The sequence below is a fragment of the Armigeres subalbatus genome, unplaced genomic scaffold (assembly GCF_024139115.2).
Source record: "Armigeres subalbatus isolate Guangzhou_Male unplaced genomic scaffold, GZ_Asu_2 Contig1961, whole genome shotgun sequence".
In the NCBI taxonomy this organism is placed as follows: Eukaryota; Metazoa; Arthropoda; class Insecta; order Diptera; family Culicidae; genus Armigeres; species Armigeres subalbatus.
Window position 1 is genome coordinate 1 of NW_026942794.1, and position 66,125 is coordinate 66,125.

General features: G+C 38.8%; 2 protein-coding genes and 1 pseudogene across 6 annotated transcripts; 2 read left to right on the plus strand and 1 right to left on the minus strand.

Moving 5' to 3' along the window:
* Positions 1–1,587: 1,587 nt before the first annotated feature.
* Positions 1,588–17,287, minus strand: LOC134203556 (uncharacterized). Of its 5 annotated transcripts, XM_062678403.1 has the most exons (4): positions 15,844–17,287; positions 11,158–11,376; positions 6,411–6,905; positions 5,742–5,959 (listed from the first exon to the last, which is right to left on the minus strand). In XM_062678403.1, exons 1-4 carry the CDS (start codon positions 17,266–17,268, stop codon positions 5,894–5,896), a joined length of 2,205 nt encoding a protein of 734 aa, XP_062534387.1. In that variant the 5' UTR covers positions 17,269–17,287; the 3' UTR covers positions 5,742–5,893. The 5 variants fall into 5 exon arrangements, with proteins under 5 accessions (XP_062534390.1, XP_062534389.1, XP_062534387.1 ...); XM_062678406.1 differs by lacking the exons at positions 5,742–5,959; positions 6,411–6,905 and adding an exon at positions 1,588–2,965 and having other exon boundaries at positions 11,169–11,376; XM_062678405.1 differs by lacking the exons at positions 5,742–5,959; positions 6,411–6,905 and adding an exon at positions 1,589–2,965.
* A 20,961-nt stretch (positions 17,288–38,248) lies between these two features.
* LOC134203558 (uncharacterized) lies at positions 38,249–47,987 on the plus strand. The gene is made up of 2 exons (XM_062678409.1): positions 38,249–38,451; positions 46,836–47,987. The coding sequence occupies exons 1-2, from the start codon at positions 38,371–38,373 to the stop codon at positions 47,970–47,972; spliced, it is 1,218 nt and encodes a 405-aa protein (XP_062534393.1). The 5' UTR covers positions 38,249–38,370; the 3' UTR covers positions 47,973–47,987.
* A 10,932-nt stretch (positions 47,988–58,919) lies between these two features.
* Positions 58,920–60,455, plus strand: LOC134203557 (uncharacterized; annotated as a pseudogene).
* The last annotated feature ends 5,670 nt before the right edge of the window (positions 60,456–66,125 follow it).

The following is a 66,125-nucleotide window of genomic DNA, read 5'->3' on the forward strand; positions in this document are numbered from 1 at the left end:
TATTCCAAATAAAAAAACAAGGCGAGGCGCATACGGTCAACCTACAGCGGGAGTGTGATATATTTGATACAACCTACAACGGTCTATTGGCGGAATTGAGAAGAGTACCTGAGAGGAGAGAACGGACGAATGACTGAGAGTGAGAAAAATTACGTAATCGATGGGTTGTGATTTGGGTGGTAGAGATTAGCAAGAAAGAAAAGAAAGAAAAATAGTTATGTTTGTCTGACTGAACAGCTAGGAGGTTGCCAGCTAGTAGTAAGTGTATTTTGTGTGAATTATTGTTTGATTGTGAAAATTGTAATAAATGTGATTTTAGGCGTCTGATGATGGCTGAAGCGTAGTAAGCCGAAACGCGTAACGCTAAATTGCTGTTTTGATTTAATTGTCACCGAAAAAAGCCAATTAAAACAACAAATAAGTTTCCACGGTGATTAAACCCCAGTCAGTTTAATCCACGCACGAAAGTTCAAATGTACTACTCTATTGTGAGACGTATTGTGCATAGATACAGATAAGGCAGATGATGTCCAGCCTTACAGCTGGATATCGGGTGGGCTTGGCTTCTATGCCAGGTGAGTTTCGCCATGTCTACACTCTAATCACATACCTGCGCAGGTTTTCTTCTTCTTCAACTTGCTGGATTTTCCCGGAGCGATGGCGTCGAACCTGTTCGTGGCGATGCGATGGCTGCGAAGCGGCAGCCCTTAGTTTGTACCATTAAAAGTGAATATTTGATCCATAAAGAAATACAAAATGATCCATGAAAATATGTTTTTTGATCCATAGATTGAAAATGAAAATCCATAAAAAAGGGTCGATGATCCATAAGGCAGTGTAAAACGATCCATGGTTCATGCAAAATATAGCAATAAAATGAGGTTTTTCTGTGGGTCAAATTTTGAAAAAATATCGGCATATTTAACCAAAATACCCATAAGAAAATCCCAGATGATCCATAAAGTACTTGCTTCTGCGCAATAAATTTAATGATAATGTTCCAGTAAAACCGAAAAAATTACTTTTATGTATATTGGAATGATCCATAGATTTGCAAGGTATTTTCCACACTTCAACAAGAATGTAACATAAAAATAAAGCAAATGTTCCATGATATAAGTCAAAACGCATACTTAAATTGTTTTTCTGTTCCATGGAAAATATAGAAATGAGCAATAAAATTGCATAGTGATGAGCCATGAAATAGTATTGTTCGATCGTTAAAACCAATACAGGGTTACACTACAAATCCTAATAACGGCAGCAATGAATCATCGCAATTGATGGACCCCTCAAAAATATGTTCGGTAATAGATACAAAGTGTCCCTAAAAACATACGAATGATCCATAAGATATGAAGTCCGATCCATAAACAATATTGGTATGAACCATGAAGTAATGCGTATTTTCCATCAAAGTGAATTCGTTTTCCATACAAATTTGCAACTTAAAAATGTCTTACATGATCTGGTAAAACTGTTCAGAAAGTGCAAACTTAAATAAAATGGTCACCCTTAGTCTTGTTTACGTATGAATGACGCTTTCAAACTTTCGAGCCTATTAAACAAGAATGAGAGTGCCAGAATGAATGTACTGGTGTATAAGAACTTGACGTTTATGGGAATTTTCGGATGTTCAAAATACAAGAAGCTTAGATTTCATGATTTTTTTACACGTTTTATTATAAATCTAGAAGTTTCTCGTCGATAATCTGACAATTACAAAATTAGTATTTTTATCTAAATTTGGTATTTTGTTGAAAATATTTTACGTTGACGTAGCTTCCATGACAGATCGTAAAAAAAATGTTTTTTAACAGTTCTATGGAATAGATTTTATTTGTTGATAAATGATTAACAAATAGTGTCCTTGAAAAGTTATTTAATGTTAATATTCGTATAATAAAAAGCGAGGGTCATATGATAATATAGGTGAATTGATCCAACCGAACCTTTGTGGTGCATATAATAATAATTGATTTTGAACTTAATCAATCTGGTTTAAACGCGTTATTGATAAAGGATACCAAAAAATGCTCCCATATTATTTATGCACTGGCACAATAAACTATAGATTTAACGAAAATTGTATTTAGAGCTTGTTCTTGACGCTATAAGACATAATAAGCAACGAATACATTGATGTTCAAACGCTAAGATCGCATTACAATTACCTCAAATATTCAAATCAACCGAATCTAAAAGATTTGTTAACATAATGCGTATACTTTGGTCATAGCTTAACTCTCGTGCTTCACCAGTCAGATTACTGACCTCGGCTGACCTGAACATCATGTGTGGCAACTCTTTAAGCGGCAGGGGAACTATGCCATTAGCGCGCAAGAGTTGTTAGACCACTGAGTCTGGCGCCAATTGTGAATGACGAGGTACCATAATGGTAGTGTTACAGCGAGCTAGACCTTATTGTAAGCATTGGGACAATCTGATAGAAAGTCGCTTTGAATATTTAAAAATAATAATTAGCGATTATTTTATAGTTCATCGTCTTTTAATGTTTACTGTGCTTATTTTGCCTTATTTTCAGTAGTTACTATATTGTCAATATGTTGAAGATAACATTACGGGCAATATTTCGTATATCTTATATCACATTTTACCTTTTGAATTCGTCAATGAATATATACATTTTCTTTTAAATTGTTCTACTTTTTTTGTTTTTTTATAAAATTTAAATAATATATCACAGAAAGATTTCAATAATTATAATGTGAAGTTAACGAAAAAGGTTTGATCGTTTTTGTATTTTGTTTTCGGTATTGGGCTATATTGATAGATATAGAGTATTTGGTATTCAATCTCAAATGCATTAGTTCCAGTGATAGTTGGTTGTTAGATGAATTGTTTCATCAAAGAATGTGAATGTGTAATTATTTAACTCTATATAAAAACCCTAAGTAATTCTGCCTTTCTCGTAATTAGTCAACATTCCAACCACAGAACGCACCTAAAACGAAAGATTATTATTTGCCTCAAAAGGAAAGGTTGAACAAAAACATTTAAACTGAAATTGTAGGCATCTAAAAATGGTTTCAACCCACAGCATAATAAACTATGTTTCCAAACAGGTTGGTGGTTCTGACTATTTGAGTATTTTACATTTCGTATAAAATAAGACAACATTCATCCTTAGTAGTGGATGATGTAGTGGATGTACTGGATTTTGTGTTGTTTAAAGTTATATATTCATTCATATTGTAAGCGTTCAAATGTTAGTTGCATTCATAGTTTTGAATAAAACTGCTAGAAAATATCTATTTATTATTAAACCTTTTAAATAATGTTTTTCCGTTTTCACGTAATATCTGTTGAATTTTTGATGTTTTGGTTTTCGAAAATACTGTCTTGTTCATGTACAAACTCATAAGAATTTTTTTTTTGTGGCTATCCCGCTACAATAATTATCTACTTGCGGTTTGATCATTCTATTTTTGTTACGTATGACTACGTCTTTATTGATTCTGTCTGATATAAAAAAAATGGAAAAATTGAACCGTCACTGATCGTGCAAATGTTTGCAATTTTAATACGTTATGATGTATACCCAATCGTGTATGTTTTGTTGTTGAGTGCATTTTTAAAATTGACGGGTTCTACTCATCTACGTAATAATACGTCTACAGTTCGTACAGCAGGTCAAAAGGCTGATTCAAGAACTTACACATCTACTGTTTGAAACTTTTTTAAATGAGAAAAAAAGTACGTGAACAAGAGAAAGTCAAAGTTTAGTTAGTTTAGTTTTAGTTTAGTTTTTAGTTTGGTTTTAGTTTGGTTTAGTTTTGGTTTGGTTTTGGTTTAGTTTAATTTTAGTTTGGTTTTAGTTTGGTTTAGTTTTAGTTTTTGGTTTTTGGTTTAGTTTTTTTTTGGTTTGGTTTTGGTTTTTGTTTTGATTTGGTTTTGGTTTGGTTTTGGTTTGGTTTTGGTTTGGTTTTGGTTTGGTTTTGGTTTGGTTTTGGTTTGGTCTAGGTTTTAGTTTGGTTTTCGTTTGGTTTTGTTTTGGTTTAGGTTTTGGTTTGGTTTTGGATTGGTTTTGGTTTGGTTTTTGTTTGGTTTTGGTTTTGGTTTGGTTTTGGTTTGGTTTTGGTTTGGTTTTGGTTTGGTTTTGGGTTGGTTTTGGTTTGGTTTTGGTTTGGTTTTGGTTTGGTTTTGGTTTGGTTTTGGTTTGGTTTTGCTTTGGTTTTGCTTTGGTTTTGGTTTGGTTTTGGTTTGGTTTTGGTTTGGGTTTGGTTTGGGTTTGGTTTGGGTTTGGTTTTGGATTGGTTTTGGATTGGTTTTGGATTGGGTTTGGATTTGGTTTGGTTTTGGATTGGTTTTGGATTGGTTTTGGTTTGGATTTGGTTGGGTTTGGTTTGGTTTAGTTTGGTTTGGTTTTAGTTTGGTTTTGGTTTGGTTTGGTTTAGTTTGGTTTTAGTTTGGTTTTTGGTTTGGTTTTGGTTTAGTTTTAGTTTAGTTTTGGTTTGGTTTTGGTTTGGTTTTGGTTTGGTTTTTGGTTTAGTTTAGTTTGGTTTTGGTTTGGTTTTAGTTTAGTTTAGTTCAGAATGAACGATGTTTTTCAAATACGAATATAGGAGCGAAATATGGACATAGGACTGTTATTTATTGAAATATCAAATGTAGTTAACAATGACAATTAATAAAATTTTGTCTAGAGACTTTTATTACCAGCTGACGTTCGGCTACTGCTTCACTGATATTAGTCTCTACACAGTGCTTTCGTGATAAATTTTGGCCGTCCACATGGCTTCTTCGAAGATAATATTTCGGTGTTAGCTTCAGCCCGGAGAGTATAGCATTTCCTTTTAACAGCAACGACCAGTATATGGGCGCACCCATTAGTTTTAAAGAAGTTTTTACACGTGCAGATCCATGCCGTGAATCTACTCCCTGTAACCTCCACACGGGCAACTTTACCCAGCTCCTCCATGTAGGCATCAAGGGAAGTATATTCAGGGTTCTCAAAATTTTCGATGTCCAGCTGTGTCACTTCGTTAACTCCCCTTCCCGGGAGATAAACGAATACTCTGCCTTGATGGTTTTGGATTACTGTTCGCAACTTTTTGGCTGTCTTAAGGTATTCGAAAGCTTTCCTTTCATCGGCGAGCTACTTGCCTCTCCGATACCACTAAACGATCTGGGTCGCTGTACGCTTCTGTAATACGCATTATTTGCTCTTTAAATGCCGAGAAAGGCTCTTTATGGCGCTTCAAATAATTGTACTTAATCGATTTGTTGATCGCTTCCACACCATTATTGGTAGCGGGCACTCCTGGCAGAGCCGCTTCGTACCATTCCGAATACTTTTCATTGTGAGCGTACTTATCGAAAAACGCTGTGAACGATTCGTAAATACTATACTTCGCTATAAATAGCTCCAATGCGGCACCAAAATGTCTTTTGGTTGGTGCTATTTGCAATAGCGCCACTTCCCGCTTCAGCTGCTCCTGAACCTCTATAGGCATCTCAGGGTGCTTTTTGAAGTGTTTGATTATATTTTCCTTGACATGAAAATAACAGTTAAGTAGCACGACAGCTTGTCCGAAGACGCAACGCGCCGCGTTCTTTAGCGCCAGTTCCCCGTCACTAAGGAAATTAGCAACTCTGACATCTCCACCTTGATTTACAGCCGCGGAAACAAGGGTCTGGAAAACGAACGTATAATCGATTTGCTCCTGATTGGTGATGCAAGCAAATGCAACAGGGTGCGCTTTTCTCATTTGATCGATTATGCAGATTACAAGAAGTGGATACCCCTGCATAGTGATTTTAAATGTGCAATCAGCAGCGATCGTTGTAAAACGACAGAGGTATGAGAGCATACGTTTCGAAGAAATTATGATCCGAAATTTTCTGTTATCGTGGTCGACGTCTTTTCCGATTATGAAAGCCTCGCGAGCATCATCTGGTACAGCACATCTAGATGACAGCCAAGTTTCCAGCTCACCTAGAAATGGTCAATTGTAAAAATACACAATGCATTAGAAAAAACGCAGGCGATTGAAATGAACAATTGTCCATATCCATATACTAGAAACCAAGTAATTCAGCTGTAAGACGCCCGAGTAATAAACGTGGCGAACGAGAATGGGGGGTGCTAGAAATTTTCCTCGGGGATTTATTCTTGCAGTCGAAGAAATTCCTACAAGAATATTTGTAGAAAATCCTGTAGAATACTTTCACAAACACCGAAGAATGTCCCGGAGGAATTTTTGTAACAACAACCGGAGGAATCCGGAGAATTCTCTTGGTTAAACTTGAAAAGTTTTCGTATTAAACCGCAGAAGAATCTCCAAAGATTTCTAAAGGAACTCAAGGGTTGCTGGGGAGCTCCCGGAGAAATCTTCAAGAGATCATATAGATGATTTTAATGTATATGTATATATATATATATTTACCAAAAGACATCGTTCCAGTGCCGAACAGTTTTCTCTTGAAGATTTCACTGCGTAGTTCAGCGAGCCTTTGTCAAAGTTGCCATTGTTCGCTTGAAGCTGTAGTTTAATATGCATCGACGGTATACCCGATCCTACTAGTTTATCAATCAGTTGTTTATCTCCGGTTGCTAACTTGGACCGTGCCAAGTTTTCGGCTGGGGCTTCATGGCAGCTATGTTGTCCTTTAGCACTGACTGACACGTCTCCTGTAGTGTTGGGTATAAAGGCCAATAGTTGTCGCGTACATTGAGGCTTTGCACGTACTTTGATCCGGCTACAATTGTAGTATCGCATTCGACCCTTAGCCGGCGTGTTCTCGGATTTTAGTCGAAATCCTTGCTCCCAACTTCTGACGAAATCATCCAGGTCTTTCAACGGAAGCTCGCGAATAAACGACCAAGTACTCTTAGCTTTTGACGAAACTTCCAACTCAACAGTGCCCGGTCCGGTGTCCGCCTTTTAGCAGAAGGAAGGAAAAATAACATTCAGGTCATCATATAACCAGATAATTTTGAGAATCATGTTATTCCGGTCTAATAGGATGCATTTTTAACCGAGCTGTGAAATGCGCACGCTACAAAACAAGACCGTACTGAAGGTGGCCAAGTTTCGGGTTAGATTTTCCGTCTACTTCTCTGGACATAAAAGTATCAAATATCAAAAATTGTAACTTGGCTCATAACATAAGTCTCACAGTTCATAACTGAGGAATGGCTCATGTAAAATTAGCTGCGTGGCGGTGCAATTGTTCCTACCTTATACATACTATAAATTCCATAGACAAGCGGATACACAGTTGAGTAATTACGATTTAGTGTGCTTTTCCGTTTTTTCACACGCTACGTCGATTGCAATCGTGATATTATTCTCGTTTAGCTACACTAACTGACATTTCGTTTGGCTACACTCGTTTCGCTTGTGACAAAGGGGCAAAATGTGATGAGTAATAAATTATCCTCTTTGCAGAGAAAGAATTAATTCTCAAATTCAATTCTTCAAATAACAAATGATTTAAAGCTCAGCATTGGCAATGGCCAGTTCTTTTTCTAGTACACAATTGAGACAGCAGCATCCCACATTTGATTTTCTCTATGCAATAAGATTCGATGTGATATTTAGATAGTATTTATACTTAAGGGACCATCCACAAAGTATGTCACGCTCTAAGGGGGGAGGTGTTTCGAGAAGCGTGATGACCCGTACATTTTTAGTGAAATGATACAAAAAGCGTGACGAAGGAGAGGATGGAGTAGAAAAACTACCATTTTGCGCGACATATTTTATCAACTTTCCCTAATATTGCGATATGTTTATTATTGTTGGTAGTAAAAAGGATGCACTCATAACAAGGAGATGCAGTGTCAAAATTGGAACAGCGCGCTTGCTTTCAAATCAGTTGTTCCAGTCGAGCACAAGGTTCTTAAAGGTAGCAATATTGCGCCACTTGTATAATGCAGGCACTTTAGTTTGTAGGTAGATACTCCTGTTTCATAGCTTTACATGGAACTTCAAAACATTGTGTACACACCAAATTGGAAGAATATGTTTCAGCAAATTAGTTTGCTGGTAATTAACCAGTAATTTGGAACTTTGCTGATAATTTTGGAAATTTTTTCCGGTTTGCTGAAATTTAGTAAACCTTGCTAGATTGCTGTACATTCAGCATGTTCTACCGCTGTCACTGTCACTGCAGGCCTTGGTAAAAAAACATCACGTTTAAATTTTCTTAGACCGCGTTTCTAGTTTCGTTTTGCAAATTTTAAAATCGTAAAATCATTTTAAAAGTTATGTGCTGAATCGATCTGGAAGCTCATGAGGTCTTGCAGAGCCTGAAGTCCAACCGTTGCAAAGTGGATGTGAGGTGAAGCAGTGAAAAAGCTATTCGTAAGTTGAGCAATAAAAATAACAATTTGTCTTTTTTCAGCTTTCAAAAAATGGCGGGCATCATAAAATGTTTTAATTGTCATCAATCAATTGCATAAGGCTGCATATTGCATATGGTCGATGGCTTTCGAAGACAAGTCAAAATGCATGAGGTCATTGATACAAATGCATGAAAACTTTATCCTTGCACCAAACTGATCATTTGCAACAAATGTTTAATTGTATGTATATTAATAAATGTAAATCTTAGTTTCGTTTTATTTGTTATTGCTTTACTGCTTTGAATAAAAGCCATAAAAATCCTAAATATCCTTTGAAAATACGAAGAAAAATATTTTATAATAATCATGATAATAAATAAACAAAATGTAACCAGCTGGTTTACAGCAATTTTGAACATTTTGCTGAATTGATACAGCAAAGTGCTGTCAAATCATATTCCAGTCCGAAATGCGGAATTTTCAGCATAACAAGCTGATGATTCAGTAAACGACTGACAGATAGGACAGTAGTTCAGTTTGCTGAAAGTTTCGGTAATTTTATTTTACTGAAATGATTGCTGAGTTATTAGCTCGGCAAAATTCAGCAAAATGTTGCTGATTTCCGGCGAAAAAAAATTTGGTGTGTATGGATCGACGCTAATTGAACATGACCATACTAATCCAAAACAAGGCAGTTAGAGACTTATTTAAAAGTGACGAGATAAACTGATATATATTTTGTAATAGTAAATATGGCAGCTGAGAAAAGTAGATGTACCGCGCAGATTACTTTTACGTAACCTTTCGGAGGTATATTCAAATTTTAAGGAGCAGCATCCTGATGTAAAAATAGGCTTTTTATGTTTTGCAGCAGCCGTCGGAAGCATTACATTCAAACACCTAAAATATAATAATCGCTGACTTTTCAAAGAACTGTATAGATGCTGTACAGTATATAAGGATTTCATAAGGGCCAAACGCTCAATGCACAATCCATCTCTTTGCTATGGGGTCGTACACATATTACGTAAGAATTTTGTGGGGGGAGGGGGCTCTGTCAGTTTCTTACGCACCATAAAAATAAAAAATCATTTGTACGAAAGCGGTGGTATGGTGAGTCAAAAAACCCAGAAAAAGTGCTTGCGTAATAAGTGTACGGCTCCTGTAAATCAAGTGCAAGAATTAAATTTTATAAGCTTTATAGCAATCGCGGAGTTTGCTTATTAGTTATTTTGCTTATTTTTTGCTTATTTTAACAATTGACGAATTTATCGCAAATTGTTAAAAACCTAAGTTACCTGGCCTATACTGCCGTTATACGCATAACTGCCCCATATACATAGGAAATCCCAGCAAACATGGGACAAATATGCGTATGATGGTAGTATAAAATATGCGTATGTTGGTAGTATAAAAGATACATGTTTTCAGATCAGGCAGTCAATACCAAAATGAAATGAACCGGCGCCAGCGAAAGTGGTACATAAACCATTTTTGTCGATTTTGTGTTTTTTACACTAACTGTTTCTGTGTGCAAAGGTCTAGTGAGGGAATAACGAAGAGATATGCACTTTTGAATTTCTGGTATATATCACAATAGCAATTTCGTTGCCAGAAAAAGTGGTACATGTGCAGTTCTATCCACTAAAATCAGACTACTGAAAAGAAATTTTGACAAATGGATGTTTCCGCCATAGATTTTGACCCTATTTTGAACTTCAAGATGGTTTACTGCCGTTTAAAATAATTTGATAAATTTACATGTACCACTTTTACTGGCAACGATTTTCGGTTTCTGTTGCATTTTGTTCCCATTAATAGTGGTACATGTGTATTTTGTTCTAACAAACTTGAAATTTGTGAAGAAACTTCGCATATTTCTCATCACTACCTTTCGGCACATCAGTCACGACACGTTGGTACGGTTGAGCTGCAGAAAATTGCTAATTTGAGTTTTATTTTCGAGGTTTTTGGAGAAATGCGTCTCCTGTAAAATTTACTCAATGTAACATGAACCACTTTCGCTGGCACCGGTTCAAATGATGCAAAGGACGCCAAAAATTAAGCAAAATCATGTTTGCCTTTTACGTAAAGCCTATATGATCGCTCCAAGAACAACCTTTTTATAGAAGGCCCGGAGACCCATAGTGTTATATACCGATCGACTCAGTTCGACGAATTGCGGTGATGTCTGTGTGTGTGTGCGCGCACCCTTGTACCAAAATGTATCAAAAGTGTTACTCATTTTTCGGGAACTTATCCTCAGCCGACGCATTCGACGCAGACTTCTGTTCCATTGTTTCCTATTGAAAATTGGCCAGATTGGACTATGGGCTCGGAAGTTATGGCCAAAATACCTTTTTTTTTTAATAGAAAAATTGAGTAAAAAATTGTAATTTTTCAGGCACTTATCTCCAACCGATTTACTCGCAACAAGTTGCATCCTGTTCCATTTTTTTTTTATTGAAAATTGGCTAGATCGAACCTTGGGCACGGAAGTTATGGACAAAATGTAATATTTTATTTGCACGCGAAAGGCACCATCACCGCTAGGTGGATTAAACAGGGTTTTACAATTATGCTTTGCTTGTTTTGGAGGAGTTCAAAGGTGTTATCGTATCATATAAATATATGCTTTATCGATCTAAACTTTTTTCCTGTACAAATACTACAACTTTTCTGGACGATAGAGATTGTTTAAATTCTATTCTTTCTCAGTCGATACTCTATGCAAAGTGAAGTCATAATATATGCAATATATTCAACCCAAGTGAATGAAACCCAGTCACATTGCAAAATATTTAAGAACAAAGTTTAAAGTAAAATGCAAAAGAATTACTCACCTCCAACTTACACGAAACGCTTGAGGAAGCCTCGACAAGAGGCAAACCAAGGAAGTCCGCTCCTGCTCCTGCTCTTGCACTTTGTAGCGTAGTTGGCATATTAGGAATAGCATTTTTCGGCGGTGTAACGACGGATTCATTGCCATGCTCTTCAGAGCTCGCTGTTCTATCATTGATTTGAGGAATCGAAGACCTTCCTTTGATGTTGATGGGCTTGCCCTAAAATAATTGCAATATGTAATTAAGCATACGCTATGAATGTGATAAAGGCGATAACATTAAAATTCATAGCAATCACATGTTTTTTTTACGAACACCTGGGGCCACTTATAGGTCCGAATATTTACTTTGACATAAAATCAATCATGAGTCAGCTGAGTGATGAAACGAAAATGGCAATGATGCTCTCTAAGAGCATCATTCCCGGGCGGGAGCATCTTAAGATGCGTCATGACCACCAGCGCTCTTATTATAATTTCGTCAATCCTTTTCGCATTGGTGACTATTCGGCTCTCAAATTGGTTGCTGCTGTATTCCGTACCGGTGACGTTTGACAGTTTATCAAATTAGCAGCGCTGTTCACGCGCTACCAAATTTGGTCACCTGTCAGTTGCGCTACTTTTATAGCAGCGCGTTTAGTAGCGACCGATATAGTGTCAAGTAATGATTCTGGGAGCATCATTAATGGGCGCGAGTATTTTGATCACCTGCGTAGCGCTGTTATTTTAGTTAATCACTCTTTTTCGTATCGGTCATTGTTTAGTAGCGACTGGTAAAGTGCCAAGTAATGATACTGCGCTGCCAAACGACTAATACTCGCGCCCGTTAATCTTGCTCTACGAGCAATGGATATACTATCGAGCTCGTCACCTCCGGATTGGCAATCCTACGCATTGGCTTCCAAGGCTAACTGGAGACCAAATATAATATGGCAGGCTTTACCCAAAATCAAATCAACCACATCTACGTCAGTCGAGAATGGAAACGGAATCTTATTGATGTACGGAATAAACGTAGTGCCGATATCGAGTCGGATCATCACCTCCTCATTGGCGAAATACGCCTTTGCATTGCGCGGATTCGCCGCCAGGAGGAGAGAGTCGGACGACGGTTCAACACACGCCGACTGGGAGATGCCACGGTGAAAAGATCCTTCGTTGAAGAACTGGAGATCCGTGCAACAGATATTCCGGAAGGTGGCAGCGTGGAAGACCAATGGACCGCCATCAAGAACGCCTTCATCGCCACCAGCGAAAATAATAATCAGGGCGAAATGCGCGCTCAGAGAAAACAATGGATCACTGACGCGACCTAGAGAGCGGTGGGTAGAAAATCTGCCACTGCCAATTATTCATTGTGTATTTTCTTTTAGACCTCACATACAAAATTGCTGAATTTTTGAAACATTTATTTTTAAAGAGCTATTTTACCCCACTAGAGAACATTTTCTCCCTAAGTACCATCGGGCGGGGTTTCTATTGACAAATCGGGGGCTAATTAGGACATTTTGAAACAAGAATTATAACGTAAGCTACTCTCATATTGCCAGTTTTTTTTTTAAATCAAAAATCCAAAGTAGCCCCCTGAGTCAAAAGAAGCCCCGCACGACGGTAAACGATTTTATAATCATGATAAACACTTGATATAAAGTTCTAATAGAGTAGAAAGCATGCAAAATTTGAACAAAATCGGTCAGTTCCAAATTTAGTGGAAATCAATCAACCGGTTCAGAAGTTACCTGAATTGATCAACAACTAAACAATACTTATCCCCCATACTCTCTCCCATTTCCAATGATCCTTCCATCCTCACTATAATCGTAGCCACAGGATCGAGAATATGTGTTTTATATTTGGTTAAAATCGGTCAACAGGTTCAGAAGTTACAGTAAGTTGATGTAAGTTGATCGATAACTAAACAATGAATCACCTGCTTTGAACGTGCTTACAACGGCACACTAGAAGTTAACTTTTGGATATCAGTATAGCGAAAGGCATCTAATGTTTACGAAAATAAGAACCTTAATCGAAAAAATATTTGGTAGGCGTAGTAGCGGACACCTTCCTACATAACTGGTGCCAAATAGTTTTTCGTGAAAAGTTCCTACTGTTGAGAAAAACAACGTTAGATTTCGCCATACAAACTTCAGGTGGTTAACTCATGCTGGCTATTTTCACATATACGTTAGCGCCTGCTGGTGGCAGCGACGGGTAGGAAACCAGCCACTGTATGTGATTCATTCCCCTCCCCCACACCTTGGCCCTTGTTTCAATGACTCTCCCATCCCCACAATTAATATCTGCTTGAAAACAGAATATGTGTTCCGAATTTGGTGGGAATCGGTCAAGGAGTTGACTCTCCCCCATTCCAAAGATCACCCCGCCACTTCTATCATCGTCTCCTTAAGGTACATAAAGAATGTGTGTTCCAAACTAAGTTGATCAGTAACTTATCAACAACCCTCCCCCCGAAGCCCCCCTCCTTTACCAATGACTCTTCTGTCCCCACTATTAGTTCAGTACCAAATTTTCAAAACGACTTATCTGCTTTTGTAAACAAAGATTCAGACGTCGATTTGACGAATCTGATACCACTCCCACGCAAATCAACACCATCAACACGTAGGTGAAGCCTTCAGCTACCTGTTGATGGTGTTGGTTTGCGTCGGAGTGCTATCAGATTCGTAAAATCGACGTTTGAATCTTTGTTTACAAAAGCAGATAAGTCGTTTTGAAAATTTGGTACTGAGTTTATATGCAGTGCAGGTGTTTATCAACAGATGCCTGCGGTACATAATTCGAGCCTGGATCGTCGTTGTCACCAGAGGTCGATAGCAACTGAAATTCGGGATCGGTTTTCTGGGCTGGGTCGGTCACACCTTACGTAAGGGTGAAAACGAAATCCGTAAACAAGTATTAGACTGGAACCCAGCTGGACATCGCAGCAGAAGCAGACCCAGGGGCTCATGGCGGCACAGTCTCAATAAAGAAATTAAACAAGTCGACCGAAATCTAACCTGGCAACAGGTTAAAGCAATAGCTAGACATCACTCAGGATGGAGATCTTTCAAGTCGGCCCCTTTGCACCACTGGGGGTGTACAGGACGCATAAGTAAGTAAGTAAAGCATTTAGCAACGTGGTTCAGAATGTTTAATTATTTTACTACAATTTCTAACAAAACCATGAAACATGAATAATTTTAATTCAATTTGTGCACATCATGACAACACAATGAAGGGGCGTTCCGTCCTCGACAGTGAAAAAGCTATTACGTGATCTATGAGCCTAGGTTAATGTTCAAATAGTTAGCAGTGAATCAGAGAGGATTATTTTATTTATCACAATTGTTATTTCAGAATTATTGTATCGTTGTAACGTACCACTCAAGTTTAAAAAATAATCTTCTTGCAAGTAGTTGCATAAATATTTTTACCTTTCTCGTATATTATATTATTACCGAAAGGCTATATGTTCGCTCCCAAAATTGGTTAAGTACCAATACCAAAAGTTCGATGAGCAGTGTGGGCAAAAGTCTAGCTCATTTGTTTATACTTACCCTTAATCGAATTACTCGCAACAAAAGTGCAATCCTGTCCCATCATTTCCCATTGAAAACTGGGCTGTTCGGACTATGTGTTGTGGACAAAATACTATTTTTGTAATGCACGAGAGAGGAACCATTTTCGTTAGGTGGAATAATCAAGGTTTTATTTTAGGGTTGTTTTGTTCGAAGATGTTTGTCAATTTTCTAATAAAATGGAGCGTGAAATGCCTACGCTACGCGTAATATATTACAATGTGGAATGACTTCCGGAGGATAAGAAAAACTCAAAGGTGCAGCCCAATCGGGTTGTACGCAAAGGTGACAATAGAACTACGTGGCAGTTTTCGTGATTGTCTGCTGAGATTGAGTGAGCATTACGAGCCCTGGTGATTTATATAATTTTGGACCAAAATTTGAAAAGGATGATAAAAATAAAATTTTCAAATAATCGATGATGAACAATACTCTCAAGCGATCACATATCCAAATTATCAATTGATAAAAACTCGCTAGAGAGTAAAAGTCGTTCGATAATTGTATCTCGATTCGAAGCTTTGCATTGGTAAATGCTACTTTTGAACTTATTTTCCTAATGCTAGAAGATCACTTAGTTGAAAAGCAGGCCAAGTTGCAGTTGGAATGTAGTGCCATGTAAGAAGAAGCTTGCGATGCACTTACGAGATTGACTGATTCACCAAAACCGATTGCTAAACTGTTAGCAAGTGTTCAGTGTAGTAAATAATCATACATAAATATTGTAACACACTGGAGTCAGCTTTTACGCGGAGGATATGGGCCGCGTAAACTAAAACAATGTAATAAACCGCATAAATTCCAAAATATGTCTAAATGAACCGCGTTTATCCCGAAATTCTAGTGAAAAAAATGCGTAAAAAGCGATTCGTGTAAAAATAAACCGCGTAAAAAACGACTTCAGTGTACATCGGGAATAAAGCGTTGACTCTTCCTTGATCGAATGGTCCAAGAAAATTGAAAATCTATCGAGAAACGGCTGAGATATTAACGATCAAAGTCTATCATATTTTCGTGACGTTTTTCGATTTTTTGCAATCGTAAAGTGTACCCCAATATAGAAAAGACAGACGTAGTTCTACGTCAAAAAAATCAACAACGAAACTCACCTTAGGTTGCCAGAAACTGCCTTCGAGCTTGGAGTGCATGGATGGGAATTCGTATTCGGATGTTGTCCTGAATTCGGTTTTGCTGGTCTGGACCTGGTCCGTCTTAGTTCTCGCTTTCCCGCGGATGGGCTTCATCTTTATAGAGCTGGACACTGGATGGCCGGAAGAAGATGGCTGAGATATTGTCACACTGCTGTTCTCACAACCTCCAACGACCCGTTTCTTGCTGTCCTCGGTTTTACGACGAACGGTTTGCACCCGAATTGCCGATGGTGTAACGAAACTTTCTGACTCGTTAGTAGCAGTTTTCAACTTTGTTGGACTGGACACCATATGGCCGACGGAACAGAACTGGGATGTTGTTTTATTGTATTCATGTTTGATATCCTCACGACCTCCAATAAGATGTTCTGCGTTATTCTCGTTCCATTTGCCAACTGATTGCTGACGCTTATGAATTTTCGTTGGAATGCTGGGCACCATGTGCGATTTTTTGGCCGTGAATAACTGAGATGTCGGACTTTTTCCGTTTTCGTCATCCTCGCGGCCTACGTCAACAGTTGTTCCGCGAACGGATTGCCGCCGCGAGCGAATTCCCGTTGGAATGCTGGGCACCATGTGACCGTCTGTAGATAGCAGAGTTTTCGCGCTATTGCCGTTTTCGTCGTCCTCGCGGCCTACGTCGACAGTTGTTCCGCGAACGGATTGCCGCCGCGAGCGAATTCCCGTTGGAATGCTGGGCACCGTGTGACCGGCCGTGGATAGCAGAGTTGTCGCACTTTTGCCGTTTTTGTCGCCCTCGCGGCCGACGTCACAGGTTTTTCCGCGGACGGATTGCCGCCGCGAACAAATTCCCGTTGGAATGCTGGGCACCGTGTGACGGGCCGTAGATAACAGAGTTGTCGCACTTTTGTCGTTTTTGTCGCCCTCGCTGCCGTCGTCACAGGGTTTTCCGCGGACGGATTTCCGCCGCGAACAAATTCCCTTTGGATTGTTTGGCACTGTGCGACCGTCCGTGGATGGCTGTGGAGTCGCACTGCTATCGTTTTCGTCGGCCTCGCGGCCTACGCCGTCGACCTGTTTGGTGTTATTGGTGGTCTTTGCATCAACGGATTGCCGCCGCGAGCGAATTCCCGTTGGAATGCTGGGCACCATGTGACCGTCCGTAGATAGCAGAGTTTTCGCGCTATTGCCGTTTTCGTCGTCCTCGCGGCCTACGTCGACAGTTGTTCCGCGAACGGATTGCCGCCGCGAGCGAATTCCCGTTGGAATGCTGGGCACCATGTGACCGTCCGTAGATAGCAGAGTTTTCGCGCTTTTGCCGTTTTCGTCGTCCTCGCGGCCTACGTCGACAGTTGTTCCTCGAACGGATTGCCGCCGCGAGCGAATTTCCGTTGGAATGCTCGGCACCGTGTGACCGGCCATAGATAACAGAGTTGTCGCACTTTTGTCGTTTTTGTCGCCCTCGCGGCCGCCGTCACAGGGGTTTTCCGCGGACGGATTTCCGCCGCGAACAAATTCCCTTTGGATTGTTTGGCACTGTGCGACCGTCCGTGGATGGCTGTGGAGTCGCACTGCTATCGTTTTCGTCGGCCTCGCGGCCTACGTCGTCGACCTGTTTGGTGCTATTGGCAGTCTTTGCACGGACAGATTGCCGCCGCGAGCGAATTCCCGTTGGAATGCTGGGCACCATGTGACCGTCCGTAGATACCAGAGTTTTCGCGCTTTTGCCGTTTTCGTCGTCCTCGCGGCCTACGTCGACAGTTGTTCCTCGAACGGATTGCCGCCGCGAGCGAATTTCCGTTGGAATGCTCGGCACCGTGTGACCGGCCATAGATAACAGAGTTGTCGCACTTTTGTCGTTTTTGTCGCCCTCGCGGCCGTCGTCACAGGGTTTTCCGCGGACGGATTTCCGCCGCGAACAAATTCCCTTTGGATTGTTTGGCACTGTGCGACCGTCCGTGGATGGCTGTGGAGTCGCACTGCTATCGTTTTCGTCGGCCTCGCGGCCTACGTCGTCGACCTGTTTGGTGCTATTGGCAGTCTTTGCACGGACAGATTGCCGCCGCGAGCGAATTCCCGTTGGAATGCTGGGCACCATGTGACCGTCCGTAGATACCAGAGTTTTCGCGCTTTTGCCGTTTTCGTCGTCCTCGCGGCCTACGTCGACAGTTGTTCCTCGAACGGATTGCCGCCGCGAGCGAATTTCCGTTGGAATGCTCGGCACCGTGTGACCGGCCGTAGATAACAGAGTTGGCGCACTTTTGTCGTTTTGTCGCCCTCGCGGCCGTCGTCACTGGGGTTTTCCGCGGACGGATTTCTGCCGCGAACAAATTCCTTTGATTGTTTGGCACTGTGCGACCGTCCGTGGATGGCTGTGGAGTCGCACTGTTATCGTTTTCGTCGGCCTCGCGGCCTACGTCGTCGACCTGTTTGGTGCTATTGGCGGTCTTTGCGCGGACAGATTGCCGCCGCGAGCGAATTCCCGTTGGAATGCTGGGCACCATGTGACCGTCCGTAGATACCAGAGTTTTCGCGCTTTTGCCGTTTTCGTCGTCCTCGCGGCCTACGTCGACAGTTGTTCCTCGAACGGATTGCCGCCGCGAGCGAATTTCCGTTGGAATGCTCGGCACCGTGTGACCGGCCGTAGATAACAGAGTTGGCGCACTTTTGTCGCCCTCGCGACCGACGTCACAGGTTTTTCCGCGGACGGATTGCCGCCGCGAACAAATTCCCTTTGGCACTGTGTGACCGTCCGTAGATAGCTGTGGAATCGCACTGTTATCGTTTTCGTCGGCCTCGCGGCCCACGTCGTCGACCTGTTTGGTGCTATTGGCGGTTTTTGCACGAACAGATTGCCGCCGCGAGCGAATTTCCGTTGGTGTTTTCTGTAAACGGAAAAGTAATTAACAAAAAACCAAATGGTGAACAATTGCTCAGAATGACAAAGCATTTAATCATGAGGAAAAAAAACATTTTTGGCTTGGCACGTATACTAAGTAAGTATATTAAAACGCTATGGGATCACTCTCACAGAAAATTCTCACAAACATGAATGCACAGTTCCTCGTTTTACCTAGACAGCCATAATAAAACATACAAAAAATAAAAATACATTTTATTGTAACAACACCATTAAAAACAAAACAAAAATACTAGTGTAGAAGCAATCGTAGGAATATATAAGAAAGTGTTCTTATCAACTGTTTTACTGAATTGTGAATGATGTTTTCGCATTAGGGTGGATAGGTATCATAACAATACAAAATTTGAGATATTTCCAAGCTCTTTTTCGTACACACTCAGTTTTTAATTCTGCAGCTCGGCAAAAATCCGCACAACCGTCTGCCCAGCAAAATAAAAACTGATATCCCGGCAAATATGACGTTTGTTAGCTGATTTTTGGCATGTCTGCTGGGGCACGGCTGTGCAAAACTCGGTTAAAGTTTAATATTTTGCTGAGATCCCGGTAAAATAATTTAGTGTGTAGAACAGTACAGTGTATGGAAAATATATTGTTGACAAAACCGACCAAAATTATTACAGTACAATGGTTTGATTTCATTCCTCACCGACCAGCCAAAAGATATTTTAGTTACTAGATAAAGATTGTTGCTTCTGTTCCCTTTGTTCTGCTGTCTGGAACATATTTGGGTACCAAGCTGTCAAATCGTATGGATTTTCCTTCTTTGACATTTAGCTCCCTATCCTCGCCAGCAAAAGATGTTCCGGACAGCGACGACAGCGACAATCTTTATCTAGTAACTAAAATAACTTTTGATCAGCCGTTCTTGTCAGCCTCTGTTAACTTTCGGTTTCAATATCCCAACACAAAATTTAAGGTCCAGGAGGGTAAAAGCATGTCTACCGGCGAATTTCAGCAGACAACAAACCCGTTTGATTTCACCATGTGCGCAGTAAAATCAGCTGTGGTCCTAGTGGAATGTTGTTACATGAACTGAATCAGTGGTGAATTTGTCTGGATGCATAGTTAATTTAACTGAAAATTTGTGGTAGTTTTAAAAACATGGCGTAGTCTACAAATTAGTAATTGTTACCATGGATTTTTTTGTGTACTTTAAATTGGGTAACTGGCCTTTTCATTGGACTGGGTGATTTTTTTACCCAAAAATGGGTAGAAGAATGAGAATAGCATGTATATGTGGTTTGCAGAATTTCGACGATACTAATTTAAAAAAATCTTTTATTTAAAATTTTTCTTTTCAAAACCTAGCTCAAAACTGCCCTCGCAAGGCAATGGCAAACATAGGGAGGAGCGCCATTTGGGCAGCACCCCCCATTCTCGTCCACAATGTTCACAACTCGACCGCCTTCCAACCATATGACTTGATTTTTCGTAGGGGGAACGGTCCAAAATGCACCCCTTATGTTTTTTCGATGTTTTCGCCCACATAAACAAAAATACCCCACCATTTATACGTATAGTTGCAAAATTTACAAACCCAGCTACATTTCACAATGATCTCCTATTCAAAACAATGAGGTTTTCATGCCTTTCTAACGCATTTAAAAAATGTTTTAAAAATAAGCCTGGGGCAATACGTCCGAATGATGGTGAACGCATGGTTGTTTGTATTTTCTTAATGGAATGAACTACAATCTTACGGGTGTGGAGGAAAAACAGCAAATCGTGAAATTAGAGTGAATATGAAGGGATTTTGCTATTTTTTTTCCAATGGAGCTCAATGATGGATAACCAAGGAATGTAATTGTCGCTGAAAAATGCAAAAAAAAACAGAATGAAGCTGGAGACTTTAGATGTTCCTTCTAACTCTAACATTGGAAATAATTCTTCTCCTATCGAACTGAGCAATCTTTTTGAAATTTTGAGTAACCTTCAGGGGATCAAGGTTTCATTTCAGATTGCCAGAAGGGGTGACTGCAGTGTTTTGCCGGCAGAGATGTCCTACACAGTTGGCACAATATCTGCTCTTAAATTTTTCATAATTTTTAACAATCATATATAATTCATTTAGTTAGTGCAACTAATGGATGGATATTAAAGCTTTCGAAATGTCACTTCGATCTGTCAAAATAATACACACCGGAGCCACGCGGGTGCGTGAACAGCAAATACACCGCCCAACAAACATTCACTAGTTGAACAAACATCAGTGTGATGATTTAATTCAGCGCTGTATTGAATTATGTCTGTACTATTTCTTATCACAACTTCTGTTCAAGCTTTGTTCACACAATTTTGGCGAAGTTATACAACTACATCATCTCATTTTGAAAAACAACTTTATTAACTGATTCGTTAAACCTTTAATAAGCATTTTACTAAGCCTCAATTCAGCTACTTGTGAATTCTTCGAAAATAATAACGCATAGAAGGTAACATCAGTAAGATCTTTAATGAACGTATTTTGAAGCAATTGCTATTTTCATATAATCATTTTAAAATTTTCCTAAATCGGGTCTCGAACTGCTGTCATTTGATCATCCGCCGATAACGTTGTCATCCGCGCCATCCTTGATTTGTTAGATATGGCTCACTCAATGCATAACATAAATAATCTTATTGCTGAATATGAATCATAATTGGACTCTTATTCAATAAGTCGATCTGTCAAACTACAGTTTGTTAATAACTGTACAATTTTTTATTTCAACCATTGTTCAACCAGTCATAACCATCGCACACTAGGAAAATACGTAAAAATAATGTCGATAAACGATAAAATAAAATCCGTCCCCAAATCAATGTATATTCTGCCTTCCTCAGAATCTTTTGACAATCGGTTGCGATATGAGTGTCAAATGCTAAGATAATTTAAATTATTTAGCCGCAAAAGAGATCAACATCCATTCGATAATATTGGGATTCCACATCAAAGATTCAATAATTTTCCGATGTTATTCAACCATATTCAACGGCGTTATGTCCGGCTTTTAGTAAATTTAGTTCCGCATGATTGCATGAATGCATGATTTTTTTATTGCTCCAGCAGTTTTGTTCGTTATAATCTCCGACAGTTTAATAAATCACGAAAATAAAAAGCATGTCTTGAAAATAAATCATTATTTTTCTATAAATTAAATTTCCCAGATCTAGAACCCAGATTTTCTTTCAAACTGAAAAAGCATGTTTTTTCCCACTGTGCGATACATCAGATAAATTTGAAATCCAATGGTAAAGAAGGACAAAGGTTAAGAAGGATGTCTAATGCCTGCTTATTAACTTACTATTTAAACTCAATTCGACCACCCTTTCAGAGCATCACATCATAGTCGAACAGAGAACTTTAAAAAATCATTAGTTCAGTACATTGTTAAACTTCCCCAATGTGCTGAAATGTGATAAAACGAAAACGTAAGTTCGACTTCAAATAAAGGTAGTAAACAAATAAATAGGCCATGTCGAATATTAGTTACATTAAATGCTGAAATGAAATCTGTCTAGCAAACTATTCAGCATCCATTTTATTCAGCTACAAAGATCAAAAATAAACAATAATTCAACCTAGATGCTTATTTGTAGCTTGTCGTTGTTTGTTGGGCGGCGTGTAAAACACGCCGGTGTATTTGCTGTGCGCGCACTTGCGTTATTTGGCGTGCACTATTTTGTCATATTGATGTGACATTTCTAAAACTCAAATATCCATCTATTAGTTGAACTCACTGAATGAATTTTATATGATTGTTAAAAATTGTAAAAAATAAAAGAGCGAAATGTTTGCCAACTGTGTAGGACATCTCTGTTTGCCGGGATCCGTTGGCGATCGCAAACGTCTTCTTCAGTATGTAACTGAGAAGTGCCATAAATTCTTCACGTACGACGACAAAACTGAGCGATTGTTCAAAGTTGTCTGTGATGAAAAATCACTGGATGAGATTAAAATTGAAATTTCTCAATTACTTGGATTTTCACCAGACCAAATAATTAAGATGAAAAAGAAATCTCGCTCTGATACTTCCCAGATGGTTATTTCTTCGTGAACTAAATAATATGAAAAGTTTGGAAAAGGCCTATATTATGTCCCATGTCCGTGTTACATGGGAACATTTCCGCAGGCCTGGGGGAAATTTCCAAAACCCCATTCCCATTCCGTGCGTGCCAAAAGTGAGGTCACGGAACTAAACATTGCCACACGGATGCTAAATGCATGATTTGTGGTGGAACTTCTCACGCCAAGGATCCCAGATACACAGGGTAAACATATTTCAAACGCTCAAAATCCGCAATCATTTGTCGGTCGAGCAATTCATACCCACCACAATCAACGAACAAATTGTGCTCCTACCTCTCACCGGGTAACGAACAGTTCGTCGAATTCTAATTTTTCAAATATACCTACCTATGCAAGCATCGCTGCAGACAGACAAAATTTCATTTCTGAAAATTTACCGGCAATGAATGATTTTCATACCCATTCATCAACGGAAATTAACGTTCTTTCTGACGAATCCGGTAGCAAGTCTGCTTCCTACTTTGATTTTTAACCTTCGGGGACTCGCGCCGTTGTAAAAAGTACAACACCTTCGAAAAAGCACGCTTCTCGTTCACTACAGAAGCGGGACTGCGTGAGCGGTCTAGGACCAAGCGAGTCCCGGAAGGTTAAATGAACAATTGCATCACATTATTGATGCAATGTTCAAAGCAAATACCAAAACTGAAGCTGTTCAGGTTGGTATCAAATTTACTCAAAAAAATTTTATTGGACTTCGTTTGAATGGATCCAAATATTTTTTTGAACATATTAAATTGGAATGCCCGCTCTTTAAAGGGTAAGGAAGATGAATTATTCAACTTCCTAGCAGTTCATAATGTACACATTGCCATTATAACTGAAACATATTAAAAAGCTGGACTCTCCATCAAAAGAGATCCAAATTATTTTATTTACCGCAATTAACGTCTTGACAGCGCCTGTGGTGGGGCCGCCATTGTCATTAATAGACGTATCAAGCATAAATTATATTCTTCGTTTGAAACCAAAGTTTTCGAAACCTTGGGAGTTTCTGTTGAAACAAATTTTGGACAATTCTCTTTTATTGCTGCCTATTTGCCATTCCAGTGCAATGGGCAGGAAAGGAATTTGTTGAGAGCTGATCTTCAAATTCTAACTCGCAACAAATACAAATTTTTCATAATTGGTGACTTCAATGCCAAACACCGTTCATGGAATAATGCTTAAATCAATTCCAACGGTAAAATTTTATTTGAAGATTGTTCTGCGGGATATTATACTATGCAATATCCCATTGATCAACTTGCGTGGCCAATTGGTAACTCATGCTGATTTTCACTCTGATCACCTTTCTGTGACGTTTGAAATGAGCAAAAGAACTGATAACTTTTGACTGTCAAATCCATACAAATGAATCAAAACAAAATCACAGCATAAATTTGAAAACTGACACCATAATGTGTTTCAATGGGTGTTGATTTCTTTTAATCCGGAAAATTTCGAATTAGCGAGATCCGGACTAACGGGTCGTCGGATTAGCGAGGTCCGGATAAGCGGGGGGATACTGTAATTGATCTAGCGAAGATACACTGAAAAAAACTTTGTAGTAGAAATAACAATTTTATGGTAAAATTAAGAACGCTTAATTTTACCATAAATGTAGTAAATCTGATTGATATTATTTTTAATTTCACCACAAAAATTGTTATTTAGCATAGACTCAAACAAAATAGTTGATTTTACTATACAATTTTACTATATTTTCAGTAAGAATAACCATGTAAACGGTTGAATATACTATTTTTATAGTAAGATAGACCATATTTTAGTTATTTTAAGACGACTGGCACTTCGGTTGAAAAACGTCGGTACTGACTGTTCTCAATATTACCCCTAAAATGGTAGTTTCTACTATAAAACTTTTCTCAGTGTAAATATTTAGGACTTCTGCTACACGGGTAGAAAAAAGTACCTAACTTTAGGTACTTTTTTTTTCTCTTGCATCTCCCTCCCTCTTCCCTTTGTTGTTATAAAATGAAGAGCAAAACCACTCAACAAGGGCAGTAAAGTGGGTAATCTCATGTTTACAAAAGTTGAGTGAAATTTACCAAAAATTTTGGGTAGTTGCTATTTAAAATTAAGTATATTTTATTTAGTATTAAGTGAACTTTACTTAATTTCAAGAAAAACTAACTTAATTTTGGGTTCCCACACTAAACCTTCGATTTGAGTGAAAAGTACCTAATATTAGGTACTTTTTTCTAACCGTGTAGATTAAAAATTACCTTTAAAAAATCACATTGAAGGCATTCAAGCCAAATGTAACAAATATATTAAGTGTCTATATCCACTTATAAACAGAAAATCAAAACTTTGTCTTAAGAACAAACTTTTGATTCACAAACACATTTTTAGACCAGCCATGTTGTATGCTGTGCCAATATGGACTAGTTGCTGCAATACCAGAAAGAAGGCACTTCAGAGGATTCAAAATAAAATTTTGAAAATGATTCTAAAGTTGCCTCCGTGGTATAGTACCAATGAACTTCATAGAATTTCTAATATTGAGACATTGCAACAAATGTCCAACAAAATAATTTCCAACTTTAGACAAAAATCGTCGCAATCTTCTATTGCAACGGTTAGCTCCTTGTACCCTTAATATAAATTAGGTTAGGGTTAGTTTAAGTTAAACACATTGTAATTCCTAAATGGTTCAATTCAACCAGAGAAAAATACTAACTGCCAGAGGCAATTGAAATGTATTAATAATAACTAAAAATATAATATAGCAAATAAGGATGATAGTGTTAAGAAAACACGGAACACCTAGTCTAAGAGATGAATGCATGTGTTAGATAATTAGCAAAAAAAAATAAAAAAACTAGAGGTCTGCAGTTTGTATCCATATACCAAAAACCAAGTAGTTCAGTTGTAATACGCCCGAGCAATAAAAGCCGCGGACGGGAATGGGAGGTGCTACCCAAATGGTCCGGTACCCTATTGTCACCAACCAATCTACCTTACAAATGATCCTATACCAAAAACCTAATAATATTCATAAGTTAATGAAAAGTATAAGTTTTTGCCTTTCTCGTATACAAAGTATACGTAAAGGCTATATGTTCGCTCCAAAAATGAATTTTTAATGGGAGGCCCATAGAAGTCGAAGGATGATATTTGAAAAACCCAGATTAATTCACCTAGCAGTGATGGTGCCTTTCTCGTGCGAATGAAAAATAGTATTATGGCCATAACATGCGAACAAATCGGTTAAGGATAAGTGCCCGAAAAATGAGTGACACTTTTTACGCGATTATTCCGTAAAAAAAAAGTATTTTGGCTAACCGATCCCATAGTCCGATCCGGCCAATTTTCAATAGGAAACAATGGGACAGGATCCTGCGTCGAATGCTGCGAATGCTACATTTTGGTACGTGTGGTGCGCGTCGATCAGTATACATATAACACTATGGGTCCCCGAGCCTTCTATAAAAAGTTTGTTTTTGGAGCGATAGTATAGCCTTTACGTATACTTAGTATACGAGAAAGGCAAAAAATTAACGAGAAAGCATACGGATAAAATTTTCAAACTCTTCTCGAAAATTCTAGAAGCAATTTAATTAAAACGGTTAACTTAACGACTTTTCGTACAGTGTGTATAAAGTGCAATATCACAAAATAAAATTCTATACAATATGACAAAAATCCAACCCCGTACTGCTAACCGTTTTTAATTAAATTACTGCTTCAAGAATTTTTGAGAAGAGTTTTAAAATTTTGTTTGTAGGGTAAGGCACCCGTACATCGCCCTTCCCCACCCTTGAAAATTTTCTTGAAAACTAGTTGTTGTAAACAGGTTTTTTCATCCTTCTATTGAACAATTAGTAGAAAACTTGAAATTCGAAAAATTAAAATTTTAAAATCGGTTGGCGAATACGGAGGGAGCGTGATTCTGGGTGCCTTACCCTATGCTTACCGTTCATTTTTTTTTTTCAAATGCCATTCGTTCTACTTCTTCTTCGTGCAACAATTCCAGATGTACCCAGATTGTTCATGCTGTTTCACTCACACTGATGCAAAATCAACCCAAATTTGTGAAAAACCGTGGTTATTCAAAAGTGAGTAACAACTGGTTTTTCATCAATTTGAGTCGATTTGGCAGCAGTGTGAGAGAAAAAACATGAAAAATCAGAGGTACCGTTGAAGAATAAAAAATCATGGTTTCGGTTTATAATTATATGTTCCCGGTGTTCTTCCGCTGCCATGCGGCGACGCTAACCTCAAAATCACAAAATGGCGGTTTTAAATAAAAGTAGTTCAATCAGAACTCACCCTTTGAACTATTCCTTTTTTAATGAGGAATTCCTGTTTAGCCAGCTTAATCCGAGCCAAACGCTCCTTTGATGGCGGCATTGTTATTAAAATTCAACTTCTTCCACTAACAACTATTTTAATTAAAAATAATTTATATTTAAAAGGTTTCTGCCACCGGCGTATGAACACTACTCCACGAATGAAATACAACTCGAAGGTGCAGCCCAATGACTTAGATACTAAGGTGAGGAGGAGGACCAAATGCAAGCGTATTAGTGGATAATGAAAAATGTAAACAAAAATGTTGACGTACATAATTGCACGGATTCTTAAAGAAGCTCGTCCGAATGTAGTAGTGAGAGCTTACACAGAATATGGATTTTCTCACCTTAGTATCTAAGCTCGTTGGGTACAGCCAAATCAGGTTGTACGCAAAGGTGCGACATTGAACTACGTACACTCAGAAATAGGCCTTTTCATGTGACACTGCCGAGACTGATGCTACACGGAAGAAATAAACTACCCAAAAGTGAGTTCAATTCGCTTTGACGCAGCCGCGCTGTTGCCATCTAGCGGCGACGGACGTGTGCGTGAAATCACTGTTTTTCAACATGGTGAAGTATAGGAAGTATATTTTAAAATGCTTTGAAAATGTTATTAACAGTGATTATGTTGAAAACTTTTAAATACGTAGGGTTAGAATTTTGAAAAAACTACATGTTAGGTTCCTTATCTACACATGTTTTTAATCAAAATAATTCAACTTTCGTGTTACCTATATGAAAGTAAATTAAATTTCTAACCCAAAAAAGTGAACAATTTTAGGCTAAAATGTGTTTTAACGCTTTAATAAGCATTTTAAAATTGACGTCCTATATCCCTTGCTGGGTGAAATAAAAAAGCATCAGCCGGCCCCCATTTTGTTTTCTCGCTTTCGTCAGGGCCAATTCACCCAACCTCGAACATCCGCACACCCAAAAAAATCTGCACGTTGTTTCCACCTGAAAAAGTACGTAGATTTTTTCCACCTGAAATTAACGTAACTTTTACCTGATTTTTCGATAGAATTTTCATTCTACGTGAAAATCAGGTAAGCTCTACCTGAGTTTTGGATAGAATTCACCGGACACTTAAGTTTCACCTGAATTTTCTGAAGCATTTGCTGTTACGTGTGCAAGAAAAATGTATCTGAAAATTCAGGTGGAAACAACGTTTAGATTATTTGGAGTGTACACTGTAAACCCAGCAATACACATTAAATTATTCGATGGTATATGAAGCTGTCAAAATAATGGGTACTTCAAAATTTAGTATAATGCGTATTTTTACCCCCTTTCTAAAGAAAATTATTTCACCCAATAAAGGGTAAAAATCAACTTTACGTCTTGATGGTGAATAAACGCAGAAGGCTGAACCAATCTCCAGCAAACGGAATTAACGTGAGTACTATCTTCATTTTATTTAGATTCGCAGGATAATATTGAAGAATAACTTTTGATTAATTTAGCTAACTATTCTTCTATGCATTTGTCGAAATGCGAAAGCCAGAGAACACCTTGCCGTTTTATGGCGGAATCCCGCGTCAGGAACTGTTGGCGCTACGCTACGGAAGCTCATCAATTTGTTCTGATTTAACGCCGAGAATGTACAAATTTAGATGATGGCTTAGTTTACTAGTGAAATAGCGCTACTTACGCTAACTACAAATGTATCATACTTGATGTACAATTATGTTTATTATGCACACTAATAAAAATGCAATGCTAAAATTTATTCCGAATCCAACAATACTATTATAAGGTAAAGGGAACTCATTTTTATGTTAGAGGTTAAAATGATCATGCCACACCCTATACCAATTATAGAGTAGGTTATAACACATATTTGTGGGAAACATTTTATTTATGCATGTGAACATACACAGGAAAAAATTACGGTTACTATTTTGAAGACTACGCCATGTTTTTAAAACAACCACAAATTTTCAGTTAAATTAACCACGCATTCGGACAAATTCACCACTGATTCAGTTCATGCAACAACATTCCACCAGGACCACAGTTGATTTTAACTGCGCGCATGGTAAAATCAAACGGGTTCGTTGTCTGCTGAAAATCGTCGGTGCGTATTCTTAAATTAACCCTCGGAATGGTAGTTTCGACCGCAACATTTTTTTGCGTGTATAAACAATATTAATAATTTAATTTTATTGGCATATCGGTCTCGATGCTGCTCGTATAGAGGAAGGGAGCAGCGTGTGTGCGAAAGCAGATGGGAAAGAAACGGAGTTATCGAATGTTATCGCTAGGCAGCGACAAGTGTGAAAATGGTTGAAAGGTGTTGAAGTATGCGAGGGCCATTTGAGAATAATTAAATTATCGAAGCGTCCGTCTTTGCCGTACATCCTTTCTGGGGATGGCTCGGGCAGTGAATGAAAGTCACTGTTACCGAGACTGGCAAAAACGGAGGCAACGATACGCATATTTATTATTCGGCTAATACTTAATTAGTTCTAGCGATCGATGTTCATCATTTGGAGAATCATCGATGGTCGTGTATGGTTTGTACACATTGCACCGAGTCTCTCCCGATGCCACCATATGATGCTATTGGAACCACAATTCTTATTTACGCGCCAAATCATTTCTTATTAGACAGAAGCTGTACGACCGTGATCAGTTTAATTTAATTTTATTGGCATATCGGTCTCGATGCTGCTCGTATAGAGGAAGGGAGCAGCGTGTGTGCGAAAGCAGATGGGAAGAAACGGAGTCCAAATGTTATCGCTAGGCAGCGACAAGTGTGAAAATGGTTGAAAGGTGTTGAAGTATGCGAGGGCCATTTGAGAATAATTAAATTATCGAAGCGTCCGTCTTTGCCGTACATCCTTTCTGGGGATGGCTCGGGCAGTGAATGAAAGTCATTGTTACCGAGGCTGGCAACGATACGCATATTTATTATTCGGCTAATACTTAATTAGTTCTAGCGATCGATGTTCATCATTTGGAGAATCATCGATGGTCGTGTATGGTTTGTACACATTGCACCGAGTCTCTCCCGATGCCACCATATGATGCTATTGGAACCACAATTCTTATTTACGCGCCAAATCATTTCTTATTAGACAGAAGCTGTACGACCGTGATCAGTTTAATTTAATTTTATTGGCATATCGGTCTCGATGCTGCTCGTATAGAGGAAGGGAGCAGCGTGTGTGCGAAAGCAGATGGGAAAGAAACGGAGTCCAAATGTTATCGCTAGGCAGCGACAAGTGTGAAAATGGTTGAAAGGTGTTGAAGTATGCGAGGGCCATTTGAGAATAATTAAATTATCGAAGCGTCCGTCTTTGCCGTACATCCTTTCTGGGGATGGCTCGGGCAGTGAATGAAAGTCACTGTTACCGAGACTGGCAAAAACGGAGGCAACGATACGCATATTTATTATTCGGCTAATACTTAATTAGTTCTAGCGATCGATGTTCATCATTTGGAGAATCATCGATGGTCGTGTATGGTTTGTACACATTGCACCGAGTCTCTCCCGATGCCACCATATGATGCTATTGGAACCACAATTCTTATTTACGCGCCAAATCATTTCTTATTAGACAGAAGCTGTACGACCGTGATTAAATTTTATTTAATTTTATTGGCATATCGTTCTCGATGCTGCTCGTATAGAGGAAGGAAGCAGCGTGTGTGTGAAAGCAGATGGGAAAGAAACGGAGTCAAATGTTATCGCTAGGCAGCGACAAGTGTGAAAATGGTTGAAAGGTGTTGAAGTATGCGAGGGCCATTTGAGAATAATTAAATTATCGAAGCGTCCGTCTTTGCCGTACATCCTTTCTGGGGATGGCTCGGGCAGTGAATGAAAGTCACTGTTACCGAGACTGGCAAAAACGGAGGCAACGATACGCATATTTATTATTCGGCTAATACTTAATTAGTTCTAGCGATCGATGTTCATCATTTGGAGAATCATCGATGGTCGTGTATGGTTTGTACACATTGCACCGAGTCTCCCGATGTCACCATATGATGCTATTGGAACCACAATTCTTATTTACGCGCCAAATCATTTCTTATTAGACAGAAGCTGTACGACCGTGATCAGTTTAATTTAATTTTATTGGCATATCGGTCTCGATGCTGCTCGTATAGAGGAAGGAGCAGCGTGTGTGCGAAAGCAGATGGGAAAGAAACGGAGCCAAAAGTGTTATCGCTAGGCAGCGACAAGTGTGAAAATGGTTGAAAGGTGTTGAAGTATGCGAGGGCCATTTGAGAATAATTAAATTATCGAAGCGTCCGTCTTTGCCGTACATCCTTTCTGGGGATGGCTCGGGCAGTGAATGAAAGTCACTGTTACCGAGACTGGCAAAAACGGAGGCAACGATACGCATATTTATTATTCGGCTAATACTTAATTAGTTCTAGCGATCGATGTTCATCATTTGGAGAATCATCGATGGTCGTGTATGGTTTGTACACATTGCACCGAGTCTCTCCCGATGCCACCATATGATGCTATTGGAACCACAATTCTTATTTACGCGCCAAATCATTTCTTATTAGACAGAAGCTGTACGACCGTGATTAAATTTTATTACATTTTATTGGCATATCGTTCTCGATGCTGCTCGTATAGAGGAAGGAAGCAGCGTGTGTGTGAAAGCAGATGGGAAAGAAACGGAATCAAATGTTATCGCTAGGCAGCGACAAGTGTGAAAATGGTTGAAAGGTGTTGAAGAACGCGAGGGCCTTTTCATTTGAGATTAATTAAATTATCGAAGCGTCCTCGTCTTTGCCGTACATCCTTTCTGGGCTCGGGCAGTGAATGGAAGTCACTGTAAAAACGGAGGCAACGATACGCATATTTATTATTCGGCTAATACTTAATTAGTTCTAGCGATCGATGTTCATCATTTGGAGATTCATCGATGGTCATGTATGGTTTGTACACATTAAATATGCGAATAATAAATATGCGTATCGTTGCCTCCGTTTCTGCCAGTCTCGGTAACAGTGACTTTCATTCACTGCCCGAGCCATCCCCAGAAAGGATGTACGGCAAAGACGGACGCTTCGATAATTTAATTATTCTCAAATGGCCCTCGCATACTTCAACACCTTTCAACCATTTTCACACTTGTCGCTGCCTAGCGATAACATTTGGACTCCGTTTCTTTCCCATCTGCTTTCGCACACACGCTGCTCCCTTCCTCTATACGAGCAGCATCGAGACCGATATGCCAATAAAATTAAATTAAACTGATCACGGTCGTACAGCTTCTGTCTAATAACAATATTAATAATTTCTCATAGTTGAGATTGATATATAGGTTCACATATATTCTTTACCTTTGAATGGCTTTACTCCACTCTGTTCGTACCATCATCCGCAGCAAAAGCATTTTTCACAAGGTGATTAATCATATATTTTTTACATTAATTCCTAGCAGATTGAAGCTTTCTGTTAAACTTCTGCAGTAATTTTCCTCGAAGAACCTGGATGAAAAACTCTCAAGTTATACGCCGGTTAAAGTTCATGAAGAACTAGAAACCGACAAACTTAAAAACGCCAAGGAGCAAACATGGAGGAGCTGCAGCTAAAACGCTGCTGCTCTGAAAATCAGAATCGACGAGAAATCCCGGCCACTCTAATCAACAGTTTAAACGGGGAATCCCTTTCCGGAAGTGTTGATTGTTGTGGCAAAGGGAAATAAAATCTTCTTGATGGCTATTGCGCACGCACGAAAACGGTCACGGATGTAGTGTAGAGCTGATTACTCCTGATAGTTTATACCCGTTTCTATCACGCAGCTGGTCGTGGTTTGTCGGCTTACGGAATTTCATCCATTATCCATTCCAGTTAAGAATTTATGATGCGCGGAGCTAAAACTACAATCAAATGTATAATTTTGAATGAATAAATTCTCCGTCCTCTAAACATTTGAGGTGTGTCTTTTTATTCCAAATAAATATATAAACAATATTGATTACCTTTTGCATAAGTTTTATGGTTTTAAATATAAATTTTATTTGTATAATGGAAAATAAATTTCATTGACCTCACACATAAATTGTATTTGTCAGCGCTAACAAACTTCATGTACTTTTGAACATAGCTTTTATTTCACAAAGATTTGATATTATATATGTCTCTAACACGCAGAAAAAATTACGGTAGACTCAAACATATTCTAGGTGAAATTAAACATAAATATGGTTATGAACAATCATATTGTCGCAATCAAAACAAACGTTAATTATGTTTGAATCCAATATACATTCCCAGTTGCTTCAATCAGCGTATTGTTTAAAGCAAACATACATATTATTGTTTTGGTTCGGCCGCTAAAAATGTTTCCCTATCAATTCCACCAATATTCATATTCTGGTAGCATCAGTCTAGCAGATTTCACATATGCGCACGTTCATACTTCATTTACTTACCTTTTTGTACCTAAATTCATCCTCATCAACAATTTAGAAGTATTGAAAAATATGCTTCCACTCTTTTGCTGCTTTGGTGCAGCTTCCGAGTTTTTATTTACATCTGTAAGAGCTAGCTAGGGGCTGCTCACTACCCGCATAGAAAAAAAAATACTTCGCTTATTACACAGATTATAAACACATTTTAATACACACAGTTAATATTCACGTTGCTCTTCATTGACATTAAGACCATAAATGCTTTTCAGTATTGTATTATTAACTACATCATTTGCACAACAATACATATGGTTAAAGTTCAGAGAACAGTTGATGAATGATTGTATAAAATCCGTCTATCATTTTTTTCGACTTTTTCCATCCCGTGCACAGTTTTTTTTTTGTTTAAAAAAAGTTTATTTCAAAACCCGTGTAGTGTGTGGTGTGAGATTTTTACCGGATGCTTTGTCCAGAGTGTATTATATATAGAGTTACGCAAAGAGTGAAGCCAAATCTACCTATTGAACTGTCAAACCGTCTACCTATTGAGCAAAGTAAACAAATGCTAGTTGGTAAGGCGGAAGTATTGTTATCGCCTAATGATTATTATGGAGAATTAAAACGCATGAACTGAAATGTATTAGATTTGTTCTAGAAACAGCTTCAAAAAACTTCAATACACCCCCCCAATAAAGTAGCAACAAGAAACTCACGTGTTTGCACTCTGTGGGTGACTTGGTTATCAAATTAAAAAGCTTTAACAGTGAACACTCCCGTGAAGTCACTTTAAGGGTTGAACAAAAATGAAAGTTGCAAACAGAATAACAAGAAGATCATTCAGAATAAGTGTAAGAAGATCCTCTTTGCGCAACTCTATATAATAGACTCTGGCTCTGTCCAAGTCGCAGCAGAGTCTCAGCCAAGCCGGCAGCAGCAGTTCCAGCTCTAGTTCCTGACTCGATAGCACTTCCTCGCAGCTGCTGAAGACCACCAAACTGCTGGCCAATTTGGACTGGTACATGGATCTGGTAGACAAACAGCAGAAGAATGGTGGCGGGAGCAGTGGAAGTGGAAGCAGCACCACCGTGATCGGGGATGGCAATGGGAATTCTGGCAGTGCCGTTCGGGGTATCGGTAGCGTGGAGTATTCTGGACACGATCGATCAAGGAATTCGTGCCGGTCACATTTAGTTACACACCCCCGCAGGGTAGTAATAAATCCATTGGGAATAGCAGCAGTGCCGGCACCGCGACCAACAACTCCAGCAAACACCATCACCTGATTGCATCTTCTAGTCAAGCCTCTGGTGGGCTCCTGGAAAGCAGTGCTAATGGCGGCAGTTTGAACATGAACGGTGGCGGCGGTTTCGGTGGCCACATCGTGGTGCTCTCGGATCTGGACTCGAACGACGATAATCATCTGAGCTTCTTGGAACCGATAATCACGATAATCATCTGAGCAAAAATGGAACCGGAATAGGTAGGGATAGGCGTTGCTGAGAAAGAGGCTGAGAACCGCGAGCTGGTGTCTATTTTATTTTTTCAGGTACGCAAAGTACCAATGGTGCAATGGTTTTAATTTATAATTAAATTTTCAATATAAAGGATTGGAAATAATCTGTATAAAGATGTCATATATAAAAATTGAAAGAAATTGAAAATAATTATCTAAGACAATAATTAATCTTTGCACAAATTCTCCTGATATGCTTCAATTATAACTTCAAAATAAGACTTATTGTTCGAATCTCCTAAAGTGGATGATATCTCAACATTATGTTGTACAAGGGGCGGGACGCTGAGCACAATGTGGGTACGATGGGCAGGACATGTTGCAAGAATGCCGGACAGCAACCCTGCAAGATGGTGTTCGCTTCCGATCCGGCAGGTACGAGACGGCGTGGAGCGCAGCGAGCGAGATGGGCAGACCAGGTGCAAAACGACTTGGCGAGCGTGGGGCGTATCTGAGGATGGAGAGATGCGGCCTCGAACCGTGCATTGTGGCGTCAAATTGTTGATTCACTTATGCAAAAGGTAATCAATATTGTTTATATATTTATTTGGAATAAAAAAGCACACCTCAAATGTTTATAGGACGGAGAGTTTATTGATTCAAAATTATACATTTGATTGTAGTTTTAGCTCCGCGCATCATAAATTCTTAACCGGAATGGATTATGGATGAAATTCCGTATGCCGACAAACCACGACCAGCTGCGTGATAGAAACGGGTATAAACTATCAGGAGTAATCAGCTCTACACTACATCCGTGACCGTTTTCGTGCGTGCGCAATAGCCATCAAGAAGATTTTATTTCCCTTTGCCACAACAATCAACACTTCCGGAAAGGGATTCCCCGTTTAAACTGTTGATTAGAGTGGCCGGGATTTCTCGTCGATTCTGATTTTCAGAGCAGCAGCGTTTTAGCTGCAGCTCCTCCATGTTTGCTCCTTGGCGTTCTTAAGTTTGTCGGTTTCTAGTTCTTCATGAACTTTAACCGGCGTATAATTTGAGAGTTTTTCATCCAGGTTCTTCGAGGAGAATTACTGCAGAAATTTAACAGAAAGCTTCAATCTGCTAGGAATTAATGTAAAAAATATATGATTAATCACCTTGTGAAAAATGCTTTTGCTGCAGATGATGGTACGAACAGAGTGGAGTAAAGCCATTCAAAGGTAAAGAATATATGTGAACCTATATATCAATCTCAACTATGAGAAATTATTAATATTGTTTATACACGCAAAAAAATGTTGCGGTCGAAACTACCATTCCGAGGGTTAATTTAAGAATACGCACCGACGATTTTCAGCAGACAACGAACCCGTTTGATTTTACCATGCGCGCAGTTAAAATCAACTGTGGTCCTGGTGGAATGTTGTTGCATGAACTGAATCAGTGGTGAATTTGTCCGAATGCGTGGTTAATTTAACTGACAATTTGTGGTTGTTTTAAAAACATGGCGTAGTCTTCAAAATAGTAACCGTAATTTTTTTCTGTGTATGTTCACATGCATAAATAAAATGTTTCCCACAAATATGTGTTATAACCTACTCTATAATTGGTATAGGGTGTGGCATGATCATTTTAACCTCTAACATAAAAATGAGTTCCCTTTACCTTATAATAGTATTGTTGGATTCGGAATAAATTTTAGCATTGCATTTTTATTAGTGTGCATAATAAACATAATTGTACATCAAGTATGATACATTTGTAGTTAGCGTAAGTAGCGCTATTTCACTAGTAAACTAAGCCATCATCTAAATTTGTACATTCTCGGCGTTAAATCAGAACAAATTGATGAGCTTCCGTAGCGTAGCGCCAACAGTTCCTGACGCGGGATTCCGCCATAAAACGGCAAGGTGTTCTCTGGCTTTCGCATTTCGACAAATGCATAGAAGAATAGTTAGCTAAATTAATCAAAAGTTATTCTTCAATATTATCCTGCGAATCTAAATAAAATGAAGATAGTACTCACGTTAATTCCGTTTGCTGGAGATTGGTTCAGCCTTCTGCGTTTATTCACCATCAAGACGTAAAGTTGATTTTTACCCTTTATTGGGTGAAATAATTTTCTTTAGAAAGGGGGTAAAAATACGCATTATACTAAATTTTGAAGTACCCATTATTTTGACAGCTTCATATACCATCGAATAATATGTCTTTTTAACTCTTTTTTAATGTGTATTGCTGGGTTTACAGTGTACACTCCAAATAATCTAAACGTTGTTTCCACCTGAATTTTCAGATACATTTTTCTTGCACACGTAACAGCAAATGCTTCAGAAAATTCAGGTGAAACTTAAGTGTCCGGTGAATTCTATCCAAAACTCAGGTAGAGCTTACCTGATTTTCACGTAGAATGAAAATTCTATCGAAAAATCAGGTAAAAGTTACGTTAATTTCAGGTGGAAAAAATCTACGTACTTTTTCAGGTGGAAACAACGTGCAGATTTTTTTGGGTGTGCGGATGTTCGAGGTTGGGTGAATTGGCCCTGACGAAAGCGAGAAAACAAAATGGGGGCCGGCTGATGCTTTTTTATTTCACCCAGCAAGGGATATAGGACGTCAATTTTAAAATGCTTATTAAAGCGTTAAAACACATTTTAGCCTAAAATTGTTCACTTTTTTGGGTTAGAAATTTAATTTACTTTCATATAGGTAACACGAAAGTTGAATTATTTTGATTAAAAAAACATGTGTAGATGAGGAACCTAACATGTAGTTTTTTCAAAATTCTAACCCTACGTATTTAAAAGTTTTCAACATAATCACTGTTAATAACATTTTCAAAGCATTTTAAAATATACTTCCTATACTTCACCATGTTGAAAAACAGTGATTTCACGCACACGTCCGTCGCCGCTAGATGGCAACAGCGCGGCTGCGTCAAAGCGAATTGAACTCACTTTTGGGTAGTTTATTTCTTCCGTGTAGCATCAGTCTCGGCAGTGTCACATGAAAAGGCCTATTTCTGAGTGTACGTAGTTCAATGTCGCACCTTTGCGTACAACCCGATTTGGCTGTACCCAACGAGCTTAGATACTAAGGTGAGAAAATCCATATTCTGTGTAAGCTCTCACTACTACATTCGGACGAGCTTCCTTAAGAATCCGTGCAATTATGTACGTCAACATTTTTTGTTTACATTTTTCATTATCCACTAATACGCTTGCATTTGGTCCTCCTCCTCACCTTAGTATCTAAGTCATTGGGCTGCACCTTCGAGTTGTATTTCATTCGTGGAGTAGTGTTCATACGCCGGTGGCAGAAACCTTTTAAATATAAATTATTTTTAATTAAAATAGTTGTTAGTGGAAGAAGTTGAATTTTAATAACAATGCCGCCATCAAAGGAGCGTTTGGCTCGGATTAAGCTGGCTAAACAGGAATTCCTCATTAAAAAAGGAATAGTTCAAAGGGTGAGTTCTGATTGAACTACTTTTATTTAAAACCGCCATTTTGTGATTTTGAGGTTAGCGTCGCCGCATGGCAGCGGAAGAACACCGGCAACATATAATTATAAACCGAAACCATGATTTTTTATTCTCTAAACGGTACCTCTGATTTTTCATGTTTTTTCTCTCACACTGCTGCCAAATCGACTCAAATTGATGAAAAACCAGTTGTTACTCACTTTTGAATAACCACGGTTTTTCACAAATTTGGGTTGATTTTGCAGCAGTGTGAGTGAAACAGCATGAACAATCTGGGTACATCTGGAATTGTTGCACGAAGAAGAAGTAGAACGAATGGCATTTGAAAAAAAAAATTGAACGGTAAGCATAGGGTAAGGCACCCAGAATCACGCTCCCCCCGTATTCGCCTACCGATTTTAAAATTTTAATTTTTCGAATTTCAAGTTTTCTACTAATTGTTCAATAGAAGGATGAAAAAACCTGTTTACAACAACTAGTTTTCAAGAAAATTTTCAAGGGTGGGGAAGGGCGATGTACGGGTGCCTTACCCTACAAACAAAATTTTAAAACTCTTCTCAAAAATTCTTGAAGCAGTAATTTAATTAAAAACGGTTAGCAGTACGGGGTTGGATTTTTGTCATATTGTATAGAATTTTATTTTGTGATATTGCACTTTATACACACTGTACGAAAAGTCGTTAAGTTAACCGTTTTTAATTAAATTGCTTCTAGAATTTTCGAGAAGAGTTTGAAAATTTTATCCGTATGCTTTCTCGTTAATTTTTTGCCTTTCTCGTATACTAAGTATACGTAAAGGCTATACTATCGCTCCAAAAACAAACTTTTTATAGAAGGCTCGGGGACCCATAGTGTTATATGTATACTGATCGACGCGCACCACACGTACCAAAATGTAGCATTCGCAGCATTCGACGCAGGATCCTGTCCCATTGCTTCCTATTGAAAATTGGCCGGATCGGACTATGGGATCGGTTAGCCAAAATACTTTTTTTTTACGGAATAATCGCGTAAAAAGTGTCACTCATTTTCCGGGCACTTATCCTTAACCGATTTGTTCGCATGTTATGGCCAAAATACTATTTTTCATTCGCACGAGAAAGGCACCATCACTGCTAGGTGACTTAATCAGGGTTTTTCAAATATCATCCTTCGACTTCTATGGGCCTCCCATTAAAAATTCATTTTTGGAGCGAACATATAGCCTTTACGTATACTTTGTATGCGAGAAAGACAAAAACTTATACTTTTCATTAACTTATGAATATTATTAGGTTTTTGGTATAGGATCATTTGTAAGGTAGATTGGTTGGTGACAATAGGGTACCGGACCATTTGGGTAGCACCCCCCATTCCCGTCCGCGGCTTTTATTGCTCGGGCGTATTACAACTGAACTACTTGGTTTTTGGTATATGGATACAAACTGCAGACCTCTAGTTTTTTTTATATTTTATTTGCTAATTATCTAACACATGCATTCATCTCTTAGACTAGGTGTTCCGTGTTTTCTTAACACTATCATCCTTATTTGCTATATTATATTTTTAGTTATTATTAATACATTTCAATTGCCTCTGGCAGTTAGTATTTTTCTCTGGTTGAATTGAACCATTTAGGAATTACAATGTGTTTAACTTAAACTAACCCTAACCTAATTTATATTAAGGGTACAAGGAGCTAACCGTTGCAATAGAAGATTGCGACGATTTTTGTCTAAAGTTGGAAATTATTTTGTTGGACATTTGTTGCAATGTCTCAATATTAGAAATTCTATGAAGTTCATTGGTACTATACCACGGAGGCAACTTTAGAATCATTTTCAAAATTTTATTTTGAATCCTCTGAAGTGCCTTCTTTCTGGTATTGCAGCAACTAGTCCATATTGGCACAGCATACAACATGGCTGGTCTAAAAATGTGTTTGTGAATCAAAAGTTTGTTCTTAAGACAAAGTTTTGATTTTCTGTTTATAAGTGGATATAGACACTTAATATATTTGTTACATTTGGCTTGAATGCCTTCAATGTGATTTTTTAAAGGTAATTTTTAATCTACACGGTCAGAAAAAAGTACCTAATATTAGGTACTTTTCACTCAAATCGAAGGTTTAGTGTGGGAACCCAAAATTAAGTTAGTTTTTCTTGAAATTAAGTAAAGTTCACTTAATACTAAATAAAATATACTTAATTTTAAATAGCAACTACCCAAAATTTTTGGTAAATTTCACTCAACTTTTGTAAACATGAGATTACCCACTTTACTGCCCTTGTCGAGTGGTTTTGCTCTTCATTTTATAACAACAAAGGGAAGAGGGAGGGAGATGCAAGAGAAAAAAAAGTACCTAAAATTAGGTACTTTTTTCTACCCGTGTAGCAGAAGTACTAAATATTTACACTGAGAAAAGTTTTATAGTAGAAACTACCATTTTAGGGGTAATATTGAGAACAGTAACGACGTTTTTCAACCGAAGTGCCAGTCGTCTTAAAATAACTAAAATATGGTCTATCTTACTATAAAAATAGTATATTCAACCGTTTACATGGTTATTCTTACTGAAAATATAGTAAAATTGTATAGTAAAATCAACTATTTTGTTTGAGTCTATGCTAAATAACAATTTTTGTGGTGAAATTAAAAATAATATCAATCAGATTTACTACATTTATGGTAAAATTAAGCGTTCTTAATTTTACCATAAAATTGTTATTTCTACTACAAAGTTTTTTTCAGTGTATCTTCGCTAGATCAATTACAGTATCCCCCCGCTTATCCGGACCTCGCTAATCCGACGACTCGTTAGTCCGGATCTCGCTAATTCGAATTTTCCGGATTAAAAAGTATCAACACCCATTTAAACACATTATGCTGTCAGTTTTCAAATTTGTGCTGTGATTTTGTTTTGATTCATTTGTATGGATTTGACAGTCAAAAGTTATCAGTTCTTTTGCTCATTTCAAACGTCACAGAAAGGTGATCAGAGTGAAAATCAGCATGAGTTACCAATTGGCCACGCAAGTTGATCAATGGGATATTGCATAGTATAATATCCCGCAGAACAATCTTCAAATAAAATTTTACCGTTGGAATTGATTTAAGCATTATTCCATGAACGGTGTTTGGCATTGAAGTCACCAATTATGAAAAATTTGTATTTGTTGCGAGTTAGAATTTGAAGATCAGCTCTCAACAAATTCCTTTCCTGCCCATTGCACTGGAATGGCAAATAGGCAGCAATAAAAGAGAATTGTCCAAAATTTGTTTCAACAGAAACTCCCAAGGTTTCGAAAACTTTGGTTTCAAACGAAGAATATAATTTATGCTTGATACGTCTATTAATGACAATGGCGGCCCCACCACAGGCGCTGTCAAGACGTTAATTGCGGTAAATAAAATAATTTGGATCTCTTTTGATGGAGAGTCCAGCTTTTTAATATGTTTCAGTTATAATGGCAATGTGTACATTATGAACTGCTAGGAAGTTGAATAATTCATCTTCCTTACCCTTTAAAGAGCGGGCATTCCAATTTAATATGTTCAAAAAAATATTTGGATCCATTCAAACGAAGTCCAATAAAATTTTTTTGAGTAAATTTGATACCAACCTGAACAGCTTCAGTTTTGGTATTTGCTTTGAACATTGCATCAATAATGTGATGCAATTGTTCATTTAACCTTCCGGGACTCGCTTGGTCCTAGACCGCTCACGCAGTCCCGCTTCTGTAGTGAACGAGAAGCGTGCTTTTTCGAAGGTGTTGTACTTTTTACAACGGCGCGAGTCCCCGAAGGTTAAAAAATCAAAGTAGGAAGCAGACTTGCTACCGGATTCGTCAGAAAGAACGTTAATTTCCGTTGATGAATGGGTATGAAAATCATTCATTGCCGGTAAATTTTCAGAAATGAAATTTTGTCTGTCTGCAGCGATGCTTGCATAGGTAGGTATATTTGAAAAATTAGAATTCGACGAACTGTTCGTTACCCGGTGAGAGGTAGGAGCAAAATTTGTTCGTTGATTGTGGTGGGTATGAATTGCTCGACCGACAAATGATTGCGGATTTTGAGCGTTTGAAATATGTTTACCCTGTGTATCTGGGATCCTTGGCGTGAGAAGTTCCACCACAAATCATGCATTTAGCATCCGTGTGGCAATGTTTAGTTCCGTGACCTCACTTTTGGCACGCACGGAATGGGAATGGGGTTTTGGAAATTTCCCCCAGGCCTGCGGAAATGTTCCCATGTAACACGGACATGGGACATAATATAGGCCTTTTCCAAACTTTTCATATTATTTAGTTCACGAAGAAATAACCATCTGGGAAGTATCAGAGCGAGATTTCTTTTTCATCTTAATTATTTGGTCTGGTGAAAATCCAAGTAATTGAGAAATTTCAATTTTAATCTCATCCAGTGATTTTTCATCACAGACAACTTTGAACAATCGCTCAGTTTTGTCGTCGTACGTGAAGAATTTATGGCACTTCTCAGTTACATACTGAAGAAGACGTTTGCGATCGCCAACGGATCCCGGCAAACAGAGATGTCCTACACAGTTGGCAAACATTTCGCTCTTTTATTTTTTACAATTTTTAACAATCATATAAAATTCATTCAGTGAGTTCAACTAATAGATGGATATTTGAGTTTTCGAAATGTCACTTCAATATGACAAAATAGTGCACGCCAAATAACGCAAGTGCACGCACAGCAAATACACCGGCGTGTTTTACACGCCGCCCAACAAACAACGACAAGCTACAAATAAGCATCTAGGTTGAATTATTGTTTATTTTTGATCTTTGTAGCTGAATAAAATGGATGCTGAATAGTTTGCTAGACAGATTTCATTTCAGCATTTAATGTAACTAATATTCGACATGGCCTATTTATTTGTTTACTACCTTTATTTGAAGTCGAACTTACGTTTTCGTTTTATCACATTTCAGCACATTGGGGAAGTTTAACAATGTACTGAACTAATGATTTTTAAAGTTCTCTGTTCGACTATGATGTGATGCTCTGAAAGGGTGGTCGAATTGAGTTTAAATAGTAAGTTAATAAGCAGGCATTAGACATCCTTCTTAACCTTTGTCCTTCTTTACCATTGGATTTCAAATTTATCTGATGTATCGCACAGTGGGAAAAAACATGCTTTTTCAGTTTGAAAGAAAATCTGGGTTCTAGATCTGGGAAATTTAATTTATAGAAAAATAATGATTTATTTTCAAGACATGCTTTTTATTTTCGTGATTTATTAAACTGTCGGAGATTATAACGAACAAAACTGCTGGAGCAATAAAAAAAATCATGCATTCATGCAATCATGCGGAACTAAATTTACTAAAAGCCGGACATAACGCCGTTGAATATGGTTGAATAACATCGGAAAATTATTGAATCTTTGATGTGTGGAATCCCAATATTATCGAATGGATGTTGATCTCTATTGCGGCGAAATAATTGAAATTATCTTAGCATTTGACAATCATATCGCAACCGATTGTCAAAAGATTCTGAGGAAGGCAGAATATACATTGATTTGGGGACGGATTTTATTTTATCGTTTATCGACATTATTTTTACGTATTTTTCCTAGTGTGCGATGGTTATGACTGGTTGAACAATGGTTGAAATAAAAAATTGTACAGTTATTAACAAACTGTAGTTTGACAGATCGACTTATTGAATAAGAGTCCAATTATGATTCATATTCAGCAATAAGATTATTTATGTTATGCATTGAGTGAGCCATATCTAACAAATCAAGGATGGCGCGGATGACAACGTTATCGGCGGATGATCAAATGACAGCAGTTCGAGACCCGATTTAGGAAAATTTTAAAATGATTATATGAAAATAGCAATTGCTTCAAAATACGTTCATTAAAGATCTTACTGATGTTACCTTCTATGCGTTATTATTTTCGAAGAATTCACAAGTAGCTGAATTGAGGCTTAGTAAAATGCTTATTAAAGGTTTAACGAATCAGTTAATAAAGTTGTTTTTCAAAATGAGATGATGTAGTTGTATAACTTCGCCAAAATTGTGTGAACAAAGCTTGAACAGAAGTTGTGATAAGAAATAGTACAGACATAATTCAATACAGCGCTGAATTAAATCATCACACTGATGTTTGTTCAACTAGTGAATGTTTGTTGGGCGGTGTATTTGCTGTGCACGCACCCGCGTGGCTCCGGTGTGTATTATTTTGACAGATCGAAGTGACATTTCGAAAGCTTTAATATCCATCCATTAGTTGCACTAACTAAATGAATTATATATGATTGTTAAAAATTATGAAAAATTTAAGAGCAGATATTGTGCCAACTGTGTAGGACATCTCTGCCGGCAAAACACTGCAGTCACCCCTTCTGGCAATCTGAAATGAAACCTTGATCCCCTGAAGGTTACTCAAAATTTCAAAAAGATTGCTCAGTTCGATAGGAGAAGAATTATTTCCAATGTTAGAGTTAGAAGGAACATCTAAAGTCTCCAGCTTCATTCTGTTTTTTTGCATTTTCAGCGACAATTACATTCCTTGGTTATCCATCATTGAGCTCCATTGGAAAAAAAATAGCAAAATCCCTTCATATTCACTCTAATTTCACGATTTGCTGTTTTTCCTCCACACCCGTAAGATTGTAGTTCATTCCATTAAGAAAATACAAACAACCATGCGTTCACCATCATTCGGACGTATTGCCCCAGGCTTATTTTTAAAACATTTTTTAAATGCGTTAGAAAGGCATGAAAACCTCATTGTTTTGAATAGGAGATCATTGTGAAATGTAGCTGGGTTTGTAAATTTTGCAACTATACGTATAAATGGTGGGGTATTTTTGTTTATGTGGGCGAAAACATCGAAAAAACATAAGGGGTGCATTTTGGACCGTTCCCCCTACGAAAAATCAAGTCATATGGTTGGAAGGCGGTCGAGTTGTGAACATTGTGGACGAGAATGGGGGGTGCTGCCCAAATGGCGCTCCTCCCTATGTTTGCCATTGCCTTGCGAGGGCAGTTTTGAGCTAGGTTTTGAAAAGAAAAATTTTAAATAAAAGATTTTTTTAAATTAGTATCGTCGAAATTCTGCAAACCACATATACATGCTATTCTCATTCTTCTACCCATTTTTGGGTAAAAAAAATCACCCAGTCCAACGAAAAGGGCAGTTACCCAATTTAAAGTACACAAAAAAATCCATGGTAACAATTACTAATTTGTAGACTACGCCATGTTTTTAAAACTACCACAAATTTTCAGTTAAATTAACTATGCATCCAGACAAATTCACCACTGATTCAGTTCATGTAACAACATTCCACTAGGACCACAGCTGATTTTACTGCGCACATGGTGAAATCAAACGGGTTTGTTGTCTGCTGAAATTCGCCGGTAGACATGCTTTTACCCTCCTGGACCTTAAATTTTGTGTTGGGATATTGAAACCGAAATTTAACAGAGGCTGACAAGAACGGCTGATCAAAAGTTATTTTAGTTACTAGATAAAGATTGTCGCTGTCGTCGCTGTCCGGAACATCTTTTGCTGGCGAGGATAGGGGAGCTAAATGTCAAAGAAGGAAAATCCATACGATTTGACAGCTTGGTACCCAACATGTTCCAGACAGCAGAACAAAGGGAACAGAAGCAACAATCTTTATCTAGTAACTAAAATATCTTTTGGCTGGTCGGTGAGGAATGAAATCAAACCATTGTACTGTAATAATTTTGGTCGGTTTTGTCAACAATATATTTTCCATACACTGTACTGTTCTACACACTAAATTATTTTACCGGGATCTCAGCAAAATATTAAACTTTAACCGAGTTTTGCACAGCCGTGCCCCAGCAGACATGCCAAAAATCAGCTAACAAACGTCATATTTGCCGGGATATCAGTTTTTATTTTGCTGGGCAGACGGTTGTGCGGATTTTTGCCGAGCTGCAGAATTAAAAACTGAGTGTGTACGAAAAAGAGCTTGGAAATATCTCAAATTTTGTATTGTTATGATACCTATCCACCCTAATGCGAAAACATCATTCACAATTCAGTAAAACAGTTGTCAAGAACACTTTCTTATATATTTCTACGATTGCTTCTACACTAGTATTTTTTGTTTTGTTTTTAATGGTGTTGTTACAATAAAATGTATTTTTATTTTTTGTATGTTTTATTATGGCTGTCTCGGTAAAACGAGGAACTGTGCATTCATGTTTGTGAGAATTTTCTGTGAGAGTGATCCCATAGCCTTTTAATATACTTACTTAGTATACGTGCCAAGCCAAAAATGTTTTTTTTTCCTCATGATTAAATGCTTTGTCATTCTGAGCAATTGTTCACCATTTGGTTTTTTGTTAATTACTTTTCCGTTTACAGAAAACACCAACGGAAATTCGCTCGCGGCGGCAATCTGTTCGTGCAAAAACCGCCAATAGCACCAAACAGGTCGACGACGTGGGCCGCGAGGCCGACGAAAACGATAACAGTGCGATTCCACAGCTATCTACGGACGGTCACACAGTGCCAAAGGGAATTTGTTCGCGGCGGCAATCCGTCCGCGGAAAAACCTGTGACGTCGGTCGCGAGGGCGACAAAAGTGCGCCAACTCTGTTATCTACGGCCGGTCACACGGTGCCGAGCATTCCAACGGAAATTCGCTCGCGGCGGCAATCCGTTCGAGGAACAACTGTCGACGTAGGCCGCGAGGACGACGAAAACGGCAAAAGCGCGAAAACTCTGCTATCTACGGACGGTCACATGGTGCCCAGCATTCCAACGGGAATTCGCTCGCGGCGGCAATCTGTCCGTGCAAAGACTGCCAATAGCACCAAACAGGTCGACGACGTAGGCCGCGAGGCCGACGAAAACGATAGCAGTGCGACTCCACAGCCATCCACGGACGGTCGCACAGTGCCAAACAATCCAAAGGGAATTTGTTCGCGGCGGAAATCCGTCCGCGGAAAACCCTGTGACGACGGCCGCGAGGGCGACAAAAACGACAAAAGTGCGACAACTCTGTTATCTACGGCCGGTCACACGGTGCCGAGCATTCCAACGGAAATTCGCTCGCGGCGGCAATCCGTTCGAGGAACAACTGTCGACGTAGGCCGCGAGGACGACGAAAACGGCAAAAGCGCGAAAACTCTGGTATCTACGGACGGTCACATGGTGCCCAGCATTCCAACGGGAATTCGCTCGCGGCGGCAATCTGTCCGTGCAAAGACCGCCAATAGCACCAAACAGGTCGACGACGTAGGCCGCGAGGCCGATGAAAACGATAACAGTGCGACTCCACAGCCATCCACGGACGGTCGCACAGTGCCAAACAATCCAAAGGGAATTTGTTCGCGGCGGAAATCCGTCCGCGGAAAACCCTGTGACGACGGCCGCGAGGGCGACAAAAACGACAAAGTGCGACAACTCTGTTATCTATGGCCGGTCACACGGTGCCGAGCATTCCAACGGAAATTCGCTCGCGGCGGCAATCCGTTCAAGGAACAACTGTCGACGTAGGCCGCGAGGACGACGAAAACGGCAAAAAGCGCGAAAACTCTGGTATCTACGGACGGTCACATGGTGCCCAGCATTCCAACGGGAATTCGCTCGCGGCGGCAATCTGTCCGTGCAAAGACTGCCAATAGCACCAAACAGGTCGACGACGTAGGCCGCGAGGCCGACGAAAACGATAGCAGTGCGACTCCACAGCCATCCACGGACGGTCGCACAGTGCCAAACAATCCAAAGGGAATTTGTTCGCGGCGGAAATCCGTCCGCGGAAAACCCTGTGACGACGGCCGCGAGGGCGACAAAAACGACAAAAGTGCGACAACTCTGTTATCTATGGCCGGTCACACGGTGCCGAGCATTCCAACGGAAATTCGCTCGCGGCGGCAATCCGTTCGAGGAACAACTGTCGACGTAGGCCGCGAGGACGACGAAAACGGCAAAAGCGCGAAAACTCTGCTATCTACGGACGGTCACATGGTGCCCAGCATTCCAACGGGAATTCGCTCGCGGCGGCAATCCGTTCGCGGAACAACTGTCGACGTAGGCCGCGAGGACGACGAAAACGGCAATAGCGCGAAAACTCTGCTATCTACGGACGGTCACATGGTGCCCAGCATTCCAACGGGAATTCGCTCGCGGCGGCAATCCGTTGATGCAAAGACCACCAATAACACCAAACAGGTCGACGGCGTAGGCCGCGAGGCCGACGAAAACGATAGCAGTGCGACTCCACAGCCATCCACGGACGGTCGCACAGTGCCAAACAATCCAAAGGGAATTTGTTCGCGGCGGAAATCCGTCCGCGGAAAACCCTGTGACGACGGCAGCGAGGGCGACAAAAACGACAAAAGTGCGACAACTCTGTTATCTACGGCCCGTCACACGGTGCCCAGCATTCCAACGGGAATTTGTTCGCGGCGGCAATCCGTCCGCGGAAAAACCTGTGACGTCGGTCGCGAGGGCGACAAAAACGGCAAAAGTGCGACAACTCTGCTATCCACGGCCGGTCACACGGTGCCCAGCATTCCAACGGGAATTCGCTCGCGGCGGCAATCCGTTCGCGGAACAACTGTCGACGTAGGCCGCGAGGACGACGAAAACGGCAATAGCGCGAAAACTCTGCTATCTACAGACGGTCACATGGTGCCCAGCATTCCAACGGGAATTCGCTCGCGGCGGCAATCCGTTCGCGGAACAACTGTTGACGTAGGCCGCGAGGATGACGAAAACGGAAAAAGTCCGACATCTCAGTTATTCACGGCCAAAAATCGCACATGGTGCTCAGCATTCCAACGAAAATTCATAAGCGTCAGCAATCAGTTTGGCAAATGGAACGAGAATAACGCAGAACATCTTATTGGAGGTCGTGAGGATATCAAACATGAATACAATAAAACAACATCCCAGTTCTGTTCCGTCGGCCATATGGTGTCCAGTCCAACAAAGTTGAAAACTGCTACTAACGAGTCAGAAAGTTTCGTTACACCATCGGCAATTCGGGTGCAAACCGTTCGTCGTAAAACCGAGGACAGCAAGAAACGGGTCGTTGGAGGTTGTGAGAACAGCAGTGTGACAATATCTCAGCCATCTTCTTCCGGCCATCCAGTGTCCAGCTCTATAAAGATGAAACCCATCCGCGGGAAAGCGAGAACTAAGACGGACCAGGTCCAGACCAGCAAAACCGAATTCAGGACAACATCCGAATACGAATTCCCATCCATGCACTCCAAGCTCGAAGGCAGTTTCTGGCAACCTAAGGTGAGTTTCGTTGTTGATTTTTTTGACGTAGAACTACGTCTGTCTTTTCTATATTGGGGTACACTTTACGATTGCAAAAAATCGAAAAACGTCACGAAAATATGATAGACTTTGATCGTTAATATCTCAGCCGTTTCTCGATAGATTTTCAATTTTCTTGGACCATTCGATCAAGGAAGAGTCAACGCTTTATTCCCGATGTACACTGAAGTCGTTTTTTACGCGGTTTATTTTTACACGAATCGCTTTTTACGCATTTTTTTCACTAGAATTTCGGGATAAACGCGGTTCATTTAGACATATTTTGGAATTTATGCGGTTTATTACATTGTTTTAGTTTACGCGGCCCATATCCTCCGCGTAAAAGCTGACTCCAGTGTGTTACAATATTTATGTATGATTATTTACTACACTGAACACTTGCTAACAGTTTAGCAATCGGTTTTGGTGAATCAGTCAATCTCGTAAGTGCATCGCAAGCTTCTTCTTACATGGCACTACATTCCAACTGCAACTTGGCCTGCTTTTCAACTAAGTGATCTTCTAGCATTAGGAAAATAAGTTCAAAAGTAGCATTTACCAATGCAAAGCTTCGAATCGAGATACAATTATCGAACGACTTTTACTCTCTAGCGAGTTTTATCAATTGATAATTTGGATATGTGATCGCTTGAGAGTATTGTTCATCATCGATTATTTGAAAATTTTATTTTTATCATCCTTTTCAAATTTTGGTCCAAAAATTATATAAATCACCAGGGCTCGTAATGCTCACTCAATCTCAGCAGACAATCACGAAAACTGCCACGTAGTTCTACGTCACCTTTGCGTACAACCCGATTGGGCTGCACCTTTGAGTTTTTCTTATCCTCCGGAAGTCATTCCACATTGTAATATATTACGCGTAGCGTAGGCGTTTCACGCTCCATTTTATTAGAAAATTGACAAACATCTTCGAACAAAACAACCCTAAAATAAAACCTTGATTATTCCACCTAACGAAAATGGTTCCTCTCTCGTGCATTACAAAAATAGTATTTTGTCCACAACACATAGTCCGAACAGCCCAGTTTTCAATGGGAAATGATGGGACAGGATTGCACTTTGTTGCGAGTAATTCGATTAAGGGTAAGTATAAACAAATGAGCTAGACTTTTTGCCCACACTGCTCATCGAACTTTTGGTATTGGTACTTAACCAATTTTGGGAGCGAACATATAGCCTTTCGGTAATAATATAATATACGAGAAAGGTAAAAATATTTATGCAACTACTTGCAAGAAGATTATTTTTTAAACTTGAGTGGTACGTTACAACGATACAATAATTCTGAAATAACAATTGTGATAAATAAAATAATCCTCTCTGATTCACTGCTAACTATTTGAACATTAACCTAGGCTCATAGATCACGTAATAGCTTTTTCACTGTCGAGGACGGAACGCCCCTTCATTGTGTTGTCATGATGTGCACAAATTGAATTAAAATTATTCATGTTTCATGGTTTTGTTAGAAATTGTAGTAAAATAATTAAACATTCTGAACCACGTTGCTAAATGCTTTACTTACTTACTTATGCGTCCTGTACATCCCCAGTGGTGCAAAGGGGCCGACTTGAAAGATCTCCATCCTGAGTGATGTCTAGCTATTGCTTTAACCTGTTGCCAGGTTAGATTTCAGTCGACTTGTTTTAATTTCTTTATTGAGACTGTGCCGCCATGAGCCCCTGGGTCTGCTTCTGCTGCGATGTCCAGCTGGGTTCCAGTCTAATACTTGTTTACGGATTTCGTTTTCACCCTTACGTAAGGTGTGACCGACCCAGCCCAGAAAACCGATCCCGAATTTCAGTTGCTATCGACCTCTGGTGACAACGACGATCCAGGCTCGAATTATGTACCGCAGGCATCTGTTGATAAACACCTGCACTGCATATAAACTCAGTACCAAATTTTCAAAACGACTTATCTGCTTTTGTAAACAAAGATTCAAACGTCGATTTAACGATCTGATAGCACTCCAACGCAAACCAACACCATCAACAGGAAGCTGAAGCCTTCACCTACGTGTTGCTGGTGTTGATTTACGTGAGAGTACTATCAGATTCGTCAAAACGGCGTTTGAATCGTTGTTTACAAATCGTTTAATACTAATAATAGTGGGGACAGAAGAGTCATTGGTAAAGGAGGGGGGCTTCGGGGGGAGGGTTGTTGATAAGTTACTGATCAACTTAGTTTGGGACACACATTCTTTATGTACCTTAAGGAGACGATGATAGAAGTGGCAGGGTGATCTTTGGAATGGGGAGAGTCAACTCCTTGACCGATTCCCACCAAATTCGGAACACATATTCTGTTTTCAAGCAGATATTAATTGTGGGGATGGGAGAGTCATTGAAACAAGGGCCAAGGTGTGGGGGAGGGGAATGAATCACATACAGTGGCTGGTTTCCTACCCGTCGCTGCCACCAGCAGGCGCTAACGTATATGTGAAAATAGCCAGCATGAGTTAACCACCTGAAGTTTGTATGGCGAAATCTAACGTTGTTTTTCTCAACAGTAGGAACTTTTCACGAAAAACTATTTGGCACCAGTTATGTAGGAAGGTGTCCGCTACTACGCCTACCAAATATTTTTTCGATTAAGGTTCTTATTTTCGTAAACATTAGATGCCTTTCGCTATACTGATATCCAAAAGTTAACTTCTAGTGTGCCGTTGTAAGCACGTTCAAAGCAGGTGATTCATTGTTTAGTTATCGATCAACTTACATCAACTTACTGTAACTTCTGAACCTGTTGACCGATTTTAACCAAATATAAAACACATATTCTCGATCCTGTGGCTACGATTATAGTGAGGATGGAAGGATCATTGGAAATGGGAGAGAGTATGGGGATAAGTATTGTTTAGTTGTTGATCAATTCAGGTAACTTCTGAACCGGTTGATTGATTTCCACTAAATTTGGAACTGACCGATTTTGTTCAAATTTTGCATGCTTTCTACTCTATTAGAACTTTATATCAAGTGTTTATCATGATTATAAAATCGTTTACCGTCGTGCGGGGCTTCTTTTGACTCAGGGGGCTACTTTGGATTTTTGATTTAAAAAAAAAACTGGCAATATGAGAGTAGCTTACGTTATAATTCTTGTTTCAAAATGTCCTAATTAGCCCCCGATTTGTCAATAGAAACCCCTTGATAATACTTAGGGAAAATGTTCTCTAGTGGGGTAAAATAGCTCTTTAAAAATAAATGTTTCAAAAATTCAGCAATTTTGTATGTGAGGTCTAAAAGAAAATACACAATGAATAATTGGCAGTGGCAGATTTTCTACCCACCGCTCTCTAGGTCGCGTCAGTGATCCATTGTTTTCTCTGAGCGCGCATTTCGCCCTGATTATTATTTTCGCTGGTGGCGATGAAGGCGTTCTTGATGGCGGTCCATTGGTCTTCCACGCTGCCACCTTCCGGAATATCTGTTGCACGGATCTCCAGTTCTTCAACGAAGGATCTTTTCACCGTGGCATCTCCCAGTCGGCGTGTGTTGAACCGTCGTCCGACTCTCTCCTCCTGGCGGCGAATCCGCGCAATGCAAAGGCGTATTTCGCCAATGAGGAGGTGATGATCCGACTCGATATCGGCACTACGTTTATTCCGTACATCAATAAGATTCCGTTTCCATTCTCGACTGACGTAGATGTGGTTGATTTGATTTTGGGTAAAGCCTGCCATATTATATTTGGTCTCCAGTTAGCCTTGGAAGCCAATGCGTAGGATTGCCAATCCGGAGGTGACGAGCTCGATAGTATATCCATTGCTCGTAGAGCAAGATTAACAGGCGCAGTATTAGTCGTTTGGCAGCGCAGTATCATTACTTGGCACTTTACCAGTCGCTACTAAACAATGACCGATACGAAAAAAGTGACTAACTAAAATGACAGTGCTACGCAGGTGATCAAAATACTCGCGCCCATTAATGATGCTCCCAGAATCATTACTTGACACTATATCGGTCGCTACTAAACGCGCTGCTATAAAAGTAGCGCAACTGACAGGTGACCAAATTTGGTAGCGCGTGAACAGCGCTGCTAATTTGATAAACTGTCAAACGTCACCGGTACGGAATACAGCAGCAACCAATTTGAGAGCCGAATAGTCACCAATGCGAAAAGGATTGACGAAATTATAATAAGAGCGCTGGTGGTCATGACGCATCTTAAGATGCTCCCGCCGGAATGATGCTCTTAGAAGCATCATTGCCATTTTTGTTTCATCACTCAGCTGACTCATGATTGATTTTATGTCAAAGTAAATATTCGGACCTATAAGTGGCCCCAGGTGTTCGTAAAAAAACATGTGATTGCTATGAATTTTAATGTTATCGCCTTTATCACATTCATAGCGTATGCTTAATTACATATTGCAATTATTTTAGGGCAAGCCCATCAACATCAAAGGAAGGTCTTCGATTCCTCAAATCAATGATAGAACAGCGAGCTCTGAAGAGCATGGCAATGAATGCTATTCCTAATATGCCAACTACGCTACAAAGTGCAAGAGCAGGAGCAGGAGCGAACTTCCTTGGTTTGCCTCTTGTCGAGGCTTCCTCAAGCGTTTCGTGTAAGTTGGAGGTGAGTAATTCTTTTGCATTTTACTTTAAACTTTGTTCTTAAATATTTTGCAATGTGACTGGGTTTCATTCACTTGGGTTGAATATATTGCATATATTATGACTTCACTTTGCATAGAGTATCGACTGAGAAAGAATAGAATTTAAACAATCTCTATCGTCCAGAAAAGTTGTAGTATTTGTACAGGAAAAAAGTTTAGATCGATAAAGCATATATTTATATGATACGATAACACCTTTGAACTCCTCCAAAACAAGCAAAGCATAATTGTAAAACCCTGTTTAATCCACCTAGCGGTGATGGTGCCTTTCGCGTGCAAATAAAATATTACATTTTGTCCATAACTTCCGTGCCCAAGGTTCGATCTAGCCAATTTTCAATAGAAAAAAAAAATGGAACAGGATGCAACTTGTTGCGAGTAAATCGGTTGGAGATAAGTGCCTGAAAAATTACAATTTTTTACTCAATTTTTCTATTAAAAAAAAAAAGTATATTGGTCATAACTTCCGAGCCCATAGTCCAATCTGGCCAATTTTCAATAGGAAACAATGGAACAGAAGTCTGCGTCGAATGCGTCGGCTGAGGATAAGTTCCCGAAAAATGAGTAACACTTTTGATACATTTTGGTACAAGGGTGCGCGCACACACACACAGACATCACCGCAATTCGTCGAACTGAGTCGATCGGTATATAACACTATGGGTCTCCGGGCCTTCTATAAAAAGGTTGTTCTTGGAGCGATCATATAGGCTTTACGTAAAAGGCAAACATGATTTTGCTTAAATTTTGGCGTCCTTTGCATCATTTGAACCGGTGCCAGCGAAAGTGGTTCATGTTACATTGAGTAAATTTTACAGGAGACGCATTTCTCCAAAAACCTCGAAAATAAAACTCAAATTAGCAATTTTCTGCAGCTCAACCGTACCAACGTGTCGTGACTGATGTGCCGAAAGGTAGTGATGAGAAATATGCGAAGTTTCTTCACAAATTTCAAGTTTGTTAGAACAAAATACACATGTACCACTATTAATGGGAACAAAATGCAACAGAAACCGAAAATCGTTGCCAGTAAAAGTGGTACATGTAAATTTATCAAATTATTTTAAACGGCAGTAAACCATCTTGAAGTTCAAAATAGGGTCAAAATCTATGGCGGAAACATCCATTTGTCAAAATTTCTTTTCAGTAGTCTGATTTTAGTGGATAGAACTGCACATGTACCACTTTTTCTGGCAACGAAATTGCTATTGTGATATATACCAGAAATTCAAAAGTGCATATCTCTTCGTTATTCCCTCACTAGACCTTTGCACACAGAAACAGTTAGTGTAAAAAACACAAAATCGACAAAAATGGTTTATGTACCACTTTCGCTGGCGCCAGTTCATTTCATTTTGGTATTGACTGCCTGATCTGAAAACATGTATCTTTTATACTACCAACATACGCATATTTTATACTACCATCATACGCATATTTGTCCCATGTTTGCTGGGATTTCCTATGTATATGGGGCAGTTATGCGTATAACGGCAGTATAGGCCAGGTAACTTAGGTTTTTAACAATTTGCGATAAATTCGTCAATTGTTAAAATAAGCAAAAAATAAGCAAAATAACTAATAAGCAAACTCCGCGATTGCTATAAAGCTTATAAAATTTAATTCTTGCGCTTGATTTACAGGAGCCGTACACTTATTACGCAAGCACTTTTTCTGGGTTTTTTGACTCACCATACCACCTAACACACCCCCCCCCCCCTAAGGCTGCTTTCGTACAAATGATTTTTTATTTTTATGGTGCGTAAGAAACTGACAGAGCCCCCTCCCCCCACAAAATTCTTACGTAATATGTGTACGACCCCATAGCAAAGAGATGGATTATGCATTGAGCGTTTGGCCCTTATGAAATCCTTATATACTGTACAGCATCTATACAGTTCTTTGAAAAGTCAGCGATTATTATATTTTAGGTGTTTGAATGTAATGCTTCCGACGGCTGCTGCAAAACATAAAAAGCCTATTTTACATCAGGATGCTGCTCCTTAAAATTTGAATATACCTCCGAAAGGTTACGTAAAAGTAATCTGCGCGGTACATCTACTTTTCTCAGCTGCCATATTTACTATTACAAAATATATATCAGTTTATCTCGTCACTTTTAAATAAGTCTCTAACTGCCTTGTTTTGGATTAGTATGGTCATGTTCAATTAGCGTCGATCCATACACACCAAATTTTTTTTCGCCGAAAATCAGCAAAATTTTGCTGAATTTTGCCGAGCTGATAACTCAGCAATCATTTCAGTAAAATAAAATTACCGAAACTTTCAGCAAACTGAACTACTGTCATATCTGTCAGTCGTTTACTGAATCATCAGCTTGTTATGCTGAAAATTCCGCATTTCGGGCTGGAATATGATTTGACAGCACTTTGCTGTATCAATTCAGCAAAATGTTCAAAATTGCTGTAAACCAGCTGGTTACATTTTGTTTATTTATTATCATGATTATTATAAAATATTTTTCTTCGTATTTTCAAAAGGATATTTAGGATTTTTATGGCTTTTATTCAAAGCAGTAAAGCAATAACAAATAAAACAGAAACTAAGACTTACATTTATTAATATACATACAATTAAACATTTTGTTGCAAATGATCAGTTTGAATTGCAAGGATAAAGTTTTCATGCATTTGTATCAATGACCTCATGCATTTTGACTTGTCTTCGAAAGCCATCGACCATATGCAATATGCAGCCTTATGCAATTGATTGATGACAATTAAAACATTTTATGATGCCCGCCATTTTTTGAAAGCTGAAAAAGACAAATTGTTATTTTTATTGCTCCAACTTACGAATAGCTTTTTCACTGCTTCACCTCATCCACTTTGCAACGGTTGGACTTCCAGGCTCTGCAAGACCTCATGAGCTTCCAGATCGATTCAGCACATAACTTTTAAATGATTTTACGATTTTAAAATTTGCAAAACAGAAACTAGAAACGTGGTCTAAGAGAATTTAAACGTGATGTTTTTTACCAAGGCCTGCAGTGACAGTGACAGCGGTAGAAAATGCTGAATGTACAGCAATCTAGCAAGGTTTACTAAATTTCAGCAAACCGGAAAAAATTTCCAAAGCTATCAGCAAAGTTCCAAATTACTGGTTAATTACCAGCAAACTAATTTGCTGAAACATATTCTTCCAATTTGGTGTGTACACAATGTTTTGAAGTTCCATGTAAAGCTATGAAACAGGAGTATCTACCTACAAACTAAAGTGCCTGCATTATACAAGTGGCGCAATATTCCTACCTTTAAGAACCTTGTGCTCGACTGGAACAACTGATTTGAAAGCAAGCGCGCTGTTCCAATTTTGACACTGCATCTCCTTGTTATGAGTGCATCCTTTTTACTACCAACAATAATAAACATATCGCAATATTAGGGAAAGTTGATAAAATATGTCGCGCAAAAATGGTAGTTTTTCTACTCCATCCTCTCCTTCGTCACGCTTTTTGTATCATTTCACTAAAAAAATGTACGGGTCATCACGCTTCTCGAAACACCTCCCCCCTTAGAGCGTGACATACTTTGTGGATGGTCCCTTAAGTATAAATACTATCTAAATATCACATCGAATCTTATTGCATAGAGAAAATCAAATGTGGGATGCTGCTGTCTCAATTGTGTTCTAGAAAAAGAACTGGCCATTGCCAATGCTGAGCTTTAAATCATTTGTTATTTGAAGAATTGAATTTGAGAATTAATTCTTTCTCTGCAAAGAGGATAATTTATTACTCATCACATTTTGCCCCTTTGTCACAAGCAGAAACGGAAGTGTAGCCAAACGAAATGTCAGTTAGTGTAGCTAAACGAGAATAATATCACGATTGCAATCGACGTAGCGTGTGAAAAACGGAAAAGCACACTAAATCGTAATTACTCAACTGTGTATCCGCTTGTCTATGGAATTTATAGTATGTATAAAGGTAGGAACAATTGCACCGCCACGCAGCTAATTTTACATGAGCCATTCCTCAGTTATGAACTGTGAGACTTATGTTATGAGCCAAGTTACAATTTTTGATATTTGATACTTTTATGTCCAGAGAAGTAGACGGAAAATCTAACCCGAAACTTGGCCACCTTCAGTACGGTCTTGTTTTGTAGCGTGCGCATTTCACAGCTCGGTTAAAAATGCATCCTATTAGACCGGAATAACATGATTCTCAAAATTATCTGGTTATATGATGACCTGAATGTTATTTTTCCTTCCTTCTGCTAAAAGGCGGACACCGGACCGGGCACTGTTGAGTTGGAAGTTTCGTCAAAAGCTAAGAGTACTTGGTCGTTTATTCGCGAGCTTCCGTTGAAAGACCTGGATGATTTCGTCGAAGTTGGGAGCAAGGATTTCGACTAAAATCCGAGAACACGCCGGCTAAGGGTCGAATGCGATACTACAATTGTAGCCGGATCAAAAGTACGTGCAAAGCCTCAATGTACGCGACAACTATTGGCCTTTATACCCAACACTACAGGAGACGTGTCAGTCAGTGCTAAGGACAACATAGCTGCCATGAAGCCCCAGCCGAAAACTTGGCACGGTCCAAGTTAGCAACCGGAGATAAACAACTGATTGATAAACTAGTAGGATCGGGTATACCGTCGATGCATATTAAACTACAGCTTCAAGCGAACAATGGCAACTTTGCCAAAGGCTCGCTGAACTACGCAGTGAAATCTTCAAGAGAAAAACTGTTCGGCACTGGAACGATGTCTTTTGGTAAATATATATATATATACATATACATTAAAATCATCTATATGATCTCTTGAAGATTTCTCCGGGAGCTCCCCAGCAACCCTTGAGTTCCTTTAGAAATCTTTGGAGATTCTTCTGCGGTTTAATACGAAAACTTTTCAAGTTTAACCAAGAGAATTCTCCGGATTCCTCCGGTTGTTGTTACAAAATTCCTCCAGGACATTCTTCGGTGTTTGTGAAAGTATTCTACAGGATTTTCTACAAATATTCTTGTAGGAATTTCTTCGACTGCAAGAATAAATCCCCGAGGAAAATTTCTAGCACCCCCATTCTCGTTCGCCACGTTTATTACTCAGGCGTCTTACAGCTGAATTACTTCGTTTCTAGTATATGGATATGGACAATTGTTCATTTCAATCGCCTGCGTTTTTCTAATGCATTGTGTATTTTACAATTGACCATTTCTAGGTGAGCTGGAAACTTGGCTGTCATCTAGATGTGCTGTACCAGATGATGCTCGCGAGGCTTTCATAATCGGAAAAGACGTCGACCACGATAACAGAAAATTTCGGATCATAATTTCTTCGAAACGTATGCTCTCATACCTCTGTCGTTTTACAACGATCGCTGCTGATTGCACATTTAAAAATCACTATGCAGGGGTATCCACTTCTTGTAATCTGCATAATCGATCAAATGAGAAAAGCGCACCCTGTTGCATTTGCTTGCATCACCAATCAGGAGCAAATCGATTATACGTTCGTTTTCCAGACCCTTGTTTCCGCGGCTGTAAATCAAGGTGGAGATGTCAGGTTGCTAATTTCCTTAGTGACGGGGAACTGGCGCTAAGAACGCGGCGCGTTGCGTCTTCGGACAAGCTGTCGTGCTACTTAACTGTTATTTTCATGTCAAGGAAAATATAATCAAACACTTCAAAAAGCACCCTGAGATGCCTATAGAGGTTCAGGAGCAGCTGAAGCGGGAAGTGGCGCTATTGCAAATAGCACCAGCAAAAGACATTTTGGTGCCGCATTGGAGCTATTTATAGCGAAGTATAGTATTACAGATCGTTCACAGCGTTTTTCGATAAGTACGCTCACAATGAAAAGTATTCGGAATGGTACGAAGCGGCTCTGCCAGGAGTGCCCGCTACCAATAATGGTGTGGAAGCGATCAACAAATCGATTAAGTACAATTATTTGAAGCGCCATAAAGAGCCTTTCTCGGCATTTAAAGAGCAAATAATGCGTATTACAGAAGCGTACAGCGACCCAGATCGTTTAGTGTGGTATCGGAGGCAAGTGGCTCTCGCCGATGAAGAAAACTTTCGAATACCTTAAGACAGCCAAAGTTGCGAACAGTAATCCAAAACCATCAAGGCAGAGTATTCGTTTATCTCCCAGGAAGGGGAGTTAACGAAGTGACACAACTGGACATCGAAAATTTTGAGAACCCTGAATATACTTCCCTTGATGCCTACATGGAGGAGCTGGGTAAAGTTGCCCGTGTGGAGGTTACAGGAGTAGATTCACGGCATGGATCTGCACGTGTAAAAACTTCTTTAAAACTAATGGGTGCGCCCATATACTGGTCGTTGCTGTTAAAAGGAAATGCTATACTCTCCGGGCTGAAGCTAACACCGAAATATTATCTTCGAAGAAGCCATGTGGACGGCCAAAATTTATCACGAAAGCACTGTGTAGAGACTAATATCAGTGAAGCAGTAGCCGAACGTCAGCTGGTAATAAAAGTCTCTAGACAAAATTTTATTAATTGTCATTGTTAACTACATTTGATATTTCAATAAATAACAGTCCTATGTCCATATTTCGCTCCTATATTCGTATTTGAAAAACATCGTTTATTCTGAACTAAACTAAAACTAAACTAAAACTAAACTAAAACTAAACTAAAACTAAACTAAAACTAAACTAAAACTAAACTAAAACTAAACTAAAACTAAACTAAAACTAAACTAAAACTAAACTAAAACTAAACTAAAACTAAACTAAAACTAAACTAAAACTAACCTAAAATAAACTAAAACTAAACTAAAACTAAACTAAAACTAAACTAAAACTAAACTAAAACTAAACTAAACTAAACTAAACTAAACTAAAACTGAGCACTAAAACTAAACTAAAAAACTGGCTAAACTAAACTAAAACTAAACTAAAACTAAACTAAAAACTAGCCTAGCTAAAACTAAACTAAAAAACTAAGCTAAAGCTAAACTAAAACTGAGCTAAACTGAGCTAAACTGAGCTAACTGAAGCTGAGCTGAGCTAGGCTGAGCTGAGCTGAGGCAAACTGAGCTGAAGCTAGGGCTAAAACTGAGCTAAAAGCTAAGCTAAAGAGCTAAGCTAAAACTAGCTAAAACTAGGCTGAGCTGAGCTAAAAGAGCTAAAACTGAGCTAAAACTAAACTAAAACTAGGCTGAAGCTAAAGGCTGAGCTGAAACTAAGCTAAAACTGAAGCTAAGAGCTAAACTAAAACTGAGCTAAAGAGCTAAGCTGAAAGGCTGAGCTAAAGCTGAGCTGAAGCTGAGCTGAGCTAGCTAAAACTAAGGCTAAAAGAGCTAAAGGCTGAGGCTGAGCTAAAACTAAACTAAAGCTAAGCTAAAGAGCTAAGCTGAGCTGAGCTGAGCTAAAACACAAAACTGAAGCTAAGGCTAAGCTAAACTAAGCTAAAGGCTGAAGCTGAGCTGAGCTAAACTGAGGCAAGCTGAAGCTGCTGAGCTGAGCAAGCTGAAGCTGAGAGCTGAGCTAAAGGCTGAGCAAGCTGAAGCTGAGCTGAGCTGAGCTGAGCTGAGCTAAGGCTGAGGCTGAGCTAAGGCTGAGCTAAAGGCTGAGCTAAAGCTGAGCTAAAAAGCTGAGCTAAAGCTAGCTGAGCTAGGCTAAAGGCTGAGCTGGGCTGAGAGCTAAAGCTAAAAGCTGAGAGCTGAGGCTAAAGCTGAGCTAAAGCTGAGCCCAGGCTAGGCTAAACTGGCTAAAGGCTGAGCTAAAGGCTGAAGCTGAGCTGAAGCTAAAGCTGAGCTAAAACTGAGCTAAAGCTGAGCTGAGGCCAGAGCTAAGAGCTAGGCTGAGCTAGGCCCCAAGCTAAAACTGAAACTGAGCCTAAAAGCTGAGCTGAGCTGAAGGCTGAGCTAAAGGCTGAGCTGAGCAAGCTAAGGCTAGAGCTAAAAGGCTAAAGACTGAGCTAAAGCTGAGCTAAGCTGAGCTAAAACTGAGCTAAAGGCTAAACTAAAACTAAACTAAAAACTAAACTAAAACTGAGCTAAAACTAAGCTAAAACTAAACTAAAACTAAACTAAAACTGAGCTAAAGCTAAACTAAAGGCAGAAGCTAAGCTGAAGCTAAAAAGGCTAAAAACTAAACTAAAACTAAGCTAAAACTAAACTAAAAGCTAAAACTGAGCTGAAACTAAACTAAAACTAAGCTAAAACTAAACTAGCTAAAACTAAACTAAAACTAAACTAAAAACTAAGCTAAAACTAAAGCTAAAAACTAAACTAAACTAAACTAAACTAAACTAAACTAAACTAAACTAAAACTAAACTAAAACTAAACTAAAACTAAACTAAAACTAAACTAAAACTAAACTAAAACTAAACTAAAACTAAACTAAAACTAAACTAAAACTAAACTAAAACTAAACTAAAACTAAACTAAAACTAAACTAAAACTAAACTAAAACTAAACTAAAACTAAACTAACTAAACTTTGACTTTCTCTTGTTCACGTACTTTTTTTCTCATTTAAAAAAGTTTCAAACAGTAGATGTGTAAGTTCTTGAATCAGCCTTTTGACCTGCTGTACGAACTGTAGACGTATTATTACGTAGATGAGTAGAACCCGTCAATTTTAAAAATGCACTCAACAACAAAACATACACGATTGGGTATACATCATAACGTATTAAAATTGCAAACATTTGCACGATCAGTGACGGTTCAATTTTTCCATTTTTTTTTATATCAGACAGAATCAATAAAGACGTAGTCATACGTAACAAAAATAGAATGATCAAACCATAGTAGATAATTATTGTAGCAGGATAGCCACAAAAAAATTCTTATGAGTTTGTACATGAACAAGACAGTATTTTCGAAAACCAAAACATCAAAAATTCAACAGCTATTACGTGAAAACGGAAAAACATTATTTAAAAGGTTTAATAATAAATAGATATTTTCTAGCAGTTTTATTCAAAACTATAGATACAACTAACATTTGAACGCTTACAATATGAATGAATATATAACTTTAAACAACACAAAATCCAGTACATCCACTACATCATCCACTACTAAGGATGAATGTTGTCTTATTTTATACGAAATGTAAAATACTCAAATAGTCAAGAACCACCAACCTGTTTGGAAACATAGTTTATTATGCTGTGGGTTGAAACCATTTTTAAATGCCTACAATTTCAGTTTAAATGTTTTTGTTCAACCTTTCCTTTTGAGGCAAATAATAATCTCTTTCGTTTTAGGTGCGTTCATGTGGTTGGAATATTGACTAATTACGAGAAAAGGCAGAATTACTTAGGGTTTTTTATATGAGAGTTAAATAATTACACATTTACATTCTTTGATGAAACAATTCATCTAACAACCAACTATCACTGGAACTAATGCATTTGAGATTGAATACCAAATACTCTATATCTATCAATATAGCCCAATACCGAAAACAAAATACAAAAACGATCAAACCTTTTTCGTTAACTTCACATTATAATTATTGAAATCTTTCTGTGATATATTATTTAAATTTTATAAAAAAAACAAAAAAAGTAGAACAATTTAAAAGAAAATGTATATATTCATTGATGAATTCAAAAGGTAAAATGTGATATAAGATATACGAAATATTGCCCGTAATGTTATCTTCAACATATTGACAATATAGTAACTACTGAAAATAAGGCAAAATAAGCACAGTAAACATTAAAGACGATGAACTATAAAATAATCGCTAATTATTATTTTAAATATTCAAAGCGACTTTCTATCAGATTGTCCCAATGCTTACAATAAGGTCCTAGCTCGCTGTAACACTACCATTATGGTACCTCGTCATTCTAATTGGCGCCAGACTCAGTGGTCTAACAACTCTTGCGCGCTAATGGCATGGATTCCCCTGCCGCTTAAAGAGTTGCCACACATGATGTTCCAGGTCAGCCGGGTCAGTAATCTGACTGGTGAAGCACGAGGTTAAGCTATGACCAAAGTATACGCATTATGTTAACAAATCTTTTTAGATTCGGTTGATTTGAATATTTGAGGTAATGTAACAATGCGATCTTAGCGTTTGAACATCAATGTATTCGTTGCTTATTATGTCTTATAGCGTCAAGAACAAGCTCCTAAATACAATTTTCGTTAAATCTATAGTTTATTGTGCCAGTGCATAAATAATATGGGAGCATTTTTTGGTATCGCTTTATCAATAACGCGTTTAAACCAGATTGATTAAGTTCAAAATCAATTATTATTATATGCACCTACAAAGGTTCAGTTGGATCAATTCACCTATATTATCATATGACCCTCGCTTTTTTATTATACGAATATTAACATTAAATAACTTTTCAAGGACACTATTTGTTAATCATTTATCAACAAATAAAATCTATTCCATAGAACTGTTAAAAACATTTTTTTACGATCTGTCATGGAAGCTACGTCAACGTAAAAATATTTTCAACAAAATACCAAATTTAGATAAAAATACTAATTTTGTAATTGTCAGATTATCGACGAAAACTTCTAGATTTATAATAAAACGTGTAAAAAATCATGAAATCTAAGCTTCTTGTATTTTGAACATCCGAAAATTCCATAAACGTCAAGTTCTTATACACCAGTACATTCATTCTGGCACTCTCATTCTTGTTTAATAGGCTCGAAAGTTTGAAAGCGTCATTCATACGTAAACAAGACTAAGGGTGACCATTTTATTTAAGTTTGCACTTTCTGAACAGTTTACCAGATCATGTAAGACATTTTAAGTTGCAAATTTGTATGGAAAACGAATTCACTTTGATGGAAAATACGCATTACTTCATGGTTCATACCAATATTGTTTATGGATCGGACTTCATATCTTATGGATCATTCGTATGTTTTAGGGACACTTTGTATCTATTACCGAACATATTTTTGAGGGGTCCATCAATTGCGATGATTCATTGCTGCCGTTATTAGGATTTGTAGTGTAACCCTGTATTGGTTTTAACGATCGAACAATACTATTTCATGGCTCATCACTATGCAATTTTATTGCTCATTTTTATATTTTCCATGGAACAAAAAAACAATTTAAGTATGCGTTTTGACTTATATCATGGAACATTTGCTTTATTTTTATGTTACATTCTTGTTAAAGTGTGGAAAATACCTTGCAAATCTATGGATCATTCCAATATACATTAAAGTAATTTTTCCGGTTTTACTGGAACATTATCATTAAATTTATTGCGCAGAAGCAAGTACTTTATGGATCATCTGGGATTCTCTTATGGGTATTCTGGTTAAATATGCCGATATTTTTTCAAAATTTGAACCACAGAAAAACCTCATTTTATTGTTATATTTTGCATGAACCATGGATCGTTTTACACTGCCTTATGGATCATCGACCCTTTTTATGGATTTTTCATTTTTCAATCCTATGGATCAAAAAACATATTTTCATGGATCATTTTGTATTTCTTTGTGGATCATTTGTACTTTTTTATGTGTAAAAGTACATTTTCCCCTTCGAAAGCTGTCCTTGACGATAGGAGCGGCGAACGAAGAATCGATGCCAAATTAACTAAACTAAAGTTGCGAAGTGGGGAGGCTTGGCTGGACGCATAAGGCCTCCGGTTTTACCTTCTCTCGTATACTAAGCTATACGGTAAAGGCTATATGATCGCTCAAAAACAAACTTTTTTATAGAAGGCCCAGAGACCCATAGTGTTATATACCAATCGACTCAGTTCATTTGACGAATTGAGGT

Coding starts and splice junctions, on each gene's coding strand:
- LOC134203558 (XM_062678409.1), top strand. CDS start 38,371: ATGCCGCCATCAAAGGAGCGTTTGGCTCGGATTAAGCTGGCTAAACAG. Junction 38,452..46,835: donor AAAAAGGAATAGTTCAAAGG/GTGAGTTCTGAT, acceptor TTCCGTTTACAG/AAAACACCAACGGAAATTCG.
- LOC134203556 (XM_062678403.1), bottom strand. CDS start 17,268: ATGGCCGGTCACACGGTGCCGAGCATTCCAACGGAAATTCGCTCGCGG. Junction 11,377..15,843: donor GCAGTTTCTGGCAACCTAAG/GTGAGTTTCGTT, acceptor CAATTATTTTAG/GGCAAGCCCATCAACATCAA. Junction 6,906..11,157: donor GCGTTTCGTGTAAGTTGGAG/GTGAGTAATTCT, acceptor TTCTGCTAAAAG/GCGGACACCGGACCGGGCAC.